At 42.9% G+C, this 71,667-nt stretch overlaps 2 protein-coding genes across 7 annotated transcripts; both read right to left on the bottom strand.

The window, feature by feature from the left end:
- Nucleotides 1-25,951: 25,951 nt before the first annotated feature.
- Nucleotides 25,952-46,236, bottom strand: LHX9 (LIM homeobox 9). Of its 6 annotated transcripts, none has more exons than XM_016184915.2 (8): nucleotides 46,160-46,236; nucleotides 45,909-46,012; nucleotides 45,688-45,743; nucleotides 40,473-40,591; nucleotides 38,354-38,556; nucleotides 36,957-37,312; nucleotides 30,752-30,954; nucleotides 25,952-26,633 (listed from the first exon to the last, which is right to left on the bottom strand). In XM_016184915.2, exons 3-8 carry the CDS (start codon nucleotides 45,713-45,715, stop codon nucleotides 26,577-26,579), a joined length of 966 nt encoding a protein of 321 aa, XP_016040401.1. In that variant the 5' UTR covers nucleotides 45,716-45,743; nucleotides 45,909-46,012; nucleotides 46,160-46,236; the 3' UTR covers nucleotides 25,952-26,576. The 6 variants fall into 6 exon arrangements, with proteins under 6 accessions (XP_016040401.1, XP_016040400.1, XP_007539795.1 ...); XM_007539733.2 differs by lacking the exon at nucleotides 25,952-26,633 and adding an exon at nucleotides 26,655-29,535; XM_060178500.1 differs by lacking the exons at nucleotides 25,952-26,633; nucleotides 45,688-45,743; nucleotides 45,909-46,012; nucleotides 46,160-46,236 and adding exons at nucleotides 26,655-29,535; nucleotides 45,266-45,433.
- A 4,264-nt stretch (nucleotides 46,237-50,500) lies between these two features.
- On the bottom strand, nucleotides 50,501-55,786 carry C19H1orf53 (chromosome 19 C1orf53 homolog). Its single transcript, XM_007539753.3, has 3 exons — nucleotides 55,503-55,786; nucleotides 51,907-52,008; nucleotides 50,501-50,635 (listed from the first exon to the last, which is right to left on the bottom strand). Exons 1-3 carry the CDS (start codon nucleotides 55,743-55,745, stop codon nucleotides 50,564-50,566), a joined length of 417 nt encoding a protein of 138 aa, XP_007539815.1. The 5' UTR covers nucleotides 55,746-55,786; the 3' UTR covers nucleotides 50,501-50,563.
- Nucleotides 55,787-71,667: the final 15,881 nt, after the last annotated feature.

Genomic DNA, 71,667 nt, shown 5'->3' with positions numbered 1-71,667 from the left:
AGTGTGTAAGTATTGTTAACTGTAAACCCTGTCAATTTGATCTGGGGCCCATAGTCAGCACAGGAGTTGCATCCCTGTAGGTCTGAGCTCACATTCTGTGGTCATGGGTAGGAACATTCCAGGCTGCATTAATTTCAGGACCCATCATCTTCGATGATAGGGAGAGTATATTGTCTAACCTTCCTTCGGAGAATGGAACATTCTCTTCCATTGTTGATCCACGTTGAGGGAAAAGTCCTATGGGGGCCCACAAAGGGGTCCATAATGTTGTTCCTGATGGAGATGACCACTGACAGTGGTGAGAGGGATCCACTAGAGGTCTAAGCCCACCATGTCTGTGTGGGAATCCCAGGATTCCCTGACTAGGGCCCCAGGTGATGGGGTGGCCTGGTAATGACTAAAAAGTCATCATTAAAGTATGCCAATCTCTTGCCCTTATTCAGCTTTTGTAGTCCTTGCTTTGTCTGGCAAGGTTAGCTTTGGAAAAGGTGCCTTTCCTTAAGTCTATGAATCCATCCACGAACATTGGCTGTGCTTGGGCATAGACACAGGTTCCCAAGGTCACAAAGGAAGTGTGTTATACTGCCCCAGAGTGCAAGGAAGTTGTGATCTTGGACATGATAGAATGACATGGTAGAGACATAATAGAACTAAGTGACAAAGTAATAAAACACCAGGAGTTTTCTGTGCAACTTGAAGTAAATGAAGCTTTTGGTGGCATTTCCATATTGCAACTTTTTTTTTAATACTAGTGAATTTTGATTAAATTTATGCCACGTAAATTTCACCAAGCAACAAATAGAAAACTATCCTTAATCAGAGGAAGAAAAACATCCCCTATCTCTGCTTTCTGTTATCAAAGGAAAAAGTAACTGCTAATCAGTTTAGGGAAGAGGAAGAAAGGAGCAGGGAACTGGTGAAATACTAGCTTGAGGGTGTATGGTCACTGCTTTTTAAATTGGAACAGTATTGTCAGTCACTGGGGGAACATTTACACATTGGATAAACTGTTACCCTGCTGGGCAGATGTGTGGGATGACAGTCTTTTTCCTTAAATATTGCTTTCACACTTGTGAATGGACAATAGAATTTTCATAGTCTTTCAAGGGAAAGGTATTTTTTTTTTCTTACCTCGCTGACTGGAATAAATATAAAGCAATTGGCAACTTTTGCATCATGGTATTTACTGGGTAAACTAGCTTGAATGTGGGCTATAAAATACGACTAAAAATATCTAGTTACATGAAAGGAATCCCAGCCTTATTAAATGTAGTTCTTTTTTTAAATATTTTTTATTTTATTTATTTCCTTTTGTTGCCCTTGTTGTTTTTATTGTTGTAGTTATTATTGTTGTTGTCGTCATTGTTGGATAGGACAGAGAGAAACAGAGAGAGGAGGGGAAGACAGAGAGGGGGAGAGAAAGATAGACACCTGCAGACCTGCTTCACCACTTGTGAAGCGACTCCCCTGCAGGTGGGGAGCCGGGTTCGAACCGGGATCCTTATGCCGGTCCTTGTGCTTTGCGCCACCTGCGCTTAACCCGCTGAGCTACAGCCCGACTCCCCCAAATGTAGTTCTATAGACTTCAATTTTGTAGTCATAGACTATTACTCAAAGGAGGTAATCCAAATTTTATACTATTACATTATACTGAAAAAACTATTGTGTTCATCAAGTCATATACACTGAACCCCCAAATTTCCCCCAGTATGTAAGTATAAGTGTTTCTGTGTGTTTTCTGGTGGTTAAAAGATACTGGTGACAACTCAGCTGTTTCAGGTTCAACACTCTATCACCTGGTGTGAGAAGGAGTGAACATTCATCACTTTTCAAAACGCAGGATTTCTGTATGACTTTAGTCCTTATGTCCTGAGTGGTGCACCTTTTGCAATTTCTCTCTGGAAATGACTTGATGTAACAACAGCTGTATAATCTATACAGACAGTAGTGGTGCTTTTAGCACCTTTAATAGAAAAGCAGAATCTTAATGGGCTCTAATAACGCGTACCGGGACCTGCTTTTTTCACTCCAAAATCAAGTGTTATAAAATTTTTGACACTCTTGGACTTACTCTTTTAGTTCTGCCAACATAGTACTAGTGGTTGAAGTGAAAAAAATGGAAGGCATATTAGTAGGTGAAGCATGCTACCTTGAAGGAGGCACCTTTGTTTTTTTTTTTTTTTGTAGGGTTATTGGTCCTCTGTAAATGAAGAAGGGATGAATAAGAAACAAACAACAAAACATTTCAATGTAGACAGAATTTGCCCACACACAAAAAGTCACTAGCCCACTTTTTCTTATGGTTGACTATTCTGACTGTTCAGAGACGTCTTTGCTTTGCTCCCTGCCCAACTTTGTTCTTCCTTTATATGAATCCTGGATTCCAGTTAAATTAGCTTTGTCTCTCTTTCGTATTTCATATGTCTTTATCCTGCCTTGAGAATTTAACCTCTCAGTTCTTCTAAAATGTACTTTAAGCCCATTTAAGGTCTATGAGCTATGACTGGGGAAACAGCTTAGCTCAAGACTTGCATGCCTGAGGCTCCCAGTTCAATTCCCAGCACCGCATATGCCGACTTATCTCCCTCTTTCTCTTATGACATGAGTCTTTTAAAAAGATCCTATAAGCTGGTCTTATGTAATTGCATTCTGAAATAGTATTTCTTTTTCAACAATAGCAATTATTGGCTACAAAATTGAAAAAGCAATCAATTACACCTATCAAATTAAACAAGATTAAGGCATGTCTTCAATTTCTAACGTGCAGACCTTTTAATGCTGTATTTTTTATTTAAAATTTTCCTATCTGAGAAAAATTAAAATTTCTCAAAGAGAGTGACCATATCACAAGCATGTATTAGAATATTAAATAAACTTTAAAGCAGGGGGTCTCAAATTATGATTTCTGAGCTAACAGCACCAGCATTACTTTGGAACTGTAAACTTTTTTTTTAACCAGAGCACTGCTCAGCCCAGGAATATGGTAGTGCTAGGAATTGAACCTGGGACCTTGGGCATAAAAGGCTTTTGCATGACCACTATGCTCTCTCTCTCTGGAAGAAATATCAATTCTTATGTGACACCCAAGACCTAGTAAATTAAATTCTGAAGCAGATGTTGGTATTCTAACAAGGTTCAGATTATTCTGATGCTACAGTTTAAATGCCAGTTCTACCAGAACATTTAAAACGGTGCCCAGAACATACTATTTATTTTTAAATATTTATTTTAAGGTCTATGAGCTATGACTGAGGAAATAGCTTAGCTCAAGACTTGTATGCCTGAGGCTCCCAGTTCAATTCCCAGCACTGCATATGCCAACATATCCCTCTTTCTTTTATGACATGAGTCTTTAAAAAAGATTCTATAAGCTGGTCTTATATAATTCCATTCTGAAATATTTCTTTTTCAACAATAGTAATTATTGGCTACAAAATTGAAAAATCAATTACATCTAGCAAAATAAACAAGATTAAGGCATGTCTTCAATTTCTGACTTGCAGGCCTTTTAATGCTGTGTTTTTTATTTAGAATTTTCTTATCTGAGCAATATTACCTATTCAGTTGACAATCATGGGGAAGGTGGGAGGGAACAGGCAGTGGTGCACTTGGTTAAGCACACACCTTACAGTGCCCAAGGATGCAGGTTCCAGTCCCTGGTCCCCACCTGCAAGGAGAAAGCTTCACAAGTGGTGAAGCAGGGCTGCAGATATCTCTTTGTCTCTCTTTCTTTCTATTTCCCTCTCCCCTCTCAATTTCTCTCTGTCTCTATCCAATAATAAAAATAAATAAGTAAAATAAAATAAAATAAACAGTCATTCCGTAAAGATTCATGGAGCCTCTACTATCTGTTTCAGCTTGTGCTAGAGATATGTCGAGTACAAGGATAGAACCTACCTTCATGAGTTTGCAGGATAGGGAGGGAGGTGGGGAAATTAATTCAGAAATATCACCAATACATAGAAATGACAGCAGTCAGTCAAAAGTTGTATAAAGGTAGCTGGGGCAATGTCACAAGTGGTAGAGTGCAGGACTTGCCTACCTGCGGCTCCTGCTCGGATCAGGACACCATATGTACTGGAGCATTGTTTGACTTCTCTGGTTTCTCTGTCTCTCCCTTTTTTTTTTTAAAGATTTTATTTATTTGTTAATGAGAAAGATAGGAGAGAGAGAGAGACAGAGACAGAGAGAGAGAGAGAGCTAGACATCACTCTGGTCCATGTGCTGCCAGCGATTGAACTTGGGACCTCCTGCTTGAGAGTCCAGTGCTTTATCCACTGCACCACCTCCTGGACCACTCTCCCTTCCTTTCTATCTCTTTTTCCTTTTCAACTCCTTCCTTTCTATGAAACTACCTTGTATGAAATCAATCTTTGTTAAAGATGTCTAGGGGGATGGCGCATGATGCTGTGAAACCTATGGTAGAGAATTGATCTTGTCTATGGTGTGTTTCTGGAAAAATGTCACTTAAGCTGGCAATGAAGAGTGAGTATGTGCTTAGCAGGTGCAGAGGGACTAACGTTCAGTTGGGACTGAGGCACAGCACGTGCAGTGAGAGGGAGAATGTGGCCAGGGTGGCTGGAGCACAGGAAGCCAGGAGCAGAATAATGAAATGTGGGCCTTCCTTCCCACATTAAAACCTGGTGTATGTGCTTTTTCCAAAATCTTGAGGAGCAATTTAAGAAAGATTTAAAGCAGGAGAACTAGGGTGGGGTTGGAGTGGTGACGTGACTTGAGTGATGTTTTGAACAGATCACACAGTGCAGGACACGAATGAAAGGTAACCACATAGCTTTGGCATAACCATTTACAAGCTTTGCCATAGTCCCAGGAAGAAGAAATGCAAGTTTAGACCACAGAAGTGGTGGTGGGGATAGGAACTGGGGGAGAGGTTAAAAAATATGTAATACGTAGCAGGTGAAAATTGACAAAATGTGATCAGGAGTGAACATTAAAGGTCTGATGTATTGCACCAAAGTAAAGGACTATGAAGCAGGGGTGTTCAGGTCCTGGAACATGATGGCTGAGGAGGACCTAGGTGGTGGTGGTGGGGGGGTGGTAGCATGTTATCAAAAAATGAGGAATGCTACACATGTACTAACTGCTATATTTTACTGTCAACTGTAAACCATTAATCCCTCCCCCAATAAAGGTGAAAATCTTAAAAGATAATGTAAAATTTTAGAAAAAGACTCTTTTAGAGAGAAGCTTAAGGGGGCTAGTGCAGCAGGTTAAGCGCACATGGCGTGGAAGCACAAGGACCAGCACAAGTTCGAGGACCCGGCCCCCCACCTGTAGGGGAGTCGCTTCACAGGAGGTAAAGCAGGTCTGCAGGTGTCTATCTTTCTCTCCCCTCTCTGTTTTCCCGTCTCTCTTGATTTCTTTCTGTCCTATCTAACAACAATACAATAACGACAACAACAACAACAAAATGGAAAAAATGGCCACCAGGAGCAGTGGATTCCTAGTGCAGGCGCCCAGCCCCAGCAATAACCCTGGAGACAAAAGAAACAAACAAGCAAAAACATTAAAGGTGAAGAAAATTAAGTGTCAAAGATGACTCCCAGGTTTCTGACTTGCATAATGGTTAAATGTTGGCATCGTTTCCTACAATAATGAATGAAAACCAAGTGAATCAGTTAATCACCTAGGAAGGTAAATGAATCATTGTTGAAGACTCCTGAAAGTGCTGGTTCCCAGAATTGAAAGCCCAGAACTAAACCCCCGTACCTATGGACATCTCATCTTTGATAAGGGGCCCAAAGTATTAAATGGAGAAAGGAAACTTTCTTCAATAAATGGTACTGGAAAAACTGGGCTGAAACATGCAGAAGAATGAAACTGAACCACTTTATCTCAACAGAAACAAAAATCAACTCCAAATGGATCAAGGACCTAGATGTTAGACCAGAAACTATCAAACACTTAGAGGAAAACATTGGTGGAATACTTTCCCACCTAAGCTTCAAGGACATCTTTGATAATACAAACAAATGCCTACTAGCTATCTACAAAATGGAGACACCCCCCTCCAACTCTTCATCTGCACTATTCCGGCCTTTAGGCTTATGATTAGTCAACAATTTGTTTGTGAACTCTCTTTTCAGCCACAAGTTTCCAGATGCTAGCATGATCCAATGAGACTTCTCTAGACAGACAACCCCACCAATGTATCCTGGAGTTTCAATTCCACAGAACCCTGCCCCGCTATGGAAAGAGAGAGGCAGGCTGGGAGTATGGATCGCCCTGTCAACACCCATGTTCAGCGGGGAAGCAATTACAGAAGCCAGACCTTCCACCTTCTGCATACCACAATGACCCTGGGTCCATACTCCCAGAGGGATAAAGAATAGGAAAGCTATCAGGGGAGGGGATGAGTTATGGAGTTCTAGTGGTGGGAATTGTGTGAAGTTGTACCCCTCTTATCCTATGTTTTTGTCAGTGTTTCCTTTTTATAAATTAAAAAAAAAAGAATAAAAATAAGCTTAATGAAGATAATATGAAATGAATGCTATGGATAAATTCCCTTGCATTGCTCTGTCATATCAAAATTATATCCAATAATCTGTAATACTAATTTATGCATACATACAAAGATAATATTAAAGATTTTGAGATGAATTTGAAAAAAAAAAAAAGAAGACAGGTTCCCCTGGAGGCTTTCATGTAGGAGACACCAACTTCTTTTACTGTGTCAGAGGGAGGCTGAATCTTGATGTGTGTAGGTTGGTGTGGGTTAGCAGAAGTCAATGTAATTCCTGTATGATGGGTTCTGCATCCCGGAAAATAAGCCAAGTTGTATGTTTATAAACAGCATGATGTGCCATGGGGTGATATCATGAGGAGATAGCATTAGAGGTTTGGTCAGAGTGGAACAGATCAGAGGAGTTGTTGCAAATTCTAAGAGATCAGCTTAAGCAGAGATATATAAAAACCAGCAAGAAAGGTGGAGGTTAATATTGTGAATTTTTCACAGTATAATTCTGACCTGCTGTGGCAGCTTCCCCCCAAAGAATCCAGCTGTTCTGCTGTGCTCATAGGGAAAAGAAATAAATAGATGGGCCCTTCAAAGTCTGAATGTTTGTCATTCAAATGTGGTGAAAGATGGAGTGGGAGAACTTAACATACTAGCAAAAGTGTACATCTGCGTATATGAATGAACGATGAGTGATGAAAGAATTCTGTTCCTTAAATATTTTTAAATGAGCTCCTGGAAAATTCATGTATGAAAATAACCATAGCCAGGCCATGTAACACACAATTATGTATCATGGTAACCTTACACTGCTTCCTCTCACCTTGCTTGAAGGCAGCCTTCATCCAACCATTTCAGAATTTGAGTTGGATTTTGGCTGTCACCTCCCTTCTTCATATGTTCCATCTGATGAGCCCAAATTGCAGTGAGCTTGATTTGAACATCAGGGGCCAACCCTGGGGAAAGGTTCCAGGATCTCATTACTGGTGACCTGATTGAGAATGAAAGGGCCTGAGTTATGCCTGTGGCAGTGATAAAAGTCTCTGTGTCCCTTCATATGCCAATTATATTCCAACAGGGGCTAAAAACAGCCTCTTACTCACCTCACCTAGGCTAAATAATATTAAAAAGAGAAGGAGAGGAGGAGGAGGGATGTGAGAAGGGGAAAGAGGAGGGGGGAGGGATGAGGAAGCCAATAGACCAGGAATCATCTGAAAATTATTTCTAAGACGGAATAAATATCCCAGCTAGTCAGATGTGTCCAAGTGAATGCAGTGTTCCAGGCTGTTTGGCACTGGCCTTAGAGCTTCTGCTTCTTCCACCATGAACCAGGCCCTCAGCTGAGTGCACCGCAGGATCCCACCAGTAAAGACCCTAAGATGATCTGAGCACCTACTAGCTTCTTCTCAGGAATGAAAACAACACAAGGTAGAAGTATCCAGAAAAAACATTTGTCCTCCTGTGCTATGTATGGGTGCCCTCCTCCCCCATGCCTTTGATACTTGCTCTTCTCCCATCCTCTTTGGAGAATCCAGAATGGTGGTGGGTATGGTCTTTTCTCTTCCATCTTGGACCTCTAGTATTACCTATCCATACCTCAGTATCCAGTCTCGTCCCTACCACCTACATTTCACTTCTGCTTCCTTGAGATCTAGTGATTATCCCATTACCATTTTGTTCTTATGTGTATTTCCTGGATGGATAAAAAATGCCCTTAATTGAAACAAAACTCAGACACACATGTCTATGAAAGAAAATCATTTCATAGCATCTAATTTATCAAAACACAAAAACTCAAATGTACTACAAATATTACAGAGTGATGTTTTTTTCAGATTCTCAGTGGACTGATACGTAAACAAATGAGGACCAAAAAGTAGGAAAACAATAATTAACTTGGTTGAGAAAGAAATATTGCTGTTTTGAAGACCTGGTCTCAAACCTTTGAGATCCCAAAGATAGGATAATAGTTATGCAAAAAGACTTCCATGCCTGAGACTCCAAAGTTCTCGTGTTCACTCCCCAATGCCAACAGAAGTTAGAGCTGAGCAGTGCTCTTGTAAATAAATAAATACATAAATAAATAAATAATACAAGTAAATTCAGTAATCAATCCATATGAAACCCTAATATTTGTGATTGCGTAGACAGAACTAGAGCATATTACACTAAGTGAAACAAGTCAGATGGAATAAGTCAATAGACAAGCACTATATGATTTCATCAAAATGTGGAAGAAACAAAACTGATAAGCAAATATTTAAATTATATATTATTTAAAATAACTATATGGGGGGAGTCGGGCTGTAGTGCAGCGGGCTAAGCGCAGGTGGCGCAAAGCACAAGGACCGGCATAAGGATCCCGGTTCGAACCCCGGCTCCCCACCTACAGGGGAGTCGCTTCACAGGTGGTGAAGCAGGTCTGCAGGTGTCTTTCTCTCCTCCTCTCTGTCTTCCCTTCCCTCTCTCCATTTCTCTCTGTCCTATCCAACAACGACAACAACAATAATAACTACAACAATAAAACAACAAGGGCAACAAAAGGGAATAAATAAATAAAATAAATATTTTAAAAAATTTAAAAAAATAACTATATGGGCAGAGGGTAGATAACATAATGATTATGCAAACAGACTCTCATGCCTGAGGCTCCAGAGTCCCAGGTTCAATCACCCACACCACCATATGCCAGAGCTGAGCAGTGCTCTGGCAAAAAAAGAAAGGAGTCTGGCGGTAGCGCAGCAGGTTAAGCGCACCACAAAGGCAAGGACCAGCGTAAGGATACTGGTTCAAGCCTCTGGCTCCCCACCTTCAGGGGAGTCACTTCACAGGCGATGAAGCAGGTCTGCAGGTGTCTTTCTCTCCCCCTCTCTGTCTTCCTCACCTCTCTCCATTTCTCTGTGTCCTTTTTTTTTTTTAAATTTATTTTCCCTTTTGTTGCCCTTGTTGTTTTTCATTGTTGTTATTGATGTCGTCGTTGTTAGATAGGACAGAGAGAAATGGAGAGAGGAGGGGAAGACAGAGAAGGAAGGGAAAGATAGACACCTGTAGACCTGCTTCACCGCTTGTGAAGCGACTCCCCTGAAGTTGTGGAGCTGAGGGCTCGAACCGGGATCCTTTTGCCGGTCCTTACGCTTTGCGCCACGTGCACTTAACCTGCTGCACTACGTATGGTCTGACTCCCACTCTCTGTAACAACAATATCAAAAAAAAATTTCTAGAAGAAAAAGGTGGTTACATTGAGTAAAAGGGTCAATTGTGGAGTAGGACAATGGTGAACCTGTATCATGCACATGTTACACTGAGCAAGGACCAGGGTTTAAGCCCCAAATGCCCACCTACAGGGTGGGAAGCTTCACAAACAGTGAAGCAGGGATATAGGTTATCTCTCTTCCCCACCCCCTCTCTTCCCCATCCCTCTCAATTTCTCTCTGTCTCTATTAAAAAATAAATGAAATATTCTTAAAGGATCAGTTGTATGGTGAAGGATGGAAACTAGACTTTTGGTGATGAACTCAATGTGATATATACAGATGTTGGTTTACAATACTGTGTACTTAAAACCTATATAGTATCATAAGCCAGTGTTATTTTAATTGCAATTTTTTTTGCCTCCAGGGTTATTGCTGGGGCTCAGTGCCTGCACCACGAATCCAGTGCTCCTGGAGGCTATTTTTTTCCCTTGTGTTGCCCATATATAGTTTTATCATTGTTGTGGTTATTATTGTTGTTATTGATGTCATTGTTATTGGATATGACCGAGAGAAATGGAGAGAGGAGGGAAAGACAGAGACGGGGAGAGACAGATAGACACCTGCAGACCTGCTTCAACACCTGTGGAGTGACCCTCCCCTACAGGTGGGGAGCCGGAGGCTCAAACCAGGATCCTTGTGGGGGGTCCTTGCACTTCTCACCATGTGTGCTTAACCCACTGAGCTACCACCTGACCCCCACAAGAAGCCATCTTAGAGGTCTGAATGACAGGTATTACAAAGGAAAATAATAATAAATATGAGAAACAGCCTTTTTGTCTTAGTAGATTAGCAAACAAGTGTTCTTGGACTTGTGCAGTACCTAGCCTGTGCAACCATGCATGACAGACCTGGCTGGTCTTCCAACAGTTAGAGAACAGCTAGTTTATGTCATTCAGAAATAGTCACACGACATTTCACAGCAGAGTATTTAGACACCACAAATGATAATTATTTAATAATATAATGCTTATGAGGTAATAATAAAATGTTCATGAAAAGGCAAAATGCTAATGGCTAAGCGATCAACACAGTATGGAAATATAATGTCTCTTTATGGTTTGTCCATCAGAGCCAAGTTCCCAGTCTTACTTCCCTGAGCCTGTAAGCCCAACCTGAGATAAAAATCATCACATTTGAGGAAGAAACACATCTCACTGGTGGCACATGAGGAGTCTACATCCAATTAAAACAGATCAGGTTCTGTTCACACAAGCCTCTGCTTAGCCCCGTGTTCAGTCCTCCTCTCTTCTTTCTCCCATCACTTTCTCCCACCCACTCCATGGTCTCAGAGATCTTAAGCTACATTTCACAGAGCCTCCTCTGCAGCCCTGGAGAGGCCCTGCAGGTGGGGACCAGGTGCTTGAACCCAGGTTTTTACGTACTGTGACATGTATGCACTCCTGGGTATGCCAGCTCCCAACCCCAATTTTGTGAGTTTCTAAGCTCTTGTTAGTACTCTCTGTAAGCTTCAGTTAGGCATTTCAGTCTCTTAATCTCTTTCCAGTTTCAACTCAGATGTCCACTCTGCTGGCCGCCCCTCCAGTTTTGTGGCATTTGCAAGTGTGATTAATTTGACAGCTCTATCCTCAAATCACCTCAGTAATGAACACGTTGAAAAGGACAAGCATCCTTGAACTAACCTCTAGATACATCTCCCACGGGGGCCTAGCAGTCCACTGCATAGTACTCTCTGCAGTGGAGTTTTCAAATTGGTTACCAATCTACATAGCTATATAGAGTGACCCTTCCATCCTAAGCCACGATGGAGATTCAAATACATCCTTAACTCATATGTGGCAAATATCTGGACAGCTCAAAGAGAATTGGTGTGCAGGAATTAGTAACATGATGGCTTTTGTTTGGGGCTGAAAGACGAAGGATTGTGGACAAATGCTGGGGGTGAGGAAGTAGGATGAAGGCTGGACAGTGGTGCACCTGGTAGAACGCACATGTTACAATGTATAGACCCTGGTTCAAGACCCCGTCCCCACCTGCATGGGGGAAACTTCATGAGAGGTGAATCAAGTCTTCAGGTGTTTCTCTTTCTTTCTTTCTCACCCCTCCCTCCCCCTTCCTTCTTAATTTCTGTCTCTATCCAAAATAAATAAATAAATTAATGCATTTTTAAAAAAGAAGTAGGGTGATGCTAAAGTGATGTCTTTTGAGAAGAGAAGCTGGGTCAATGGGTACATTAGTATTTCGTACAGACATGAAACCATAGGATCAATCCAGCTGTCTATGGCTGAGCAGTGTTTAGGCACTTGTGCACTCTCTCTCTCATTAAATAAATGAAAGAGGGAAAGAAAGCCAGTGTTTCCTCAAACTTAGGTAACCATCTGAGGCATCATTATGAAATAACGGGATCCAGAACACGTTTTTAGGTAGCCTTCCAGGTGAATCTTGAAATCGGGTCACTCCTGGAAACCCTGATTTAGTACAAGCTCTCCTCTTAGGGGTGATGAAATGAAGTTCAGTGCTATTTAAGTGATTTGTGGTTCTTACACATATCCTCTCAAATGGCCCATCACAAGAATAACACTTTGAGTCTTCTCTACACTTTTTTTTTTACCTCCAGGGTTATTGCTGGGGCTCACGAATCCACTGCTCCTGTCGGCTATTTTTTCCCTTTTGTTACCCTTGTTATCATTGTTTTTATTGTTATTGTTGCCAATGTTGCTGGATAGGACAGAGAGAGATTGAGAGAGGAGGGGAAGACAGAGAGGTGGAAAGACAGACACCTGCAGACCTGCTTCACTGCTTGTGAGGCGACTTCCATGCAGGTTGGATGCCGGGGCCTGGAACCGGGATCCTTACTCCCATCCCTGTGCTTCTCGCCATGTACGTTTGAGCGTTTAACCTGCTGCGCTACTGCCCGAACCCCCTGCCCTACACTTATAACAAAGTCTTTAAGAAAATCTCAGAGTTGTATCCAAGTCTGTGGGTGCACCCACAAGTATTGCAAGGGGAGCATCCAGTAACTCCCAAAGGTCATGGCAAGACTTGGGGCTGCTGCATCTGCTGGGCAGACACTGCATGGTGAAAGCTCCACTCTCCAGTGATCTGGGAGGTGGTATAGTGGATAAAGCACTGGACTCTCACACGTGAGGTCCCATGTTCAACCCCTAATGGCACAAGTACCAGACCAATGTCTGGTTCTTTCTTTCTCTCCTCTTTCTCATTAACAAATAAATAGTCTTAAGGACAAAAAAAAACTCTGCTCTCCACACACCTTTTCTTGCCATCATTAAACTATTTTTTTAATGGCTTTATTCTTCTCTGTTACATAAATCCAGTTCTGTGGGAGAAAAAATTAACAAGCAAAACTTTGTCACTTAACTGAATTTGAGAACTATCTAAAATATCTAAAATCTGGGTGGTGGCACATCTGGTTGAGTGTACACAGTACAGTGCACAAGGGCCCAGGTTCAATCCCTTTGGCCCCTCTTTACCTACAGGAGGGAAGCTTCACAAGTGATAGAACACTGTTGCAGGTGTCTGTCTGTCTCTCAGTCTCAATTTCTCTCAGCCTCTATCCAAAATCAATCAACTAATTAATTGTAAAATTTGTGGAAGTAAATAAAAATAATATATTTATAATCTATAAAACTAATCAATTATACTTTTAAAGTGTCACCTGTCTAAAAAATGCTTGAGAGACTGTCATTTCAATGCTCATTCAACATTCATCAATCTTTCCTTGTCAGCAACATATATATATATATATATATATATATATATATATATATATATATATGCCACAGTGATCTTATTAATGTATAGATGGCCAGTTACTGGTCACCCTTTATCTCAAAAACTTCACACTTAATAAAAACAATTAGCATAGGTTTTGGTCTAAGTACCTTTTTTCTAAAGTGAAGAATATGAAAACCAGCAAGCACCTTGAGAAAGTAAGAAGGAGGGAGTCCGGTGGTAGTGCACTGGATTAAGTGCACATGGAGCAAAGCGCAAGGATAGGTATAAGGATCCCAGTACAAGCCCCCGGCTCCCTACCTTCACAAGTGGTGAAGCCTGTCTACAGGTGTCTATCTTTCTCTCCCCCTCTCTGTCTTACCCTCCTCTCTCCATTTCTCTCTGTCCTATCCAACAACGACGGTATCAATAACAACAGCAATAATAACTACAATAAAACAACAAGGGCAACAAAAGGGAATAAATAAATATTAAAAAAAAAAAGTAAGAAGGCATATGAACACCAGTGAGTCATGGTCTGTTGGGAAGAATACGGCATGTCCCTTTCTCTAACACAGTATAACTCTATGAGATTTAAGAAAATTATTATTCTATTTGTAATTAGTGATTTAATAATTATTGACAGGGAGTCGGGCTGTAGCGCAGCGGGTTAAGCGCAGGTGGCAAAAGCACAAGGACCAGCTTAAGGATCCCGGTTCGAGCCCTGGCTCCCCACCTGCAGGGGTGTCGCTTCACAGGTGGTGAAGCAGGTCTGCAAGTGTCTATCTTTCTCTCCCCCTCTCTGTGTTCCCCTCCTCTCTCCATTTCTCTCTGTCCTATCCAACAACAACATCAATAATAATAACTACAACAATAAAAACCAACAAGGGCAACAAAAGGGAATAAGTAAAATATAAAAAATAATAATAATATTTATTGACAAAATTGTGGGATAAGAGGGGGGTACAATTCCCACCCCCAGAGTTCTGGATCCCATCCCCTCCATTGGAAGCTTCCCTATTTTTTGCCTCTTATTCCTACATTGTCTCCATTTTTTTTTTTTGCACTTTCCAGCTCCATCTTGAATTCTTTTAGTTTTCTTTTTTTTTTTATTTCTTTATTGGGGAATTAATGTTTTACATTCGACAGTAAATACAATAGTTTATACATGCATAACATTTCTCAGTTTTCCATATAACAATACAACCCCCACTAGGTCCTCTGTCATCCTTTTTGGGTCTGTATTTGCCCCCCAACCCACCCACCCAACTCAAGAGTCTTTTACTTTGGTGCAATACGCCAATTCCAGTTCAGGTTCTACTTGTGTTTTCTCTTCTGATCTTGCTTTTCAACTTCTGCCTGAGAGTGAGATCATCCCATATTCATCCTTCTGTTTCTGACTTATTTCACTTAACATAATTTTTTCAAGGTCCATCCAAGATGGGCTGAAAACAGTGAAGTTACCATTTTTAATAGCTGAATATATATCACAACTTGATCAGCCACTCATCTGTTGTTAGACACCTGGGTTGCTTCCAGGTTTTGGCTATTACAAATTGTGCTGCTAAGAACATATGTGTACATACATCTTTTTGGAAGGGTGTGCTGGATTCTTTAGGATATATCCCCAGGAAAGGAATTGCAGGATCATAGGGTAGGTCCATTTCTAGCCTTCTGAGAGTTCTTCAGACTGTTTTCCACAGAGGTTGGACTAATGTACATTCCCACCAGTAGTGTAGGAGGGTTCCTTTGACCCCCACAATCTTTCCAGCATTTGTAGCTGCTACCTTTTCTGATGTATGACATTCTCACAGGAGTAAGATGGCATCTCATTGTTGTCTTTATTTGCATTTCTCTGACAGTCAAAGACTTAGAGCATTTTTTCATGTGTTTCTTGGCCTTTTGGATCTCTTCTGTGGTGAATATTCTGTCCATGTCCTCTCCCCATTTTTGGATGGGGTTATTTGTTTTTTTGTTGTTGAGTTTGGCAAACTCTTTATATATTTTGGTTATTAAATTCTTGTCTGATGTATGGCATGTAAAGATCTTCTCCCATTCTGGGAGTCTCTTGGTTTGGATACTGGTTTCTTTTGCTGTGCAGAAGCTTTTTAATTTGAAGTAGTCCCATTGGTTTATGCTTGCCTTAGTCTTCTTCATAATGGAATTGGTTTCACTGAAGATGTCTTTAAAATTTATGCGGAAAAGAGTTCTGCCAATATTTTCCTCTAAGTATCTGATAGTTTGTGGTCTAACATCCAAGTCCTTGGTCCATTTGGAGTTGACTTTTGTTTCTGGTGAGATAAAGTGGTTCAGTTTTATTCTTGTGTTTCAACCCAGTTTTCCCAGCACCATCTTTTGAAGAGAGCCTCCTTCTTCCATTTAATATTTTGGGCCCCTTTATCAAAAATTATATGTCTATAGGTGTGGGGTTTAGTTCTGGACTGTCAATTCTATTCCACTGGTCAGTGTGTCTGTTCATGTTCCAGTACCAAGCACTTTTAATGACAATGGCTCTATAATACAATTTGAGATCTGGGAGTGTGATGCCTTCAGTTCTGTTCTTTCTTCTCAAGATTATTTTGGCAATTCTAGGTCCCCAGAAGCTTCCCTATTCTTTGTCCCTCTGGGAGTATGGACCAAAGATCTTTATGGGGTGCAGAAGGTAGAAGGTCTGGCTTCTGTGTTATTCTTAACCAGGGCACTCACTGCTCAGCTCTGGTTTGTGGTGGTCTGGGGGTTGAACCTATAAACTCAGAACCTCAGGCATAAACATTGCTTGCATAATGATTATGCTGTCTCCCCAGCCCTGTAATTTCACCTTTTAAAAATTGCCAGACAGAGGAGGACCTAGTGGGGGTTGAATAATTATGTGGAAAACTAGGAAATGTTATGCATGTACAAACTATTGTATTTTACTGTCGACTGTAAACCATTAATCCCCCCAATAATTTTTTTTAAATTGCCAGAACTGGGAAAGAACTTTGAAAAATAGAGGGGGGGGAATATAATGGTTTAGAGATTCTGATACTATTTCTTCTGGAAATTCTTCTTTCTTAGTATGCAGTAAGTAATGAAGAATAAATGACATGAAGCAGACAAACAAGAATAAAATGTTTTATAATTAAAGAATATGCTGTGTACCAAAACTTGACAGTGAGACTATGACATACCATAGACAAGGAAAGGTTAGTGTTGTGACAGAATGAAAAATAAGCCAGAGAAGTAAGACAGACCATATTACAAAGAACCCTGACATCATTTTATCTATAATGGGAAAGCCTGTCTCAGCCTAAAGTCGCTGAGAAAGGAAATGCAACTGAGAGATAATGGTTAGAAAGAGTCCTACTGCTCTACCGTCAGGGTGGGATTTCCAATGGGCCTATGAAGATGTGATAGCAGGGTGAGGAATGTAAGCAGATGGCAGTTTGGAGTAGAATCTGGAATCAGAGAGTTAGAAAACCTTGTTCTAGTGAGTACTGTCACGCCTCACTTAACAGTGGAAATACACTCTGAGAAATGCCTCGTTAAGTGGTTTTGTCATTGTGCAGATGCAATATTAGCAGGATATTTTGCTTGCTTAAGGGATGTGACAAACAGAATAACAAGAGATTAAAGCAAGCATAAGGGAAGATGATAATCAAGAGGCCTTAAATACTAGATATATGAGACAGTTACTGTCATAAAATGCTGTGACATTTCCATGGCTGACTCACTAGAAGGCAGTAGGAATTGGGTGGATGCCATTACAATGAGGTTCCTCCTTTACCAAGACTTTGTCTCATGTGGCTGTGCAATGGTAGTGGCATGGCAGAAAGGACATGAATGAATCTAGAGGGTAGCTCAAAGACAGACAAAATAATCAACAAAAACTGGTAACAGAAATGTGCAAAATAATTGAGAATGGGAGAGAAAGAGGGAGAGATGACAGGACATAAAGAGTATAGCTAGAACATGGAATTTATATGTCCAAAACCCCATAGTCTCCAAATTCTATATTTGGCACCACTTTATATTGGAATTTTTTTTCCCTCCAGGGTTATTGCTGGGCTTGGTGCCTGCACCATGAATCCACTGCTCCTGGAGGCCATTTTTTCCCCCTTTTTGTTGCCCTTGTTGTTGTAGCCTCGTTGTGGTTATTATTATTGCCACTGTTGATGTTGTTCATTGTTGGATAGGACAGAGAGAAATGGAGAGAGGAGGGGAAGACAGAGAGGGGGAGAGAAAGATAGACACCTGCAGACCTGCTTCGCCTGTGAAGCGACTCCCCTGCAGGTGGGGAGCCGGGGGATAGAACCAGGGTCATTACGCTGGTCCCTGAACTTTGCGCCACATGCGCTTAACCCACTGCGCCATCGCCCAACCCCTTTATACTGGAATTTAACAATGTTCTAGTCTCTCTCTCATTCCCTCTCTCTCTCTCTCATAAGAAATGATCAGATATGTCTCTAAAAATAAATCAATAATAAAAAAGAATAATGGTTGAGCTGGTGTGGGCAGTTGAGTGTACACATCACTATGCACAAGGATACAGATTCAAGCCCCTGGTCTCCACTTGCATGGGAGAGACTTCACAAGTTCTCTCTCTCTCACCACACACACACACACACACACATACACACACACACACACACACACATATCCCCTTCTCTTTCAATTTATCTGTCTTATTAAATTAAAAACATAACAATGAATACTTTAAGAAAGTAGGAGAAAGAGAATACAATGAAGAAAATGATTAATACAATGAATAAAATGATGACTTGGTCCCCTAATCTGGGTACAAGAAAAAGACCAAGGATATTGGCAAAGGGGCTGGGGAGGTAGTATAATAGTTTTGCAAGTCATTCATGTTAGAGGCCTTGAGGTCCCAGGTTCAATCCCCAGCACAACCATAAGCCAGAGTTGAGCAGTGCTCTGGTCTATCAATCTTCCTTTCTTTTCCCTGTTTCTCTCTCATTATAAATAAATAAATTTGGCACAGCAGGTTAAGCGTACATGGCGCGAAGTGCAAGCACCGTCGTAAGGATTCCGGTTCAAGCTCCCAGCTCAGTTTCATCTATGTTGCATTTCAACGACTAGAGCAGTCAGGTGGAAGTTTATCCCAGGTAATATGTCAGGAGTTGTCATTAAAATGATGACCCTTTAGTAAAGTAGACTGCTTTCGGAGAAGCAAGGAAAGTGGAGAGCCTGGAGCAAGCTGCCCTACCCTGCCCTCACTCTGAGTCAGCAAACGTAGGAGAGAGAAGCAGGTGCCGATGCCAGTTGGGGAAAATTGTTCTATAGAGAAGCTAGTAATGAGGGGTGTGAAGTCTGGCACAAAAGCAAATGTGAATAGAGACAGGGAAAATGCTATGATTTGGGTAAGGGAAAAGATCATTGCTTAGTGAAGGAAAATGATTTCAATAGTTAAATGGAAAGATAGTGAGATGAAAGGAAATTTTGGAAGAATGAGAGTAACTGATGGAGCTGAATAGCAACTGTGAACATTTCTAGAAATGTCTATGAAGTAATCACTGTCAGTATTTGGAGGTGATTGTACTCTTTCTCAATACAGTGCAAACACACTAACAGCATAGCAGCAATAAGTAAGAGATTAGTGGTGGCCATATTGCTGTAGTGACATTGTTTTTAGCAACGGTTTAAAAAATAAAAGTAAATCCACAGAGACTAAACTGACACTTGATGTCCATATTTTCTGAAGAAGACCCACCATTGTCTCTGAAATAGTATCAACACACATTGATCTGGGTGCTTTTTACTAAAAAGAGAGACAGAGAGACAGAGACAGAAAGATTAAATTGGACACTGTAGTAGAAATCTTTCCAGCACAGAGTGATCTCATGAATTGCCTCTATATATGTGAGTAGAAATTAAAACAACAACAACAAAAAAAAACCCATGGTGATACTTTCAATAAGTAGAAAATGATGCTGTGATACAAAAAAGTTTATAGTCCAACGGTTAATAGATATTCACTGGTTAGCTTCTGAAGTTCTATATGTGATAAACTGTCTTGGTAAGCCTCAGAATCTGACCTGTCAATTATATGATCCGTACATTTAGCATGCCATAGTGTATACTTATATGTGTAAGTATAATTTTTAGTCATGTTCACTAACAAGTCCACTGAACTCTAGCCACCATAGCAAATTAATGATTGCTCAGTTAAAACCAAAATATCACAGCCTGGGATGTGATGCAGTAGATAAAGTGTTGGGCTCCCAGCATGAGGTCCTGAGTTTGATCCCCAGCATCACATGTGCTAGAGTGACACACTGGTTCTCTCTCCACACTGTCAAATAAACAAATATCAAAATATCACTTTGAATTATGAAAGAAACTTTTTTCTTTTAAAATTTTTGTATTATTGTATTTTTATTAGTGATTTCATATTGATTTACAATATTATAAAATAATAGGGGTATAATCCCATACAGTTCCCACCACAAAAGTTCTGTGAGCCAGTGTCTTGCCCTTATTCAACTTTTGCAACTTAAAGAAAATTATCTTTTATTTATTGGATAGAGACAGCCAGACATTGAGAGGAAGGCGGAGATAGAGAGGAAGAGAGATACCTGTAGCTCTACTTCACCACTCATGAAGCTTTTCCCTTGCAGGTGGAGACCGGGGTTTGAACCCAGGTCCTTGCACATTGTAACACGTGCGCTCAACCAGGTGCACCACCACCCAGCAACCACGCCTCCCTTCCAGCTTTTGTAGTCACTTCTATATCTGATGAGCTAAGACTTTCTCCCGTTTATCGACTGTCATTTGTTGTATCCAAACCAGTATTAAATTTATGGGATCTGGACTCAAGTTAGGGAGGACATAGACCTAGGATTTTAATGGGGTCTTAGTTAGCTTCAAGTTTTTCTGCATTTACTTGTTTGATGATTCTAATGAAGTTTTTAATAGGGAGATTAACTGTCCTTTACTTGATATATAGTTTTTGACAGTATATCTCTTGGCCAGCAGTATAGTATTTCTTCGAAAGCTTACCAAGGGTAACAATAACTCTTCCATCAGAAGAGATTTTTTTAAAAAGATGGACAAATATATCTTACTTACTTCCTTTTGCATAGTTAATTTGAGTAGAGTGATTGAGGGAAGTGATGTAAAGAGTAGGAGAGAAGCATGTCTTGGCCTAAGTTTTACCTACATGATTAGAGAATTAATGATAGGCCCTAGCATGTATCTAGTTAGAAAAAGTGCCATCTGAAACTTCGTTAGAAAAGGTGTCATCTGTGGTCTGGGAGGTGGCGCAGTGGATAAAGCATAGGACTCTCAAGCATGAGGTCCTGAGTTCAATCCCCGGCAGCACATGTACCAGAGTGATGTCTGGCTCTTTCCTCTCCTCCTATGTTTCTCATTAATAAATAAATAAAATCGTAAAAAAAGAAAAAGAAAAAGAAAGAAAAGGTGTCTTCTGAAATGGAACTAGGTAGTCCCAAGTGTTAGGAAAGATCTCACCAGATTAGAGGAACTGGGAAGTTGACATCTCACTCAGGCTTGGCATCACTGGAGACAATCTGCAATAACAAGTCAGTAGCAGCATAACATGGAGTGGTGGCATTGAGGCGGGAGTGCTTTTGGGGATGTTTCAGTTGATGAGTATTGTTACATTCAGTAGTTGTAAATATCTGCTTATAATAGTATTGTTACGTTCAATGTTGTAAGTATCTGTGTTGGGGGAAGAGTCTGTTCTGTTCACTGTTACTCTGTAATGATGCTTCCCAAAGTTAAAAGAATCTTTTTTAACCTGTTTTTTAATTTTTATTTATTTATTTATTTATTTATTTATTTCCTTTTGCTGCCCTTGTTGCTTTATTGTTGTAGTTATTATTGTTGTTATTATTGTTGTTGGATAGGACAGAGAGAAATGGAGAGGGGAGGGGAAGACAGAAGTGGGGGAGAGAAAGAGAGACACCTGCAGACCTGCTTCACCGCCTGTGAGGCAACTAACTCCCCTGCAGGTGGGGAGCCCCGGGCTCTAACCCGACGCCTTACGCAGGTCCTTGCGCTTTGCGCCACGTGCGCTTAACCCGCTGCGCTACGGCCTGACTCCCAAGAATCTTTTTTTTCTAACGTGGCATCTTAACAGATGCAAGAAGTTAAACTTTTCATTCTGACAAAATCTACCCCTTTTAGTTTTGTTTGAGGTTATTTCAAAATGGAAGCAACTGCTTGAGTTTTGCTGAACAGAAAAGTTCAAAACAGAAACACAATGCCAGCAAAAATCTAATTTATCACCAAGTTCAGTGGAAAATCTAGAAATATTGCTGGAAGGCTAGGGAGACAGCATTATTGTTGTGCAAAACAACTTTAGAGTCTCTGAGCTCATGGGTTCAATTCCCAGCACCCACCTTAACCCAGAGCCGAGCAGTGATTGGGGTGGGGGTGGGGGCAGGGAGTTACGAAGGGAGAGAGAGAGAAAGAAAGGAAGAGAATTTGCAGGGAAGCTTCAGGAATTTTTAAAAAGTAGTCTTATTTCAGTGTATTTTGCTGAAAGAAAGTTGCCATCGTTTTGCTCTTTTGTTTTGCTTTTAGCTACAAGTTGTTTTAAAAGAAATAAATCTTCATTGGTGTTAGGAACAAAATATACCACAAACATACACATTCACACATGCACACTGCTTCATAGAGTTTAGTAAGAAAACTGAATAGTCTTTTTTTTACCCTCTCTCTCTCTGTGTGTGTGTGTGTGTGTGTACCTGTATCTTAAAAAGAAAAAAACTGAATAAAGTTCTATTTTAGAATCCTTTAAAATACAATTTTAAAAATCCAGAAGACTTCAGATCTGCACTGCAAAAACAATGTAGCTATGTAATTGTATTTATAATATAAGCTGTCTCCATTCAGGTTACAGAAAAATACCATTGCTTAATTATTTACAGGATAGCATTTGAAGATATTTATAGCTATTTAAAATTCCTGTAGAGCATCTAGGCCAATCTTGTAAAATGCTACAAATTTACTATGTTTAAAATAATTTTCCACTTTATTTTCTTCTGGAATTGGTACTCTGTAGAATTCAAGCAACTTGGACCGCTTGAAACAGTGAAATCCCTTTGTGCTTTTCAAAAATCACATTTCATAAAGGGCATTTATTCTATAGAATTAAAGTTTACTGAATAATAAATATAACTTTAACTGATGCAAGCTGTCAAGACCAGTGAATGTCAAAATTAAAGCTGAGAGCCCTTCATGGTGTTTGCTGCTTCAGAAAGGGAGGGAGAAAAAAGCAGAGTGAGAATGATTAAAGAGAGGCAACCTCACCTTTGCATTTCTTCATCTTCATGTGTTTGTCATAAATAACAATTTAATGGTCCTTGGAGGTTAATATTTTCTGGTTCAATGGAAAAGTACCGAAAAAATAAAATATTCATGCAGAATATGAGGCAACAGAGACAGGAGCATCTTGTTTGTAGCAAATTTTATTTTCAAATAACCATAAAAGGTATCCAGTTGCTGTTCAGATTGATTTATAATACCATGCAAGATGTAAACATAAAGTTCCAAAAGAAAGAAGCTGTTCCTGACAATCCTAATATGTGGAGGGAAATTACACAGAAATGCACACCAGGACCTTTCTACTTATGGCTAATGTCTGAATCTTTATTCTTGCCCACTTTTTTTTTTTTTTTGTCACTTTAGCACACGAGATAAATGTAGTTCAAATAAGCAAAAGTTAATAATCCAGAGGTAGAAGAATCTGTTGGTGCACAATTAAGGAGGCTTGCTATATTAATATTCACAAAGAAATGTTGAAAATCAGGCCTGATGTGAGATAAAAAGATCTACTTGTAAAGAAATTTAGCTGTGATTATATTGGTGTCACATCATATTCATAGGCATTTCCTTGAGTACCATGTACAGTTTTGAACTTTTTTTGCTATGGAAATAGGTAAAACAAAATGGAAATATTCCGAGAGGGTATTCAAATACTTGATTAATTTGGCATTCTAACTTATCATGAAAATGAGGTAAATGGTAATATTCTGGGGAAAAATTAAGGGCAGAATAAAAATTGTTAAGATATTTCAAAATAAACAACACAGCATAAAGGAACTTGCTTCCTATTCTTGACATTGGTTGGGAAGCAACCACCAGTGACTTAACATCAGATGGTTTTTATCTTTTTGAATATTCAGAGAGTTTTCAATGACTAAAAATATATAATGGATCCAAGAGGTCAATCCAGGGTTTATCTATATGTATGGCTTCAAAGAAAATATAATATCATGTTTCCAATTCAAAGTCATAGTGTCCTTATTTAACCCTGGTGTCCAGAGACCATAAAATGTAAACTGTTTCAGATCACCTCAAGATTATGCAAGCTCTCTACAAACAAAACTAGTTTTGCTTGTAACACAATGGAAAATAGCAAAACTCCATACAAAATTAAGTGTTTATATTTGTTTTATAGCAATGGTTTATCCCTAGTTTTTTTTTCCCCCCGAGAGCCTTGAATGACAAGACTCCCAATTCCCGTTGCAGAAAGTCCAACTTCTTCTCTTTTTTTTTTAATATTTATTTTATTTATTTATTCCCTTTTGTTGCCCTTGTTTTATTGTTGTAGTTATTATTGTTGTTGTCGTTGTTGGATAGGACAGAGAGAAATGGAGAGAGGGGGGAGAAGACAGAGAGGAGGAGAGAAAGATAGACACCTGCAGACCTGCTTCACCGCCTGTGAAGCGACTCCCCTGCGGGTGGGGAGCCGGGGGCTCGAACCGGGATCCTTATGCCGGTCCTTGTGCTTTGCGCCACCTGCGCTTAGCCTGCTGCGCTACAGCCCAACTCCCAGAAAGTCCAACTTCTAACAATTTCCACCATGATAACCCAGCAGGCATAATACAGCAGGAAATAAGATGATATTTATATACAGTATAAAAAATGGGCTGCTTACAAAGAAAAGTTATTATGAAAGAGTGTACAATGAATTCCACTGGGGTTTTTGTTAAATAAACCTATCTACATTTTTAGGTGATAAAAAAATATCACCAAGGTTTTATGTTTTTGCTTTGGGTTCATTATGGAGTTTTGTCCTTATTTGAGGTATTAATAAAACTTACCCATTCTGTAAGTCAGCATTACAATGGCAATCCAACCAAGGCTGATAGATACTTTCAGAAAGTTGGTTCCCCTCCCCACCCCCCAAAGATCAATTTGCTAGAAGTTCAAAGAATCAGTCCAGGCATCTATCTGGGAAGTAGAACCTTTGAAAACTGAGTGCCCCACACCCACCTAAGAAGCCCACATCCTTTGGTTTCATTCCAGACAAGGAATGTGTGCCCTTGCCCAGGCTCAGACTGCTGTACATCATAGGAAAGAATGACAGACCTGATGACTCTCCATCTCACCCTCCCCCCCCTTCCCACTCACATAATTACTGCTCCTTCCCTTAACTTTTTTTTTTTTTTTAAATGTGCCTGTTTCAAATTTGTGTTATTTTTTTCAGATGTCTAATTTCAGTTAGGTTCTTTCCCTTGTAGGTCTCTTCCCGCATTTCACATACCAGACAAATATTTAAAGGTCTGTAAAACTAGGCGACGTTCCAAAACATTTCTGAAGGAAACTGCCATAGGTGACAGAACAAGGAAAGAAGGCAATACTGTAGGATAAGGATTGAAGTAAACTGGTTGGAAGTGTATTGGAGAAATCTACTTAGATAGTGGTAACCCTGGATGAGGTTTCAATGAGGCATAAGCATTCAAGTTACTGACAAACCAGCATGTTGCATGGTCACTCACAATAGTCTGCTTGTCATAGTGCATTGTTTTATTATTATTATTATTATTGGTAGTAGTTGTCCTTTTTTTTTCTGCTTTAGTGTTCAGGAAATGGAAGCAGTTAAGAAAACATTCAAAATTCCGCAAATACATGTAAGTGAAATATTTAATGTCTGTCATTCAAAAACTTACATCATTTACATAGGGTCCATTAGAATATAATAAAATTTTCATCATAATGAAAACTTTTCTGCTTTGGATATACAGCTAAATGAGAAGTGGTAAAAAAAAATTCTTTCTTCAAACATTACCTCTTTACAATTAAATAAAAAAAAAAACTTCATTCCTAAATATTTTTCTTCCCACCTTCCATTGTTCGTAATAGCATATGTAATTTGAACTATGCCAAAGATGAACTCTCCTCATAGTTCAGGAAATATTTGTATACTTCACTCCATGTGTTCATTGCATAGCGAACATGTAAATGCATGAGCATCTGTTCCCTAATCTAAAGAGTTGCTGAGATTATGCTTGACAGTTTATGCTGAGGTTTGTTTTTGTCATAATTTGGTTTTTCTTTTTTTTAAATACATATGCCAGTTGTACACAACAAATAAAAAGTCATGAAAAGTTAAAAGCCAAGCTAGTAACTTTATCCTAGACTACTAAAATTTAACCTCGCTAAGCACTTAGATTTTTTTTTTCCCTACGTATAACAAGTTGGAAATGTATTGTGCTGCCTCTTAAGGTAGTGTAAGAAATTAATTTCAACCATGTATGTGTTTAACATAAAGTTAACTATATTTGCATCGAATAAAATGTTTATTAATGAAAGCTATTTATCATACAAGAAACAGCAAAGATAAGTCATCATACAAAGATGTACACTCGAAGTGACAGGTGTAAAAAGTGCATGCAGAGATTTCTGTTTGAAAAGGAAATAAGAAACAATACTAAAAATTACTGGATTTTGATCCCTAAGCTCTTAAAGGAGATGGGTTTTTCTTTGACTTTACAGCTGGAAAATGTCATTAACAAATAGAATGAATACACATTAGCAAGCAAGTGAAATGAATGTTTTTTGGACTTTTATTTTACAGTTAATGTGCTTGACAAATGTGTGGGATTATTTTCAATAATAATTTTCTTCAGGTATGGGACAGGCATACTACTGCCAGGTTGCTCTGGTTTATACACAGTTAATCTAATTTTGTTTTAAACCACATAGTTCTAAGCCTTCTTTTGTGTTTGATAACATAAAGAACAGAAGTTTTGCTAACATTCAGTAAATGACACTTAAGTCTCTCTCTCCTTTTTAAAATTTTTTGGCTCAATAGATTTTTAAATGTATGATTATCATAACCTAATATTGTCTTTGTCTTCACTGCAGTGGATTTCCGATCAAACTTTTCCCCTTCTTTTAATACTTTAGGGAATTTTCAAACGTCGGGATGTTTGGCTGTAATGCCCCAAGATTTGTTCTCCCTGAAAAAAATCATAGTGACAATTTATTAACTACAGAGCAACCTGGCTTTTAGGGGTCTGCAATTTCTATTTAGATTTACAAATATGCACTGTGCTCAATAAGCCTAACATTAAATCTTAATCATATTTAAGGTTTCTTTTCATGCAAGTACTTTATCTGCTAATTAACTTTAAAAAAAAAAAAACTGGGTTGAGTCAAATCCATGGGGCATTACGTTTATTATAAGAAAAGGTAATTGTAAGTTGAATTACATTGCAAAGGCAATGCTGCATACACTTAGGATGAAGAAAATATTTGGAAATCTAAAAAATATTTTGTTATGTTTGAATATTTTTAAATGTTTGTATTACCATGTTAATAGCTCTTACATATAGATATTGAAATCACTGTAGGGTTAAGCCTTAAATAAAATTGGTGGGAAATAAAACTCCTTAGATTCAAATGGTTTATTCACACAAATTTAATAGGATATATCACAATTGTTTGGTCCATAAATATTTAGGGGAAATAGTTTCTATACAATGCATTTATCAATAAACAAAGAAACATGGACAATTTTGCTAGACCACTTACTGTACTATAAACACGAAGCTCATATATAAGATTATTGAATTTATCAACTATATTTGAAAGAGTGCACAACTGCTTTCTATGACATGTTTGTCTCCTCTAACAGGATACACCATAAAAAGAGTCTCAGAAATAAGAGGTAAAACAGTACAAAACTAGTGAGGTGTCAAAAGGGCTGAAAACAGTTAATTTAACAAACAACACATATATCCTGATTTTTCACAAACTTACTTCCAAGTTATATCATAAGGCACATAGGAGAACTGAGTTATAATTAGTCTACTTAATAAAGTAGATCTATAGTACCATATATTGTTCTGTCAAAGAACAAAATTTATAAGTATCAATATTTTACCTGTAAAAGTGTACTAATAAGATCTCAGCCTTACCAAGGTTGTTTGGTCTGGTTAGTGGTAAATGCCCAAAATGTAATAGAAATATGAAAAGTCAAGATTTAAGCTCCATATAAGATGATAACCACACTTGCTAAATATATAATGGCAATCACACCTTTCTTCTGTTACAGTGTTAACTTATCTTCCATCATCTTTTTTTTTAAAAATAAGCTACTTTCTGTGCTAATTTTCTAAAGACCCTGAGCAAAAGTTACAATAATGCACTTTAATATGGGCAGTGAACTGTCAATATGTAGCCACACCTTAATACAGTCAGAAGGACACCTTTAAAATCTATTAAATAGCCACTTTGACCACCAGAGGAGATTTAAGAGGTCCAAAAAGTGGAGAATATGTGCAAAGTTATTCTTAACAATCCACTAAAGCAAGACATATATCTTGACTTTTTTTTTTTTTTAGGAAATCCACAATCTAATTGGTATTTAACTACAACAGAAGCATATAGATGAACATTCACCACTGCCCAGACCATTAAGATTTTAGCTTAAATTAAAGGGGGAAAAATGCTACTGTAAACTAGGAAATATAGTCAGATCAGCATCCACAAGGCTTCTGAGTTTATCTAGTTGAGGGCTGGTTAACTTCAAATCTCAGTGCCAGATTTTTTTTTTTTGACAAAAATATCAACCTGTGTGAAATTAAAATAAAGCAAAACAAAACCAAAGAATTCTCATTGTTAGTATTAGTCTGTGACATTTGTAAAAACATTATTCAAATGGGATGCCAGATACAATATTATGGTACAGCTGAAGCCAATCAATAGAGCTATTAGTTCAATTAGACTAATTTTTTTACTTCTTAAAAAATTATATTTTGCTTATTTCCATTTTCCCTGGGAAAATAATTTAGAAAGAATGGTTCCACAACTATCATTTTTTTAGCTTTAGAAGATTAAAAGTATAGGATCTGCAGTTCTATCTGGTATTTTTATAGGTACACAGGGAATTTAAGTATTTTTCAGACACTGAAAAGCAAATATCTAACTTGAAAGTTTTGTTAAGGTGTACATCTTTTTAAAAGGAGAAAAAAAAAGTCATATTCTGTGAGTAGATTACTCACATAGCTAACCTTTAATGTCTACAGTTGCTATGGTTAATGCTTTTGTTCAATCATATTCCTCGTGTGTAAGAAAAAGAATCAAAACTTTTTTTTCAGTTTTAGATAATTTCAAATGTTAAGCTCTCAATGTCCCATACATACACATACAAATTGTTTTTTTTAATTAATGCTTAATTATCTTATTCTTTACTACCCTAATCATTTAGTCGGGAATATGATTATTTGCTCATCATTATACCACTCTTTTTGTTTTGTTTGTTTGTTTTCTTTGAGATTCTGGAAATAAGTAACATACAATTTTAAGAGGCACTTTGTTAGAGTTATCCGAAGATTTCCCTTAACAACTGAAAGCTCTAATTATTCTTTTAAATCAAAATACACTTTGTAGACAAAAAAAAAAAAATCACGTTGCAAAGAAGACAATATTGTAAACTCATTTGCCAAGTGGCTGCAGATGCTACACACCAAACTGTTGTTTTTATTTCCCAAATATCTTGTGGGTTGGGGGAGGGGAAGTCTTGTAAATAATAAAATAATAATAATTAGAAAAATAATAAAAAAGAAGAGGAAGAATGGGGGGGGAAAAAGAAAACCAATGTTAGAAAAGGTTCGTTAAGGTAGTTTGTGAGGGGCTTCCGGATTCGTGGCTGTCCATGTTAGTGGTCACGGATGTCACTACAGTGATAGTGGGATTGGTCAGGTCTGTTAAAGTGGTCGCAGTGCCGGGTGGAGTGAGAGCGCCGCTGTCTGCTGAGGGCGGGGCCGGAAGCGACGTGCCATCAGCTTTATCAACACCCCCATTCTCCTGCCGCAAAAGGTTCCTTCTGAATTTGGCTCTTGCGTTTTGGAACCAAACCTGCAAACCAATCCCAATTGATTTCTTTACCGATGTTTATACTTCTGTCCTTTTTTTTTTTTTTCTGTCTCTCTTTTTTCTTTTCTTTCGTTTTTTTTTCTTTTTTATGTTTTTGGCAATACGTCTCTCTTTTTAAATATAATTTTAAATGTTTTTCTTGGGAGAGAAGGATTTTTTTTTTGTCTTTCTTTTAAAACAAGAGTAATTATTGCTACCGATATTGTCTCAGCTGCACATATTCCCCCCGCCCCCCCCCCCCAACATTAGCAAATGTCACTTGGGGCAGCTGATGCTTAAGGGGAAATACCATGGAACTGAAGACACAGTGAGAAAAGGAGAAAAGTACATCCTGATTCTTCAACTGTTGCCTTTCTAGAAAGAGGAGGGGCAGGCGCAATAGAATTTTGCAAAAATTATGAACTGAACATCACTGAAACAGACTTCAGACTACTCAGTCTGGTGGTCTGGTAAATATTCTTTGTATAAGAAAAACATCCAGAGCCACAGGCCCAAAGCAGCCAGAAACTGGTAAACAGAGTCTAAATTACCTGCTGTTTATGACTGAGAAGTAGTAGAGGATTGGGGGGGAGGGGAAGCCTGACCCATTGCTACACATCTAGGCATTATTTATTCTTATCAGGGTGAGTTTAAAAAAAATTGGATAGCAGATTTAATGCCCAATGTTTAATTTTTAAATACGATTTGTTCACGTGGGAAAAAAATGGCTGCTAAAGTAACCATGGTACTTGTGACACTTTAGGAGTTGAAAATAGAGGTTACACTGGAATTTAGGTAACCACAGAATGTTGAGTGCGGCAGCTTAGAGACTGCTGCTGTGTGACAGCATCAGCATGTCTCCCACAAGTCTGTGCCCTGAGTCAGATGTGAATGGAAACCATAAAGGCACAGCTTATGCAAACAGCATTGCCCACATTTGCAAAGCCATGAAACAAGGTGTGCAGAGTTGGGTGGACCTATCTTTCCATCAGCAAGGAGAATATGGCTGCATTTAAAAAAAAAAAAAAAAAGACCCTGGGACTGTCTTTGGGCACCCTCTAGAAAGCCCCTGCAAAATCTGCCCTATAGGGAGATGACTAAATTTAACTAATGAGAAGCAGGACAGGAAATCTCTGTATCACTCGAAACAGGGAGGAGAACTATTGGTCCTGACAAGGGGACGGGAGATTACGCAGAACCAAGGATGGAGTTTTCTTACCTGTAAAACTCTTTTGGTCAGGCCCGTTTTCTGAGCAAGCTGTTTGAGGTCCTTGGCATCCGGGTTGTGGTTGATGGCGAAGTAGGATTTCATGGTCCGGAGCTGGTGGTGCTTGAAGGAAGTCCGCATCCGCTTGGTCTTCTGTGAAGGTGGGTAAGGCTGCTGGTCCCGGTCCAGGTGATCTGCCTCATTCTCGTTACAACCTGTTGTGGGAACAGTGAACAGAACAGTAAAAACTTCAGCATGAATCAAAATGACGGCAGGCTGGTGCTCGTGCTGTGCTAATACAGCCACAGCGGGAAAGGCTGTCTACCCAAAGGTTCTAGACAAAAGAAAGAGGTGAATTGCCAAAATCAGCCAAACTGGTCTGTTAACATGGATACAACTAAAATTTATGTAATATAACATATTAGACATATTAGAGAAATCCTCATTTTTGCTTAATGATTGCTAAGAAATGGGGGCGGGGGGGAAATCCCCTTGGAAAGGTAAGTCACAAGTATGGGATGATAAAGGCTCCAAGAGAGCAAAGAAAATATGTCTTTGTATGTCTCTAGACTCCTCATTCATTCTGTATCTGTGGGTTGAGGCACACCATCTGAAAGCACTGCTGCTTGTAAGCAGAGATACTGATATTTACGATGTATCCTGAGGAATAAATTTCAGTTATCAAATTGGATAGTTTATGAAAGTCCACCAACTAAAGAAGAACTCAAGATTCCAATGTTTAGCTTTTTCTAATATTCTTCAGGCCTTTGCAATTAAGAAAGCATTAAGAAGGGACAGGAGAGTGAGAAGTAACAAAATAATGCACCAAGTTGAAACACAGTCATAAGAATACTATTTTGGGGAGTCAGGCAGTAGTGCAATGCACTTGCACATGGCACAAAGTGCAAGGACCAGTGTAAGGATCCCGGTTCGAGCCCCTGAACTTCAGAACTTCACAAGCGATGAAGCAGATCTGCAGGTGTCTTTCTCTTCCCCCCTCTGTCTTCCCTTCCTCTCTCCATTTCTCCCTGTCCTATCAACAACAAAAATAATAACTATAACAATAAAACAACAAGGACAACAAGAGGGAATAAATAAATATTAAAAAATAATAAAAATGTTTTTTAAAAAAGAGTACTATTTTTGAGGAGAGTTAGCTGTGACTGCTTAGCACAGGACGGTAGCAGGAAGAAAGCAGTTTTCCCTTGGAGTTATTTTAATAAATATTTCTGAAAGAAAATGAGCCTAGACTTCTCTTCAGTTGATTCCTGCCTGAAGCACTCCCCACAACTCAGAGTTCAGAGACGCTAATGGTGTAGAGCTCAGATCTTAGCACCTTTTGCTCTGGATGTGTGAGTGGGAACTGAGCTGTGCTCCTGGCTGGCTGGCTGGCTGGCTGGCTGGCTTGGCAGAGAGAGAGGATGGCATCTTCTCTCCTCCTTGCTAAGCCCTCCTCCATGTTATCCCTCAGTCTCTGAACCCAGCCTGAATGTTAATATCCACAGGATAAAAGGCTGAGCATGTAAAAGGTTGTCTCCAATAAGCTACTGGTGGTGCACAGGAAATGTGATTACAAAATAAAAGCATTTTGCTAAATATTTACTGATTCAGTCAACTTCATGACTTAAAGAGCACAGAAATTGTTTTCTTTATGCCTTTTTTTTTTTTTTTTTTTGCTGCTTTGTGCTCAGCTCTGATTAGCTTGCATTTTATTGCATTAAAAAGAACATCTAAAATCATCCTGATCATGTCACTGAGGGTAGGGGCAGGGAAAGAGAGAAATATAAATCCAAAAGAGAGGATACCTACATTAAGTTCTTCTACTATGCTTGATAAAATATTATTTTTCTGCTTTATTCTAGTTAGAATTATTTTTTAAATATTTTCAGTAAGTTAGCATGTGTATAGAAACAAATAGTTTCACAGTCATCAACCAAGAGGTCAGATGTATCACTTATTCTGTTTAGCAAGAAATTCTACCTAATGCTACAAGACCAGGCCAGGCATGGACTGTCTCTTTCCTTTACATTTCCATAAGTTACATGAGTATATTGTAAGAAGCAGGACATGAGTTCACCTAGACAAAGACTATTATTTTCCCATGTGTGTCCCCTAAACCAAGCCCAGAGCCAAGAACTCCACAAGCATGCGATCGAAATTAGAATCTCTGCTTATCAGTGGGATGATAAATGACAACTAATACAAAGTCAAGTCAAGTGGAAATGGAATCCAAATCATACATTCAGATATTGAACATATACTCCATAAACTCCACCAGGAAGTATAGCAAATACCCAGAGATAACAGAGAGAATATGCTTTACATGTTATCCTATTTTAGCTCACTGGGGATATGTCATGTTCTGATAGTCTACATAATTGTACTTTCATGTCCTCAAGTGGATGAAACTGCATCTTATGATCTACTGTAAAGCTACATGTGTCCCAGTAAATTGAGCTATATTTCACAACCAGATTATAAATGTACTCACGACAAAATGATCAGAGAGGAACACCTTAGTCATTGGGGGCTTCCTCAAATAAGATTTCATTCCTATCATATGTAACTTAGAACTTTTTCTGAGCATCACATCAAATTGAATAGTACACTTGGAACAGAGCACAACTTAATGTTTAAATAATGCTCTGACCATACTCTTTCCTCCCAGTTAATATTTCTTAGACTAATGGATATTATGACTAAATTAACTATATACTCAAATGAAATATGTGAAAAAATTATAGGAAGATTTGATACAACTATTTCTCTGGATATGTGTTCTGACCCCATTCCTATGGATTAAAAACTTAGTAGGGAATTTTAGTGCATTAAATAAAATTTGAGGACTTGTTTCCACAAACAACTCAAGTGTGGAAAGAGATTAAATTAGTTTTTCATTAAATAAATATTATTGTATATTATTTTTTCCCTGTGACTCTATTGTCACTTATATTATGCTTCATAATAGGCAGCCTATCTTGTGCACTATCCTGTGTTATCTATGCTTAACTATAAATGCACTGTGTAAATTTGCAATGACTGTGTTTCCCCAGGGTCTCCTCCTAAAGGCAGAGGGTTTTCTCCCCGTGAATTATAAGATAAAATAAGAACTTTCTTAAACTGTTTTAAACATCCATCTTTAAGTGTACGTATGGCACTGTAAATGTTAGAAGATCTAAATATATTAGCTTCACTTAGTCATTTATAAAGTGGTCACCAATCCTCAAGAGCCCTTCTGTTCCAAAGGTTATACACCTTCTAAAAAGTAACTGATCCCTAAAAAACCACTAGGGGTCAGTGCCAGGTTAATTTAACAACCACCTGGAGCTTTTTGGCACTGAGGCTGGGACAAGGAAGCACCCAACCAAGGGAGATTTTTTAAAGTGCCATGAATATAATCTCTAGGTTAATGTTAAAGCATATAAATTAAAATGGTCTGTCCTAGATTAAATTACCTTCTTAACATTCACAGGCTTTATTTACTTCAATCATCATTTCAAATAAACTTTCTCTGTCTCTTCCAAAGTATCTTCCTGATTACCACAAAAAAAAAACTAGATTAGGAATATCTATAAAGAGGTATTTGCCTTATATCAAATTCTGATTTTTGCCAAGTTTCACATCATCTTTGGAGGTCCCTGAATCATAAATATATTTTATGTACATATTTTAAAGACTTACCAATGTGTAAATATTTTGGTTAGTATCGATGTTACTTGATACAGAGGATGCTAAAATAATGAACTACAGTTGTGGGTTAGGTTTATTTTCCACATTTTAATGTATTTTTTAATTTACTGAAGCATTACTTCTGCTAGTTTTGTAAGAAACTATTACTGGATTCAAAAGCACCTTTTAAATGGTGGGTTGACTTCTGATCAGGAGTTTTAACCCAGTTTCTCTAGATTATTAATGGGTCTTAGAGAAATAAATGTGATTTACTCATCTCTGTGGAAAGTTCAGAAAGCAAAGGATGATATTAATTAAGAAGCTGTAGTGGTATGGTATATATACTCCTTTGGAAAGAGGTCCAGGGCACTCTCCCTTGAGGAGCCGAGGCAGCAACTTTCTCGGACTCTTGTAGCAACACTGATTTGCAAACTAAAGACCTAAGTGGGAGAATTCCATCCTTGTTAAGAAAAAAATTCGCACCCTCTAGCTCTCCTCTGACAACTTTACTACCCTTTAAGTTCCTTGGATTGTTCTAACATCCAATCCAAGACAAAAAACAAACCTAGCCAATTAGATTAAATAAACAAGCTAAAAGTCGGTCATGCCAGCCTCTGGGTAGAAATCTCTACCCTCGTGAACTTCCTCTTGGCTGGGGAATCCCTTCTCTCCAAAAAAACTGGCTAGTTATGTGTGAGTTAGGCTCTGCCTCCTTAATTAGGGCATTAGGACCTTGGTGAGTGGCTCCAGATTCCAATGTCATCTTCTATTAATAAAGAACGATTAGTGTCCTGCCTGTCCTGCCCTAGGGGCCATGCATCAAAGAGGAGAGGGAGTGAGCTCTCCAGGCAAAGTGATCCCTAACCAAAACCCTTGCCAACACGCAGCAGGGAACAGGGCAAGGCCATGACCCACAGCCAGGGGTTGGCAAAACTGAGGTTGTTCCCACTGCTTGAAAACAATTTGATGGGGGTTGAGGTCTCTTGAAGCTGGACCTCTTCCTTCCCTCTAACAACTCTAACATGAACACTGCCCTTATGCCATCCCTACCCCCTGAATGGTCCAGAAAAGTGTAGCAGCTCTGGTCTCTACAGTCCCATCTCCTTGGCCCTGCTACTACACAGACTCATCCTCTTCAGTTCAATCAGTCTCTAACCCAGCCTGCAGGGACTCGGCTCAGAGCAGGGTTCTTAGTTCCTGCTGCTTTGGACACTCGCTTATCTGACTGGACACTGGTCCCTTATGGTTGGACCACACAGGGACTGTAGACTAGAAGGAAACCACAGCAAGATTCTGCTCTGGGACAGTGCACTCTGGCTGGTACTGAGTGCCCCTGGTAAGAGTGAGATTGCTGGGGGGGGGGGGGAGTGTCCCTCCCAACAGGACACCCCTGGGTAGAGTCTCCTGCTGGCTGAGGTACCCAGCCAGCACTGGACCAGCTCTTGGGAGGTCAGAGGGGCTAAACTAATCCTTTGGTGCCCACAGTTAGCTTGGTATATTCTGGGAACCATTTTCCAAATGACTGGTGCTCATAGAGTTTCCTTCCTGCTTAGAGTTAGATAATGGGCCCCCAGGGCTGTCACCAAAATCACATGGAAAATGAAGGGTGGGATAGGCTTCAGACACTGGGAAATTGATGAGTAAGAGGGATTGATAAATGATAGATGTGCTCATGCACCCAACCCAGGAAGGGAGGGGGAAAGGAAGGAAGAAAACAGCAAGCTTCTGCATTTTGGTTTTAATTAAGAGAGATTGGTGGAGGGCAGAAAACCAATGGATGACAACATTAGTGAGTCTGACCTGGAACTTCCTTCCGTATTGAGGGGAATGAAGGTTTGGATCTCTGATTTATCACAGAGAGGGTTGAGCTAGGGCACCCAAGTCTATGCACAGGCTAGCTCAGCAGAGAGATGAGCCCCACCCCTGCAACTGCTTCTCACCCAGATCAGGGATTTGGTTTTTCAACAATTTTGCCAACTGTGTTCCTAATTAACTCTGGGCTGGTGACCATAGCTTCTGCTCCCTCTAGACAGACTGAGGTTGGGCTCTGAAGATTTTTTTTTTTCCCTGGGATTTAGGAAAACCTCCAGAATCTATAATTTGGCTTCCACATAGGAATTGCCCTGAGGCTGTTTGGCTCCAACTGGGAGCCAGAAACTAATGGGCTCATTAACTAATGGGCAGCTACGATTTGGCTCTGCCTGTTTGGGGGAAGTCACTGCAGCCCCTCTAATGAATGTGTTCTTCGCCACAACCTAAAGGTCTTGGTCGATTGGGCTCTCTCTCTCTCTCTCTCTCTCTCTCTTTCTTTCTCCCTCTCTCCCTCCATCTTTTTCTCCTTCTGTCTCCTCTTCGCCTCTCCACCCCCACCCCCTTTCCTTTTTCCCTCTCCTTCTTAGTGCTAGGGGGTTGTAAGAAGATAATGGGTAGCTTAAGCAAAGAACCCTCTAGTAGCCAGATGTTGGCTGGGGAAGGTGCTCTGCAGAAGCCTCTTCCCACAGCTGGAAGGGAGGACGTGAGGGAGCAGGGGTGGTCCGGGAGGGAGCACCTGAGTTGTAATTGACGATGTCCACTCCCAGGGCTGGGCTCTTCCGTTTCCGGGGCCGCCCCTTCTGCACAGTGCCCGTGCCATTGAAGTAAGGCAGGGCCAGGCCTCCGCTCTTGGCTGCCAGCTCAGTGTAGCTCAGCTGCGGCGGGTACTCCCCTTGCAAGAGGGTCTCGAAGTGGGCACGACAGTACACCAGGCTGTCCTTCATGCCAAAATGGTCGCCCGTGGTCAGGGTCTTATTGCAGGTGGAGCAAGTGAAGCAGCTCAGGTGATAGACAGAGTCTCGGGCGCGCATGACCATCTCGGAGGCGGAGATGCCAAGGTGGCAGCGGGCACATCTCTGCACAGAGAACCTTCTGGAAGGAAAACAGGCGAGTTGGTGACTAGTTGAGGGCTCCGCAGAGCCATCTCCCTCCTACCCTCGATACCAGGAATCTGGTCAGCAAGACTGATGAAGGCCTGGGGGAGGAGAGGACTGGGGTTCACTTGGCCTCTGGCAGCATCTGGACTTTATGGACTTGTGATGAACCAGGACAAAGAATCCTCCCTTTCAAATCAGCAGGAGCGCCTGCCCTCTTCTCTGTCAAGTGTGTGTGGGGATAGCTTGAAAACAAAAACGAAGTACTGGCACTGAGTAACTCGCACAGCTAGGGAGAGAACATTCCAGGGCTATCCTAGAGAACGTGCGCTAGTGGGCCTGGTGGTTTCTGGGTGCAGAAATGTGTGGGGAGGCCTTCAGACTGATTCCGTCCTGGAAAGGGTGGTGTCCCTGAGAGATGCCAATTCTGCCTGAGAGCCTAGTGGGGTAATCTGCTCTGCCCCCCACCCCAGCTAAGCCCGGGGAGCGCAGAAGGGTCTGTCTGAATTACTCTCCAGCCCCGTTGACTCCAGAGGGGCTGAATGGCCTGGGGGGTCGGCCACGCGGTTTATTAATTTTCCTGCATGTACAAGGCTTCCTGCTGCCCTGGCCAAAACTTAACCACCACTAACCACCACCCCCACCACCCATGACTGCTGCTCCTGCGATCCCAGGCGGGGACCTAACCCAGTTCGCAGTACACGGAAAAATCTAGGCGTGCTGCATTTTTCTTGCAGGATTCCCGCCACCCACCACGAAGTCCTGCCACCAACCCGCTCAGCTTTAAGATGCGCACCCGGCGTCCAGTATAGACACTAACCTTGTGTCTCTTTACATCGGTTTCTGGGGTGGGCGAATGGAGTTAGGAAGGAGGGCACGGTGGACTCCCAGGGTCTCAGAACCGAGAACCTTCCCCCCCAAAGGGGCGAAAGACAACGGACAGAGAGCCCCCTCCCCAGGCTGGGGCAGGTCGCCCCACCAGATTGAGAAACGCGGGGCTAGAGTGGGGGGGGGGGGGACGACGCTGGGCCCGCTATACCTGTAGTAATCCTCCTTGCAGTAAATGCTGCCGTCCTTGGCGAAGCAGGTGAGCTCGGACTCCAGGGCCAGCTTACATTCACAGCACTTGAGGCACCGCAGGTGCCACTGCTTGTCCACGGCCAGCAGGTAGTACCTGTCCGAGATCTTGCCTCCGCAGCCAGCGCACAGAGCGGGCTTCTCCGGGCTCAGCGGGGGCATCCCCTGCAAGGCAAACACACCGCACCCTGAGGCAGATGCGCGGAGGGGCCGCGCAGTGCGGGGCGCCCGGGTCTCCTCGCCCGTGGTCTCTGGAGCGCGGCGAGTCACAGGGGCCACTGCGCCAATGCCTGCAGCTCCCCCCCCCCCCCTTTGCGGCTCACCAGCTTTCTGACGCGCGCTCCTGCCCTCCTGGGACTATTATTAAGTTAAAAGCAGGCTCACCTTCTCAAACCCTCTTTTAAAAGGGTCTGGGAACGCATTGGCGCGGGAGGGTCTACTGAATGCACCCGAGCTTGCATGCAATCTCAAAATCCGGGCTTAGAGCGCACACCAACCAAAGCCACGGAAATAGTTGTTAAGGAACATAAAGGCGGTCAAAACCAAATTAGATGGCATTTTAAGTAAACACTGTTGCAATTCTGTTTGGCTGACTTCTTAAGGGCAGTGTTGGAAGGAAAAGGGGGAGATGATTACACCTCGCTCAAAGTTTTGGTTGATCTTGTTTTGCTGAGGCTACATTTGGGTCTGTCCTGTGCGGGAAGATGGGTCCTCTTCCCAGTAAGAGTGTAAAGGGTCTGCGGGGGTGGGGGGGGTCCGGTGGTCTGGTTCCCTGTGCACAGCCCCCTGTCCTGGCACCAGTTTCCCAAAAGCACCGACATACCTGGCACAGATCTTTGTCTTGAAAACAAAGGAGGCAGTGCCTCCTTGAAGCTCCCCGCCTTTTCCCCATGAATCTGGCTAAGGATGGGGAAAACCTCACCTGGACGAACCCAGTCCCTCGATGGGCAAAGCAGGTGCTGGTTTGCGGGGGGCTGGGGAGGATGGAGGGTGTTTTCACAAAGAGAGCCCCCAAAAGGGAAAGAGGGCGCTGGACATTCCCCTCAAGGTGAGCAAAAATGTGTTGGGCTTTCCCATGAAACTTAAGCGGGCCTGTGAAAGTCAAGTCTAGCCTTTCCCTCGGCCATACTGCATTCTGGCAGCCAATGAACCCAAGGATTCTGCTATTTTGTGACATCCCAAGCACCACCAAATCGCCACCGCATTTAGTTTGAATTACAATGCCTGGTCTGATGCCAAAGTACAGCCAGAGCTCTGCGGGGCATAAATCATTTCCAGACACTTTTGTAGCTTTCCCCACTCGGGATTGTTAAGTGGGAAAGGGAAGCAAGCAAACAGATTATTAATTGGTTTCCTTTATGGAACAGAAATGACTTTTATTTTAGGTGGCAAAGATTGTGAAAAATGGTGGTGCCCTTTAAAGATTAGAAATGTCTCCCACTTTGAAGTAGAAGCCAGTCTCCTCCGGATGTTGTTATCATCATCATCATCATCATCAACTTTATTATTATTACTATTCTTCCCGATACATATTAAACCTGCTGGATTAAAATTGGAACCTGGCCTGTCTCTCTGGGAGGGCCAAACCGGGCTGCCAGAGACCCCGCAAATAGCTGGATTTGGAGTTGCCACTGGAGAATGGAAGTGGCCCAGTCATATCAGATCCACTGAAAACCTCATCTTCGGACCGGAAGCTTGAGCCACCAGCGCTCCTGCTAGTCCGGGACCCCTAGGTGGCACAGGGGCCTCGCCTTGCCCGCGCCCTTCTCACCCTCCTGCTCGCCCATCCTCGCTGGGGAGGCACCCGGGAGTTGGAGGACGCTGGAAACCCCGATTTGGGGTCCGCAGATGAGGATTCCGTATCTTCTCCTTTCTGAACGCCCAGCAATCCCGCGAACCGCGCAGTAAAGGAAAGCGGACTACGTCCGGGGCTCCGCGGTGTAGACGTTTCAGATCCGAAAGGGGTTCTGTGTTACCCTTTCCCCGCAGAGATGCAAACCGGAGCAGACCCGCCCGCAGTCCTGGAACTGACGAGCCCACGACCCCGCAACCCGCAGCCAGGAGGCCAGGACCCCGCTTACCGCGTCGCGGCCGCTGAGCTGCGCGCCCTTGGCCAGGCGGGCCTCGCTCTTGGATCTGCGCTCCATCTCCTCCATGATGCCTTGGATGTGGCCTCCGGAGATCCCGTGGAAGAGCATGGCTGGGGGGCGGAAAGGACACGAGCTGTCTTCTGTTCGGCACCCCACTATTTCCATATACACACGCCCGGGGCTTTCAGCTCATCCGAATGAAGTCGCAGAAGGGACCGCGGAGGGCTGCGCGGTGTGACGGAGCGCCCGGCCACTCGGGGACAGGCGAGAGAGGGGAGAAGAAAGAGGCAGGCCGGTTGGAAATTGGGCTGCCCGGGGCGGGGGTGGGGCGGGAAAAAAGAAGAAGAAGAAAAGAAGAAAAAAGAGAAAGAAGGATGGGGGGGGGGGGAGCTGAGCCCCAGCGTCTGCCTGAAGGAGATGGGCAGAAAACAAACACGGGAGAAGGGGAAGGGAGGAGAGGAGGCGAGGACGGAGGATCTTAGGGCTTGGAGAGATCGAGTTACTAATGGGAAACAACTGCAGTGTGGGGGAGAAAACAAAATCGGGTGGAGAGAGAAAATAGTTGTTGTTGTTGTTTTAACACAAAGAAAGAATAAGAAGTGCAATTTCCAGCAAGTCCCTGGCTGCCTGCAAGTTCCCAGTGCCTGTAGGTTGGGTTGGGGACTGATCCTGCTGGAGCTGCGTTCAATTTGTTAAGAGACTAAAGCCAGCCCATTTTTGATAATTTAGTAGGAGGAGTTCACTCCCCGGAGCTGCCACGGATTTTTATTCAGACAACAAAGACCTGTCATACTCCTCTCAACCCCCTGGTGATGGGCCAGCAAGCAGGGACAAACATGTGTGTGTGTGGGGAGGGGGTTAGCTAGAGGGGAGGCAGTAGGAGGAGCAATTTACTCACTCCCCCAACACACACACACACACACACACACACACACACACACACACACACTTGCAAGAGTTCCCAGAGCCCGTTATGATTTGAAGAAGAAAAGGGAGCCTTTATGGTCCCTGCCTGGGAGCAGAAAGCAGAAATATGGCCTTTTTGGTTCAAGATCAGAGCCTGACTTGGCACACACAGGTAGTTCAGCTTGGGGTTTCCTTCTTGCAGAACTGCTGGTCCCCACTTTAGGAGACTGGCAGAAACTCATTGAAATGGAGATACTGCTTGGTCTCCTTCTCCAGCCTAGGTCCCCCAAATGACTCTTTAAAAGCAAGTCAAATCACCTCTCAGAGGGCCTTTGACCCCCACTTGCCTCCACCAGGGACTGTATCATACCCCCCTCCCAAAGTGAAGGCAGAATTGGAGAGCAAGATAGAAATTAATGAATGGGGCAGGGCATGGACTTGCAGGTAGAGGGTGTACCAATGGGTGTGATTTGGGGAGGATGAGTTCTATCACCCACTTCCAATTTGCAAGGAAATTGCTGGTGACTCTAGTGTCTCATCTTGTCTTTGGGGACACCAACTCAGAAACTCTGTGATCTCAGTGGGACTAGTGCATATTCTAAGCTGCTTCTCCTGTCTTGAGGGAAAAAGGAACTAGTAAAAGTGGGTGCCTCATTCTTTCAGTAGGGATGTAAAAGGGGCTCCTCACTGTGGAGGAGGGGAAGGTGAGAGCTGACACACCAACTGGCAAGACCAGCACCTCACAAGGGGCGAGATTGTTCTGTCTCCCTCGGTTCCATTGGCGGCGACCCCTCCTTGGCCCTATTAAAAAGTACCCACAATACCTCGATATTGTCGATTCATTCAAACCACTAGAAGCCCCCTAGGAGCACAGCAGCATGAGTGGACCCCAGCATGAAGCAGAGAGAGGAAGAAGCCTGGGATCACTCTGTGCACCTTGTCTGCCCCTCATCTCCCTGCACTTACCTCCACCCCAGGCTTCCCCAGGAAGTGCTAAGTCTCCTGACACACCCAACACACTTCAGAAGAGTCCCCTGGTGGCAGGCTAAGGGACTTTAAGTGGAACCTGACCAGACATAGGAAGGTGAAGCAAGAGGGGGAAGGAAAAGAAGAGAAAGGGGAAGAAGGATGGGACAGAAGGGGGAGGAGGGAAAATGAGGGAGAGGGAATGAAGGAAGGAAGGAAGGAAGGAAGGAAGGGAGGGAGAGAGGGAGGATAGAAGAAAGGAAGGTAGAGGGGGGAGGAGAAACAGTGAGAGGGGAGGAAGGAGAGAAGAAGGGAAGGGAGGACTGGAGAGAGGGAGGGCAAAGGCAAGAACAGGAGGGAGGCAGGGAGGAAGGAAGGGAACTCCCGAGTGTGAGTCTGCCTTCACATCCCAAAACCTCACCTCTTGAAGCTGCTGGAGTCAACTCTTCCATGAAACCCAAGACCCCACCACTTCCCCTTGCTCTTTTCTTAGGGTCAAAACTAATGTTCTTTGCAGACTGGACGCCATTGCAGTCCTCCAGGTGCCAGAATGCAGCTCATAAAACACGATTTCACACAAAAAATGAAGCCAATCAAGTGAACTAAGCGGGAGACCTCCCCCTTACTTTGGCAGCGCGGCCGGACAGCAGGGCTGCTATTTACTGTAAGTAATGTAATTAGCCCCTTTGGATAGGAATCAATGAGCTTTTCAAACCCACGTGCGCAAGCTGAGGAGGCCTGGGGCAGCAGCTAGTTCAGGACAGCAGGTTTTCTCACAAAGGGGCAGAATGCCTTCCCACAAACCAGCGACCAAAGGGACTCAGACCTGCAGGAGGAGGAGGTGGAGGAAGAAGAAGAGGAGGAGGAGGAGGAGGAGGAGGGAGAAAGATCTCCAAGAATCTCAGTCAGTTAACCCAAGGAAACACTAAGGGGAAGGTACATATGGGACCTCAATCTAAGGGCCAAGTCTGTCTCCTGGACTGAATTCTCCTCCCACCCCCAGGGGGTGTTTAGAGCTGGGTTTAGCTGTTGTTGGATCCAGGTCCTGCTCGGCCAAAGTGGCAGTGAATCCAAGGACATCACTCCCTCCTCAAAAGGGATGACTCTGCCTGAAGTGCAAGTTCAACACACAACTCCAGGAAGAAAGTCAGAACTTTCTGGAGAATCTCCTGGAAAGCCAAGCATAGAAGTCCTTTGAGCCCTCCATCCATTCATCTATTCATTTGATCATTCGTTTGTCCCACAAGGATATGTTAACCATCTTTTGGGTACAGGCAGAGCAGGGCACCTTCTCAGCCAGTGAGGCTCAGCCCCCAGCTCTGTCTGCATTTTTTTCTTGTAAAGTTCAGGTTGTAAGTTCTCCCCCCACCCACGGGATTAGCTACTTTCCCATAAAGAAGCTGACTGCCAGGATTCTACCTCCTCAGTCTGTCAGGTCTCTTGCAGAAAGCTAGAGCTGGGGTAAGGTTGGGGAGGGAGGGAGATGGGGTACCTAGAGATTTGGGGAGGTCCTGCTTAGAGTTCTGTGGAAATTGCTCCCCAGCTGCTCAACCCTGCCAGCCCCCACAAACCCTTAAAGAGGAAGCTCCTGGAGGGGGAGGAGGAGTCCTGAGAGTTGGGTGTGCAATCTGAGCTCTCCTAACTTTGTGTGTGTTTGTGTGTGTTGGGGGGGGGTAATCTGGGACTCCCAGGAGGTTGTCAGAGAGGCACCCCTGTACACACTGCCCCTCACACTAATATATATATGTATATGTATATATATATATATGAATCTGTCTTCTGTCACCTTTTACAGGAAAAGGGACTGAGGTCCAAGTACCAATGAAGTAACCCTCAGGACTCTGCCTAAGTGCCCAGGGTTCAAGCCCCTGTGTCTCATATTGGATTAGGTGTGTGATTTTTCTTTGCCTCTGGCCAGGACGAGAGCCTGTCTTCATTGAACTCAGAGCTCAGCTAGGAGTGGTAGGGTAGCACCCTGGAAGGCAGGAGAAGTGGGCACAGCTGAGCACAGACTCCACTCTTCGGCTACTCTTCACACCTACTGATGGCTGGGGGAAAATAAGAACGTTTTTCCAGCTAAAACTCCAGCCAGACAGAGGCGCTGGAAGGGAAGAGTCAGGGTCCTGCAGGGGGAGGGACAGTAAGCCTACCCCATCTGGGGAGGGGCAGTCACTGTATGTGGGGAGGAGAATAAAGAAAATGCAGGGGTGCTGGGGTGGGGTGAAGGCTATAGCGTCTGGAGAGGAAATTAATCCAGATTAACCCTGCAAAGCTGCAGTCCTTGGAAATTTAGGTGACTCAGAGTCTCTATATAGAGTTAGATCTTGGAGGTCAAGATCCGGCACCCTGTCCTCACCCCACCCAGATTTGCACTGAACAGGGCAGAAACTTTCCTCCTGCCCACCGCCCCCCCTCCGCTGGCTGAGGAGCTTGTACTGAGGTCTAGTACTGGGCGTGGGGAGCAAGGGGCGGGGTGTGTGTGTGTGGGGTCCTGCATGGTACCGGAGCTGGGAACCACTGGGAACCGCTCACCCAGCAAGGCAGGGCACCCAGCCTTGATGGCCCCGAGGCGCTTGGACTGTCTCTGCCGGTGGGCTCGGGGCGGGGATCTGCACCTGCAGATCTGAACCCGCTCCGGGGCTGGCAGATTCAGACTGGCACCGGAGCACCTCGGCTTCCATCCCATGTGGGAGGATGCAACCAGCAGAACCCGGGAACACATCTGCGGGGGGTGGAGGGGTGCTGGCTGCGCCCCAGCCTCGGGCTCTCTGGCTCTGCCCTCTGCACGCTCGGTCCCACCGCACCTCCGCAGAACACCCCCCCCCCCCGCCTCTTAGTACTTCCGCGGGGTGCTTGCTCCTCTCACGCCGAGTCTAGAACACCTAGCTGGTGACATGGGAAGCCCCTTTTACCTGAGATGGGGGGCCTTTGTGGCCCCCAGGAATAAAAAGGGACCAAGTCCTGCACCGGCGCCGACGCGGCTGCGCGGGATTTACATCGAACAAAAAATTGTGTGGGTGAAGACAGTTTCCAACAAAGCCTTGGTGGTGGGGAGAAACGCGCCCCCCCAGTCCTTGCAGTAATGGGCCCGCCCCAGCAGGTCCGCGCAGGGTCCAGCCTCTGACCAGTCTAGGCCCAGAGGCACCGTGACCTCCGCCCTCCTACGTCCCGCCTGTCCCGGGAGTCTAGGGTATTCCCGGGGGACCGGCTTGAGGACCCCGGCGGGGCGGCTCAAGGCCTCGGACAAGCACGCACCCCGCGGAGGGGCGCACACGCGTGTGCTCACACTGCTCCACGCCGACCCCGCACGTGGGTGCGGGGGGCGCTCACTCACCTGCCTCGAGGGGGGTGCCGTTGAGCATCCTGCACGCGCGCCGCGAGGGGGGCTGCCTGGCGGGGAAAGGCGCGTCAGCCTGCCGCTGAGGCCGGACCCCCATCGCCCCCACCATCCAGGGACGCGCCCCGACCCTTCCGCCCGCCGCCACCTCCCGGACGCCCCCCGGAGCGGGACAAGGGCAGATAACTGTTGGGGCGAGGCACTCCCATGGGTCTTACCTGCAGATCCTAAGGATACACCCAGAAAGCCCGGTCTTCGGACAAGAAGGGCACTAGCGGCAGGCGGGGTGTGGGTGGGTCCTGGGGTCTCGCCAAGGGGGTCTCTGTTAATCCAAAATGAATAACCGTTGCAGGGATATTTTCTATCTCTCTCTCTCTCCCTCCCTCCCCTCTCTCCCTCTCTCTCTCCTCTCTCTCTCTCTCTCTCTCTCCCCTTCTCTCCCTCTCCCCCCCCCACCCGAATCCCTCACCTCTGACCCGCAGCTCCCTCCTGCCTTTTATTTTGCTTCTGCTTCCAAATGGGGGCGGGGAGGAGGAAGGGGCGCTGGGCCGAGAGCGCAGTTGGGGGGTGTGGGAGCCCCTCAGTCATCTGCGACGGTGTTAATGGAGGACTCAGCAGTCGGTGAACCCCATAAAGCCGGGAGCACCCCGAGACTCGGACGCCACGGGATCGCGGGAGCCCCGCAGCGCCCCGGCCGCCCCCCGACCCCAGCTGGCCTCTGCGCTCCAGGAGGACCGTGCTGTGGGTGCGGGTGCCGGTGCGGGCGTGGACGGCCAGAAGGCGAGAGCTGGGCTGGGCCACCCGCCGCTCTCCGGCCACATTCCCGCTTCCCCCGCGGATCCTCCCCTCGCTCCTCGTGCTCCCAGGTGGGGCGCCGGGAACCCGGCTCTGTGGGGCTGGCCCAGGCCGGCTGGGACGCCATAAACCCCAGGAACAGGGGGACCCCATATTGAGTGCGGAGGTGTGGGGGGCAGTTACCTGCTTTTAGGGTCCCTAGGGGGCCCCGTCGTCGTGCAGCCCCGGACGTCGCCAGGCAACAAACAGGTTGAGAGGCGACCAGAACCTGGAGCTCCCGCCAGTGGCTCGCCCGCTCCGCCACCCAGCGGGCCCCTTGCAGCCGGAGCCGGGGGCGCGGGGTTACTGGGAGGCGCCGGCGAGGACAAGAGTGCGAGTCTGGAGATGCGCGGATGCAGCGGGTCCCCAGATGATGCCGCCCCTCCCCCCTGTGCCACCACAGTGGCTTCGTCAGGGTGAGAGGAGCTGGCGTGCCAGGCCCGGGGTTACCAGGGGACCCCGTCAAGGCTGAGGGTGGAGGTGGCACATACTAGGGTGGAGCCACCCCACGACTGCCCCTGGAACTCTGCCACACAATTTAGGGCTGGGAAGGGGGTCCCCCCGGACTGCCCCCTCTCCATCCTGAACCCCAGGCTGACTCCTAGACAAGGGCCACAAGCCACCAATCCCAGTGGATTACCTTCTAACCTCTCCCCATGCGACTCCCCCTTTCCCGTCCAGGCTCCTTAGCTCTTTCTGTCTCTGAGGACACCCCCCTCCCTATCTCAGCCAGTTGTCGAAGCCAGAAAGGGAGTGATACCCCCCCCCCCGCCCGGTCTCATAGAAGTGGATTTTATCTTCTGTGGGGTGAAAAACTATTTTTAGGTATTTGATTAAAACCTGCGTGTGTTCACATATATACACACGGACAGAAACAGAGACATACACACAGATAAACACAGAGACAGACACAGAAAGAGATACAGAGAGACACAGAGATACAGACACACACAGAGACACACACACAGTCGACCTTACACTTCAGAGGGAATTCCAGGGGGAAGGTGGGATCGTCTGCAGTCTCCCTAGAGCCCAGGTGTCCGTGTTGACACCCGCGTGCACCCCCCTAATCTCAGAAAAGGGGGGGCCGTGGGGGAGCTACAGGAGTCTGGAGGTTTTGTGTGAAGAGTCCAACCTAGAACCTGTTTGTGAGGGTGTGGGTACATGGTGGGAGTGCTCTGCAGGGCACCCATAGATGCTGGCCATCCCAGCAGCACCACCCCCCTAGACCCATCCAGCGAAACGCACACCGTTTTCTCACAAACCGAGTTCTCCGCAGAGATGCGCAGAGGATGTTGACAACCCCCACCCCACACACACACCCAGGGAAGGAGATAATTTTGGCGGCCAGAAGGCCTTTTAATTGTCGCCGCGTAGTGAAACCCAGCAGCACCAAGCGCCAGGCTGCGGGCGGGAGATTTCCTGGGAAGCCGGGGAGCCTGAGTGGCAGGTGTCGGCCTGGGGCGCAGGGGCGGCTGCTCCCCACTCGCCGGGGCCTAGCGCTCAGAGCACCTAAAGAAAGGCAGCGAGCGGGCTGCTATGCGCTGGTGGTGAGCCCCTTCCTTAGCTTTGTCTGGGAAGTAAATCTAAGCTCTAGGGTTCCCAGTGGTGGAGCCTGGCTCCTGGGACAGACTCGTTGAGAGGCGTCACGGTGGGGGACAAAGGCTCAGCGGGGGCCCAGGAAACACCTCCCCCCCCCCCACACACACATTTCCATTCTTTTCTGCTTCAAACGCGCCGGACTAGGGAGAAAATTTTTATTTTCACTAAAAATAAATTAATAGCTTTCCCTTCCTTGCTCTGTATAATCGGTGGCATGAGAGAGGGGAGTGGTCATAGGAATCTACCCGAAAAAAACGGGACTGCAGACAGAAGCGCTGTGACAGGAATCTGCTCTTAGCTCCCCCTGCCCCACAGGTGTCTTGGTTTGTGCTGAGTCTTTTCCAGGTTTATCGACAGTCCCTTGGTTTATGGCGCCTTGTGCCATCTCCAAAAATCTTAGTAGGGCAGCATCACAGAATTGACTCAAAGTGGGAAGCTTGCTGTTTCTCGGCATCTGAGTGGGTCTGTGTACATACACACACACACACACACACACACACACACACACACACAATAGGTAGCCTGACTTTTTAACTTTACAATGTGCGAATACGGTATAGCTTGAAGCTCTTGCTGGGAGGCCTATTAATATGGCTACATTGTGTTTAATGTGGAACCCTGCACCAGGAAGCCCCTGCTAATAGCAGTGGCCTCTCTCCAGAACCGCAGTGGCCAACTTCAGGAGGTCTCCCCAGCTCCAGATGCAGGAACGAGTGGGTTCCTCCCTCTAGGAATAAGCATCTCTCCCAAGAGATTTCATTTGCCAAAGGACTTTCTCAAAACACTGCCTAACACTGGGATCCCTGCTCAATACAAACTTTCCTCTTTTGCTGGCTTTCTGGAAAGATGGCTTTTTAAAAGCCCATTGCCTTCTTTTCTCTCTCTGAAGGCTGTGGAAGAAAATGGCACCCAGAAAAATGACCTTGATAATCTTCCAATCTAGCTAGCAGGCTGTTAGGAATAAAAAGAACATTGGCTTCTAGGAGTCCAGAAACCTTTCTGGAAAAACTTACTGCCTTGAGGATAGTGGTTCAGGTTCCCACTCCTATTTGCCTCCTTGAAGTAATTTCTAGAGAGGACACCACTAGAGGCTTCTGGTCCCTCCAGGGCAGTGGTACTTAGGGCACCACCGGTATGGCATCAATAAAACTTGGACACCATAAATACAAACACTTGGGAAGGACAATGAAATATTTGATGTGATCAGAGAATCAGAGCCACAATCAAGGGAGAAAATGAGAAATGTATTGGACTTCATTCTTATTTTCACTTTGGAAAGGCTTTGAGTTTAGATGAGAGAAGGCATCAGAACCTTAAGGTTGCTCAGGACCTTTAACATCTGTATCCCACTCTCCAGGCAGAGATTAAGGCAGACACCTGAGATCTTTGAGAACGTTTCAGAATCTGCTGGAGGAAGTTGCTGAGGGTCAGCTCTAGAAAATACCAACTTCTAAGTGTACAGCAACCTCGATTTACTGTTTGCCTTTCACTGGGGAAATAGAGGCTTCCTGGGAATCAGCGAAGGTGTAGAGAATCAACAGAATCAACACTCCTTGCCCACGGGTATCACTGCAGTGGATGGAGTGTTTGTAAAGTTAATAAAAATGTTCCAAGAGATTTGTATGCCTTTTGGTCTGGGGAGTGCCATAAGAAATGGAAGAGGAAAGTGCAGTAGAGGAGAAGAAAGACAGTCTGACCCCAAGTCAGAATGATTTAAAGACTTGATGGAGAGAACAGATGGAAGATGAGAGCGTCTCTTAAGCAGAATGGCAATTCTTAGGACACTCACATGCTGCACACTGTAGCATCATATCAATCTCCTCATACAGCTCAAGATATAATTAAAATGAAGACTCTCTTTAGACTCTTATTTTTGCCAGCAACCTCCTTTGGGTTGCTAACACTGGGGAGAAAACAGTAGGAGAACACAGACCACAAGAAAAATTGAGAGCTACTAATGTGACCTGATTGCTACTGTTTAGCTCATGGAATAGTCATTATTTTCTTTCTTCAACATATGTGTCTGATAACAAAGCAAACAGAAAGGAAAATAACTAGATATGTGCCTCTTCAGAAACATACAAACATTTGCTAGCTTTCTCATTTATTTATTTATTTTATTTTTGAGAGAGATGCAGAGGGTGAGAGAGACAGAAACTCCAGAGCACTGCTCAGCTCTGGCTTATGGTGGTGTGGGGGATTGAACCTGGGACTTTGGGGCTTTAGGCATGAGAGTCTGTTTGTATAACCATTATGCTATCTCCCCCGCCCAGCTTTCTCATTTTTCTTCTTCTTCTTCTTTTCTCATTTTATTGATGTTCTTTTGTTCAATGTATTTAAGATTAAACTAGTGCTCAAGTACTAATGACAGAGGTTAATTTGGGACTACGATTTTATTAAATATAGTTTCAATTACAGAACAGAGATGAAACTGACATCAAACATAAAAATATGAATTGAATCGCTTCTTCTTAGATGAATCTTTAACATTGACTTGGCCATAGGGACACTGCAGAAGAAAAAAGAACCAAATTATTATTTAAGAATGACCATGGAAAAGCACAACAATTTCATTACAAAAAAAGAGAGGCTGATAATATTGTCATATATATATATATATATATATATATATGTATACACACACACACACACACACACACACACATATATATATATATATGCTATATCATCTGATCTATTGGATCCTGTAAGCAAAGAGAAAACTAATGGCAACTTCTGGCAACTGGTCCTAATTACGGCCCAAGACTCACTTCCTAAATGCATTTTGCAATGTGGACAATTTTACTCTCAAAACCCCAATATTAGAAAATGCTCAAGTTTTTAACTTATGTAAAGCTCTTATGAATTTGATTAGAAACAATTGATGGAAAGGACACACGTAAAAGTGCAGGCTTAGTTTCCCAGTACTGACTACGGTATATGCATGCATTTGCTGTCTATTTCGTAATTATAGAGTGCGCCACTTAAAAGAAATAGTACCTCCTTGTTCCCAAATAAACAGGAAAAGTGGTTTGTAAACAGAGGTTAACTGTCTGCACTCTTAGCTTTCTCATCATGTATGTTATCAGTATGGTTCTGTCGACAGAAAGTTAGAGTGAGAAGCCATTGCACACGCATTTTTGTTCAACACAGGAAAGGATTAGTTCATCCTGATCACTGAACACAGAAATATAGTTACTGAAATAATACATTTTAAGAAAATAACATCACTAAGTAGCTTCACAAAATATTTTAAAAGACAGAGTGGAAAACAGTCAGAGAGGATAAGACAAAAGGGAGAGGAGAGAAAAGGAGGAGAAAGAAGAGCAGGAAGCAAAGGAGAAAGGAACGGAAAGGAAATCACTGTCATTGAAAGGAAACTCAGTGTTGTGGCAAGTCTTTACTTATTCAGCTAATAATGAAGACTGCTTTTGAGGATCTAGTTGGCAGCATTCTAGATTGCTTCTGCCCTCTCTGTACTTGTTGAGTGAACATGACTCATTCGAAACCTCATGAAAAGTCTCCCTGTAATAAAGAGCTCCTATGAAGTTCAAACCACAGCACTTGAAGTCACTGATGCTTGCTGTGAAATGGTACAAAAATCCCATGGACTTTCAAGGTCCTATGTCAGTCCTAAGGACTTCATTGTCCTTGGCTGAAGAGGCTTGTGAAAAGTTCTCCATGTGACTTGTTTGCTTTGTTTTTCTCCAAATCGTGGGTATTTAAGAAGTTAAGGGAGCACTGCAAACTGCTGCTGTAAGGCAAGAATTTGTTACTCACATGTCTGCAGGCAGAACCGCAGCATTGACCTCTCTGCAAGTGAGCGAGTTTTGTGAGCACCAGGTAACCAGTAGCAGGATCCACATAGTTTAGCTGGCCAGCCTGCAGAGTAATGAAATAAAACAATTCCTTAATCTCAGCATTCATCATATCTCCTCACCATAATTTCTACTCATAAAATACGGCGCAAACATCTCTGAACATTATTAAACTTCTTCCCTAGCAATTTTAGTGGCACTTGCAATTAAAGACGGAATGCATTCCAGCATTATACACAGTCCGACTTTATGTGACATAGGGAGAAAATATATAGTTGGAGAAAAATGAGAAGTTGATGGAAAAACAAGAACTGCTCTATACCAAAGAACTATGCGGCCACTTTGCAGGTATTTTTCATTCCGTTTCTAGGTAACAAGTTTAATAACAGGTGATTTAGATGAATTTAAGAGCTTAAGAGGCTGAAAATGAACTTTCACTCAGAAGTTGCAGTTGCAATTTCAGAACTTAAAAATAAGTGGATAATGATTTAAACTTACAGAAAGGTGCTAATCAAAACCAACAGTCTTTGGAGAAAAGTATTGCCTCTGCTTTTATTGAACACACTGCTTCACATACACGACGAGCTGCTCCACTGCATATCTGATACTACTTTCTTCTTTTTTTTGGGGGGGGAGTGTAGTAGCGGGGGATTGTTATTAAAGGTATAGTTTTAGCATATTAACACTCACTGCTATCCTGAATTCGATCCAAACTATTTTTATTTTATATTTACTTATTTATTTATTTTATTTGTGATAATTGAGACAAATTGAGAGGGAAGGGGAGATAGAGCAGAAAAGAGAGATACCTGCAGTACTGTTTCAGCATTCATGAAGTCCCCAACCCCTGCCCCTGTGAGGACCAGGGGCTTGAACCCAGCTCCTTGCACACTGTCATGTATGCGCTCAACCACATGCACTACCACCCAGCCCCAAAAGCAATTTTTACTACATCACTTCAGATGTCAAGAAAGCATACTCTCTGCCTTCATTCAGTGATAGTCTAATAATAATCATTAAAAAAAAAATCCTAGGTACTTTGTGTCAATCTGGGTCGTGTGTGTGGTATTGGTTAGCCTTGGGATGTCGTAGAGCTCTTAATAGAATCCTTTTACCAGCAGTAACCACAGACCACTCTGGTATATTAAAATAGACATGAAACCTGAATATCTGCTCACTCACATTATTACATGTGCCACAATGTCTTTAGAAGGTCTTAATGGTTGAGCAAAAAAGAAAACAGATTTAAGTATAGGTCTCTGCTACATACGTACAGTACCTAGCTGGAGAACAGCTAGGCCATAGCAGCAGAAAACTAAGAAGCAAGTCCCAGGCCTAAGAAGGCCTCCCGAGGAATCACAGAAGCAGATGACATGAAACCAGGAGCATTAAATAGTACTTTAGAATGACTGATTGTCGACTGTCAAGACTTCACTATTTACAAACTCCTGGTTTGGAGACTTGGAAGAAAAGCAAAAACTAAAAATGAACAAACAAACAAACAAACAAACAAAAACACTGGGAAATCTCTCTGCAGCCTTTTCACTTTCCATAGCTGAAGGGTGGGCTAATTATCTGAGAACCTGGAAGCCTGACTGGTTGCACCTGAGCTTGGATCTGTGCTCCTGTTTTCCAAGTGACTTAGACCTTGTAGCTGCCCACACAAAACTCAGAACATGAGCCCCAGGTAATGGTGGCAACTGAGACAAATCCAGCAAGAGAGCTGACAGTGACAGAAGAGCAAAGTGCTCAATGGCATTCATCAGCACAGGGTTCTAGAAAGGTAAGGAGCGAGCTGAGGTCAGAAGTGACAGATGCAACCCTGAGAAGAACTTCTGATTTGTTGAGAAAAAAAAAGCAAGCTGGTTGGTGGGCTTTTCTCCTGTATCTTCATCTCACCTGAGATACTAACACTGGTGAAACAAGTATGGACTCCTGATTGAGAAGTTTCTCTCCACCCCACTCTAGGCTGATGAAACCAGTTTTTACACGCCACTGGTCTTTGCTCTAAAAAATAATAAAACTTGGGGGGCCGGGTGGTGGCGTACCTGGTTGAGCACACATGTTACAATGTGCAAGGACTGGGTAAAAAATTAAAAATAATAAAACTTTTTGCATTTATCCACTAGATGGATAAAGTGATATATGGGAACACATTATTAAGAAGGAAATCCATCTTTTTTTTTTTTTAATGAATTCTTACAACGGTTTCAATACTTCCTCTCATGCCAATGGAAAAAAAAAAAACTAACAGTCTCCAAGGTTTCTGGCTCCATCCCATTGACTTACATCACAACACATAACAGTAGCCTTATCAAGTATGAGTTTATTACTTTACTTTGAATAAATCATTTTATTTATCCCCTTTTGTTGCCCTTGTTATTTTATTGTTGTAGTTTTTATTGTTATGATGTCGTCATTGTTGGATAGGACAGAGAGAAATGGAGAGAGGAGGGGAAGACAGAGGGGGAGAAAGGCAGACACCTGCAGCCCTGCTTTATCGCTTGTGAAGGGACACTCCTGCACGTGGGGAGCCGGGGCTCGAACCTGGATCTTTACGCTGGTCCTTGTGCTTTGCGCCACCTGCACTTAACCCGCTGTGCTACTGCCCGACTCCCTGAATAAATCATTTTTATATCTTTTAGAACTTTCTTGCTTTTTCAAGGTAATATAGACTACTGTCCAACTCATGTCATCCAAAAGCTCGGAAACCATGAGTGAATCTGACAAGTTTTGATGTTGGTGCTAACAGACAAATTGCCAAATGCCTAAATCATAAGAAAACAGCTCAGGATTGTTGAGAGAGGAGAAAAAAACCCTCTGGCTGGGGGTGGGGAAGTGGTGAAGCTGGTAGAGTGCATGGAGGCCCTGGGCACGTATGGCTCCTGGGCACCACATACAAACTGTGATCTCTCTATCTCTCTTACCACTTTTTTTAAAGCAAAGCACAGCTCTGGTTTATGATAGTACTAAAACTGAGCCAGGACCTCAGCGCCTGAGGCACAAAAGACTTTTTACATAGTCACTGTGCTGTCTCCGCAGCCTGATCAGTCTTTTAAAAGATAAATACAAATCTTTGGACGGCTAAGTGTTTATCTGATTATGGAGATTAACGCACTATTTTCTTATCATTTACCAGCTCGCTCCATCTAACAGCCCCCCCGACACACACACACACACACACACACACACACACACACACACACACACACACACACACACACACGACCCTGCAACATTTGCTAGACCACAGGAGTTCAGCTCAGATGCAGATGAGAAAAGTCACGCTAGCACCCCGGACAGAGACACAGGAAAAAACTAGTTTTCCTGCAACAGGTCAGAGCGGGAGCTGTGGTGATGGGTGCGGATTTAATAACAGCCCAGCACCAACTGCCAGCAGCCTCTCCCACTTCCCACCTTCATCCAAGTCTTTGCTGATTTCCAACGCGCAGGCGTCCAAGAGGGCGGGGCTAGTGGGCGGGGCCTCGCTGCGCAGGCGCGGAAGCGCAGGGCAGCGGGGAGGGGCGGGGCGCGGCGGGGCGGGCAGTCCGGCCTCACCTCGCAGGCCGCTGAGTGCAGGTCCGCGATGCGCCGCTCTTCCGGGGTTAACTCTTCGCTCGTCGGTTGTCTCCCGGGCTCAGCGGCTGTGTCCTGAGAGCGGGAGTCGCCGCGGCCTCCATCGGAAGCCGAGCGGAGGGTTAAACTGAGACGCTGCCGGGACCGTCCTCTGACCCAGAGAGGGTCTGACCCAGGCCTCCCAAGTGCCGCGCCCGCCAGCGCCGGGAGCTGCCTGGCCGCCATGGCCGCCGCGGCGGCGGGAGGCGGGGCGGGGCGGGGCGGGGGGTGCGGGCCTGGGCGCGGCTGCACCTCTGCGCTGGCCGAGTCCCCGTCGCCCGGGTCCCGCTGCAAAACCACCGGCACTTTGAAGGCTCGTGTCAGAGCTCCCGCTGGACACGGGACCGGGAAGAACCTGCCCTTGCCGATCCCTGGGCCTGAATTCCAAGTATCCCATTTGCCTTCTGAGATGAAAAGTGGCCCGTTTTCCTCCTGTTAATTTGGGAATGGTTCAAAGCACAATCGCTGCAACTGTTAAGATGCCAGAAAGTGATCCAAATAGCTGTCCATAACAGGCCTGGGCTCATCGAATAAAAGGCTTGAGTCTTTACAACTAACCTGGGCTAAAGAGTCAAGTTGGAAGTGGACCCAGCTTGCAATGTGGGCTGAAAGTAAAACCTCACACCCAATGAGTAAAGGCGGCGTTTTCATGTTGTGAAACATTTGCCAAAGCTTCCTTTCTGAAAGATGAAAGTTATCCTCATGTCCCTCAAAATTAAATTTGAGAAAATTAGCACAAGCCCAGGAGGTAATTTCAGGTGTTAGAATTAAATTAACACCACTCTCATCCCTCCCACACCATCCTCCCTGTTCTTAGTCTGGGTTTTTAGGAAGGAGAGTTTGAGAGTAGCAGTTTTGCTAGTGTTCTTGGAAATGAAGATCTACAGGCAGGAACTGATCCCTGAGTGCAAGACTGGGTTCATTAGTTGCACAGAAGGATGACTAAACCACCATAGACCTCAGTCACTGGGAGTCCGGCGGTGGTAGCGCAGCAGGTTAAGCTCACGTGGCCCGACGTAAGGATCCCAGTTCGAGCCCCAGGCTCCCCAACTGCAGGGGAGTCCCTTCACCGGCGGTGAAGCAGGTCTGTAGGTGTCTTTCTCTTCCCATCCTCTCTCCATTTCTCTCTGTTCTGTCAAACGATAACAACAATAATAACCACAACAATAAAACAGCAAGGGCAACAAAAGGGAATAAATAAATATTAAAAAGAAAAAAAAAGTAATTATTAAAAAAAAAAAAAGAACTGAGTCACCAAACACCATAGTGTTTGTTCACCATGTAACCTTGTGCTCATATTTGGATTCCTTTAGGTGTTGATCCTTACCACTGACCCTTCTTTTATCCCACAGTGAGTTAGTAAATTAAGATGCTATTTTCAAAATATAATTTCTTTGTGTTGGAATGGCAAAGTAGTTATCAGGATCCAAAGCACTGCTCAGTGATCTGAGGGAAAGCAGAAACCAAAATAAGCCTACTAGATATCTACAAAATGGAGGATTCCCCCCACCCCAACTCTTCATCTGTACCATTCCAGCCTTTAGGTTCATGATTAGTCAACGATTTTGTTTGGCTTTGCATGTTAACTCTTTTTTCAGCCACCAGGTTCCAGGTGCTACCATGATGCCAACCAGACTTCCCTGGACAGATAACCCCACCAATGTGTCCTGGAGCTCTGCTTCCCCAGACCCCTGCCCCACTAGGGAAAGAGAGAAACAGGCTGGGAACATGGATCGACCTGTCAATGCCCATGTTCAGCGGGGAAGCAGTTACAGAAGCCAGACTTTCCACCTTCTGCACTCCATAATGACCTTGAGGGATAAAGAATGGGAAAGCTATCAGGGAGGGGATGGGATACAGAGTTCTGGTGGTGGGAATTGTGTGGAGTTGTATCCCTCTTATCAAATGGTTTTGTCAGTGTTTCCTTTTTATAAATAAATTAAAAAAAAAGCAAACAACAACAAAATAGGGTGAGAGAGGGAGAGGGAAAGACAGAAATCTGCAGCACTGCTTTACCACATGTGAGGTTCCCCCGCTGATGGGGACAGGAGGTTTGAATTCGGATCTTTGTGGATGGTAACGTGTGCACTCAACCGGGTGCCCCACCACCCCAGCCCAGTTGTGTCTTATTTTTATTTGTATTGTATATTTATTCCCTTTTGTTGCCCTTGTTTTATTTTTGTAGTTATTATTGTTGTTATTATTTATTTATGTTGTTGTTATTGTTGGATAGGACAGAGAGAAATGGAGAGAGGAGGGGAAGACAGAGGGGGAGAGAAAGATAGACACCTGCAGACCTGCTTCACTGCCTGTGAAGCAGCTCCCCTCCAGGTGGGGAACTGGGGGTTTGAACCAGGATTCTTTTGCCGGTCCTTGTGCTTGGTGCCACGCGCATTTAACCTGCTGCGCTACCGCCTGACTCCCTTGTGTCTTAGTTTTAAATGTCTCCTCAGGTCTTGGCCCTTACCTTACTCCCTTGAATATTCATGCCTCCCCTCTATGCTTTAGTAGATAGGACTATGACATTAGGGTCACAGTGTTCTACCTTGAAATGGCAAATTAACCCCTCACTTTCTGTACAAAGCAACTGCATTTAGATTAGCTCTAAAAAGAGTTGTTTTGTGCCATGATGGCATTAGTTACATTTTTTAATCCTTCCCATCATTTGAGGTTTTATTGAACATGTTATTGGGGTTGGGGAGAGGTCAGAGAAATGTATCTCCTTAGACTGCATTTATATTAATTTAAACATAGACATGTTAGGCCTCTCTAAGAGTGTAAGATAGAGATCACAGAACAATTTGATTTCACTGAAAGGAACTTGCTTAAAAGGCGGTGACTGGATGCAGAGCTCAGTGTTATCACACGGAGTTTAGTCTCTCCATTTTCCAGCTAGTCCTCCTCTCTGCTAGTTCCCTTTTTTGGCCAGCCTTTTTCTCACTGACTAGAGATGACTGCAAACAGCATCTGATTTTTATCTTGCTAAAAAAGAGAATCTTATGAAAGGTCTGGACAAGAGCCACTCCCAGCCTCATCCTAACAGCTATCTTCAACTCATATCAATTCTTGATCCAGTTGTTGTTTTTTTTTAATGTTCTTATGCCAGGCAGGGCTTATCCCTGGAATCACCTGTGTGCACCTACCCAAGTCTAGGACTGGAAATGACCTGTATAAGTTCAGGGTTTTTAATAAATATCCAATGGCAGTGTAACTTGCAAAGGCAAAATAGCTTCCACCAATTCATCCAATCCTTTAAGTATTTGATTTTTTTTTATTATCCTGCTAAAGATTTTTCATTGTTCCTCTGGTTACTCCTAGACAGCCCTCCTTTGATCTGCCACAATTATTTGCCACCTTTAGTTTTTATGCATCGCAAATATGTTTTGGCCTTGTTTTCTTGACAAACTATGAGCAAGTCAGGGAACCTGTCATTTTCAACTTTGTATTTCCACACACCCACTTTTTTTTTTTAAAGATTTTATTTATTTATTAATGAGAAAGATAGGTGGAAAGAGAGAAAAGAAAAACAGACATCATTCTGGTACATATGTTGCTAGGGACTGAATTCAGGACCTCCTGTTTGAGAGTCCAATGCTTTATCGACTGTGCCACCTCCCAGACCACCACAACCCATTTAATACTTTTAAACAGCCTCCTCTGATGCAAAATGAGTAAGAACTTACTTATTTTGAGTGACTTTTAATTCTCTAATACATATTCTTCACAAATAGGTAAATATTCCATATGAAAAATTTAAATTGACATTCCCTACATAATACAGATTTGAATATATTAATTATAACAAGTTAATCTATTTAAAGGTGATAAGGATGAAACCTCCAAAATCTGATTATAGTTTTTCTTTTTTAAAATATATTTTATTTAGTTTATATTAATGAGAGATACAGAAAGAAAGACCAGAGCACTACCCAGTTCTGGCTTATGGTGGTGCTGGGGATTGAACCTGGGACCTCAAAACCTGAAGCATGAAAGTCTTTTTGAAACAGAACCATTATCTTGTCTGCCCAGCCAAATAGCATTGGACTGTTTTGCTAACAAACGATATATATATATATATATATATATATATATATATATATAGTCAGATTATCTGATCTAAGCTTCTGAAATGCTGCCTTTAGTTGACTTCAAGTGTTACCTTTTGATGAATTATGAATATTTTGTGCAGTTAGTAGACAAACCAGTACTGGCATTACTGAACTACCCTCACATTTGTCTGCAGACTGGCCTGTTTTGCACAGTTCTTGTTAGACACTAATGTACGTATTTGATGTTCTTCAAATAGCCAAATGGTGCGTCACGACATGTCATGCTCCATGTAGTAGAGTGCGTTTTCACTCTCAGTTCTTATGATTGAAAGCAAATGTTACATGCCCCTAAGGTTGCCTATAAGGAATCTTTGTGTCAAGTAACTGGACATCCAACAGCACATTTTGTTTCACAGAACTGGTCTTAGGAAATTCTTTTGGGAATTATAATCATTTCTATTTGCAAGGCAAGCAAATCCCTGCTGGCTTCACACAAAATGCTATTCCACCAACTACATGTCCAGAGTGCTACTGTATCTGGCTCTTATCTTTCTTTGCCTGTTTTTGTTCTCTTGGGCAAGTGGTAGATAGGCTCTAATAATAAGAAGCAATGTAGCTATTTTATCTCCTCTTCCACCTGTCTCAATCATTCTTTAACAGATGAACTTCTATTATCTCTGCTAGCTTCAAGCATCAGTGACAGATAGCTACATTCAGGATTTAACACTTACCTGAGTAAAACTGGATACTTTTCTGGTGGGTCAGACCTTGGCCATTCTCACTGAATAATACTTCCCCTTCGTGTTTTTTTTTTTTTTTAATCTCATCTTGTGTTGTTAGTCTATTACTTCTATGCTAACTACACCCAGATCTCTGCTTTGGTTCAGTGTTTGGTATCCATCCCCCTGATGGACATAAACACCCAAACACACCAAGTCCAAAACAGAACCATCGTTACCTTTGACTCTTATTTTCCTGATTTTTTTTTTCTATTTAAAGATACAGTTAATTCAGAGACCTTAATGTGATCCCTAACTCTTTCCACATCTCCCAGCTAGCTAATCACCAAATTCTACCAGTTTTACTTAGCTGTGCTCCAGACTGCCCCCGTGTGCTGCTATCATTTTTCTAGTTCAGTTTGTTAATCGTTTGTTTTTCTTCCCATGGTTTCTTTCTTTCTTTTCTTTTTTTTTTTTTTTTCCTCCAGGGTTATTGCTGGGGCTCAGTGCCTGCACCATGAATCCACTGCTCCTGGAGGCCATTTTCCCCCTTTTGTTGCCCTTGTTGTTGTAGCCTTGTTGTGGTTATTATTGTTGTTGGTGTCATTTGTTGGTGGATAGGACAGAGAGAAATGGAGAGAGGAGGGGAAGACAGAGAGGGGGAGAGAAAGATAGAAACCTGCAGACCTGCTTCACCGCCTGTGAAGTGACTGCCCTGCAGGTGGGAAGGCCAGGGCTTGAACCGGGATCCTTACACCAGTCCTTGAGCTTTGCGCCACGTGTGCTTAGCCCGCTGCGCTACTGCCCGACTCCCGACAGAATGGGCTCTTGATGTAAATAATAAATACTGAGGACATAGTACAATGGTTATGCAAAAAGACATTCATGCCTGGGACTCCAGATTCCTAGATTCAATCCTCCGAACCACCATAAACCAATACTGATAAAACATTAACAACAGTCACCACCACCCAGTAAGCCCAATGGCAAACAAAGAAAATTAAATAAGCAATGAGGTCTGAGCTAAATACTGAACATACTAACAGTGTTCATACTTACTGAGTGCTATTTATTCTGACAAAAATATCTCCCATGTACTCAGAGTGGTAGGGTTATAGCCTCCTTAGAGCTTCAGCCCATGCACCCTCCAGAAAGCTGTCCCGGCTTGCTCATTCTCCCCCTGGCTTCCCCAGACTCCTGAGTGGGCCTGGCACACCTGCTCAATGCTCCTATAATTTCCAAAATGTGCCTCTATATACGTACTTTCCTATTGTATAGTTTTATGTTTATGAGGTTGTTCTTTATTGCAGGTTGTGATGTCTTTAAGGGTAAAGACTTTCTTGATGACCTCTGTGTCCCTTTAGAGCATAGATACATAGGAAATACTTTAGATACATAGGAAATACTACCAAAGAAATGTTTGTTGAAATGAGTGCATGAGAGGATGGTGGCAACAAAATTCTACATCTGAGTTACATAGTAATGAAACGATACATATGTATTTCCCCTAGTAGTGTATTCAATTAACTTATTAAGACTCAGTATTGGGGGAGGCTGGGTGGTAACGCAGCAGGTTAAGCACATATGGCACAAAGCACAAGGACCAGCATAAGGATCCTGGTTTGAGCCCCTGGTTCCCCACTTGCAAGGGGGGTCACTTCAAAAGCTGTGAAGCAGGTCTGCAGGTGTCTTATCTTTCTCTCCCCCTGTCTTCCCCTCCTCCCTCCATTTCTCTCTGTCCTATCCAACAAGGACAACATCAGTAACAACAACAATAATAACTACAACAACAATAAAAACAAGGGCAACAAAAGGGAAAAATGAATACAATAAAAATTAAATAAATAACAACCACAACAAGGGCAACGAAATGGGGAAAATAACCTCCAGGAGCAGTGCATTCATAGTGTATTCCATGGAAGCCCCAGCGATAACCCTGGAGGAAAAAAAAAAAAAGACAGTATTAGGTGTGTTAACACATTAGCTGTTCGCAGGCTATTCTAAAACACAGTATACTAAGATAGCAAGGTAACTAATTTTATTTGGCAATCTACTTAGTTAGTTTCCCCCAAACAATCATTGAATTAATGGTAAGAGCCTTCCAAGGAAGGGCTGCATTTCAAATGAATTAAGTTTATGTTTTCAGTGAAGTGCAGCCTTATTAACCCTGAACAATCATTCCAATTATAAACTGTACACACACACAATCACTGTCCCATAGACTATCCAGACTAATTATTTCTAGCCCTCTTGTTATGCAAGCATTAGAAATGAAAACTATTATTATGGATATTCAATGTTTGCACTGTAATCCCCAGAAAGAGCATTACTTCAAAAGTCACAAGAATGTAATTCCATTTTTATCCCATTATAATAAACAGTTTAGTGTTGCACTTTTAAAATTATCTAGGCGACCACTGCTTCTTAGGCTTTCCCACATACCAGCACAGCTAAGAAAAAAGATCTCAGTTCAGGCCATAAATACAACATACAAATCAGAGTGTTGATCTCTGCACTCTTGTTGGGACCGGAGGGAGAAAGGCATGTCCACTGTTCCATGACTGGAATGAAAGGCACACCGAGCTTCAGATCAAAGAGCCATGACACTGACATGTCTGACTAGTCTACTGAGCATGATACATGTTAATACCTTCCCAGTGGTGGGCAGAGTGATATGCCTCAGTGACCAGCATAACACTCACAATCCCTTTAGGCTTTCTACAGGTGTAAAACTGATGCCTCTGTGAGACCCTGCGGAACGTGAATCTTCTCTGTGTGTGTAGCTAACCTGCGCTCGTACTGGGTACATTGGCCATCTTTGTATAATTCTCTAAGGAAGTCATCAATAGTGTCTGCTTTGTCTGATATTCCTTGATGGTGCATTTCAGATAGCATTGCTGTGAAGTAAACCTGGGCAGTGTGAATTCTATAATAACAGGAAAATCTAAGCACTATACTGATGAAACCCTGCAAAATAGTAGTGTGCTTGCCTGCATTACGATTTTTGAAACAAATGTTTATTTGGGACACAGTAGGGCAGTTAACCCATTATGATTGTGGGAACATTTTTTTCCCTGTCATTTTGTTCCCCTGCGAATAACAGTGCCTGACCCATACATAGTTCAGTGAACAAATTTTGAGTTGTTTAGAAAGAATATTGTTTTTGTCTCCAAAGATACACAGACCTGGAGTTAGTCTTTCTCTCCCTCTCTTTTGTAAAGATTTACTTATTTATTAACATGAAAAAAAGAGGGAGAGGAAGACAGAGAGGCAGAAAATCACTCTGGCACGTACAATGTCAGAGATCAAACTCAGGACCTCTTACTTGAGAGCCTAATGTTTTGTCCACTCTGCCACCTCCTGGGCCTCAAATCTTGTAATTTTATAAACCAATGCTAAAGCACTAATAATAAGGCTTACTGATAGTAAGGCCAGGAAAACAACTCAGTTGTATAGTGTGTGGCTTTGCATTTGCACGAACCAGATTTGAGCCCAGCCCCCACCTGGAAGGAAGTTTTAGTGCTGTCACCTCTTTTTTCTTTTTCTCCTTCTTACTTTTATTTTATTGTACCAGAACACTACTCATCTCTGGCGTATGATGGTGTGGGAGGTTGAACTTGAGATGTTAGAGTCTTGGGCAAGAGAGTCTCTTTGCATAATCGTTATGCTATCTCCCCTACCCCTGTGGTCTTTTTCACTCTCTCTGCCTTTCTGTTTCAAAAAAAAAAAAAAGAGTTTATTATATTGATTTTTTTCAGTTCATGTCATGAGATTCATCTCTGTTAGTTCATTTGGCAATGGTGCATTCTTTTTCATCATAAATACAGCAATTCTTATATATCATTCAGTGCCCACCTACAAATGACCTCAATAACTTCACTTATCCCATGTCTCTTCACATTGCACTTTTTCTGTTTCCTTCCATCTAGAAGTGGGTTTTTCTTTTTTTTTTCATTTGAATTAGAACTTGGTTACGGTACTTGCTTTGGCAAATCTGACTTTAGAAAATGTGACAGAAGCAACTGCTTGAAAAACATTTGTGCCTTGGGCTTTCCCCTGTGTTAGTCGGAGTTGGAGACCGGATATAACACCAGCCAGCCCAAGACTTCTACAAAGGTTTTCATGAGGGAAATTGAGGCACGCTTGCTGACATCAGGCCAGCACCCACTGCCAGACAAATCTGGCCATCTTGGTCCAGCCCCTGTCAGTGTCAGGCTGTCAGAGGAATACGTCCTTGTGTGGGATTCTTCCAGTCTCCCCTCTTTGTTGCCTAGAGTCATGACCAAACAAATTGACTGTTGGTAGAAGTCAGTATTAGAATAATTGGTATTACAGCAGTGACTAACTGAAACATTCTCTTAAGCAAACCCACATTTTAGTCAAAGCAAGCTGACTGCTATAACAAATAATACCAAGCATCTAAGATCTTAGTGAATTTACACAATGAAAGTTTTTTGTTTTTTTCCGTATTCATGCAGAATCAACTCAGATCGTTTCCGGTTGATCAAAACTCAGGGTCAGTAGTGATGCAGGAATCCAATTTCTTTTTCTTTTTTCCCCTTCTTACTGGTGGGATTAATAGTTTACAGCGGATAGTACAATACAGTAGTGTGTACATGTGTAGCATTTCCTAGTTTTCCACATAATAGTTCAACCCCCACTAGGTCCTTCTCTGCCATCATGTTCCAGGACCTGAACACGCCCCCCCCCCCCAGTCTTTTACTTTGGTGCAATACACCATCTCCAGTTCAAATTCTGCTTTGTGTTTTCTCTTCTGTTCTTATTTTTCAACTTCTGTCTATGAATGAGAACATCCCATATTCATCTTTCTCTTTCTGACTTATCTCACTTTATTTTATTTTAATTTTTTATATTTATTTATTCCCTTTTGTTGCCCTTATTGTTTTATTGATATAGTTATTATTGTTGTTGTTGATGATGTTGTCGTTGTTGGATAGGACAGAGAGAAATGGAGAGAGGTGGGGAAGACAGAGAGGGGGAGAGAAGGATAGACACCTGCAGACCTGCTTCACCATCTGTGAAGCGACTCCCCTGCAGGTGGGGAGCCGGGACTCGAACCGGGATCCTTATGCCGGTCCTTGCGCTTTGCAATACATATGCTTAACCCACTGCTCTACCGCCCGACTCCCTTATCTCACTTTATTAACATGAGGAATCCAGTTTCTTTTCATCATTTGATTTATTATTATTTACATACCATAAACCTATGAGCTTTGTGGTCCGGGAGGTGGCACAGTGGATAAAACGTTGGACTCTCAAGCATGAGGTCCTGAGTTCAATCCCCAGCAGCACATGTACCAGAGTGATGTCTGGCTCTTTCTCTTTTCCTATCCCTCTCATTGATAAATAAATAAATAAAATTAAAAAGATTTTTTAATAAAAAAAAAAACCTATGAGCTCATCACAAGTTACTTAACTGCCTCAGCCTAGAAGTGACTAGCCATGCTGACATATTTGGATGTGTACTAGTTGGGAAATATATCTAAACTCTGTCTAAACTCTGTTTATAGCCCTCTACTCTTCATACTTTCATACCTTCTTAAGACTTCTCCCAACATTGAGCTATAACTATAAAGAACAAAATCATACCTGCTAGTGTCTGCCTCAATAGCAAATCAAAATCTTTGTATATGGTAGAGATACCTCAATACACACACACACACACACACACACACACACACATTATTTTTCTTTTTCTGCTGGAGTCTTGTGCTTGTGAGATTCCATTGCTGCTACTGAACTCTTTTACTCCTTCTATTTCAGGTAGAGAGGCAGAGAAGGAGAGACACAACAGAACCACTCCACTGTTCACGGAGCTTCCCCCTGATGCCATATGTGTCGTGCTGAGGACTTGAACTCTAATAAGGTAAAGTGTGCACTCTACCGAGTAAGCTATCTCCCAACCCTCTTATACATTTTTTATTGCAAAATAGAGTCCAGAACACCACTCTACCATTTATGACATTCTATTTATTTTTGTCTCTCTTCTCCCCATCAATTTCTTTATATTTATTTTCCCTTTTGTTGCTCTGGTTGTTGTTGATGTTGTAGTTGTTGGATAGGACAGAGAGAAATGGAGAGAGGAGGGGAAGACAGAAAAGGGGAGAGAAAGACATCTGCAGACCTGCTTCACCACATGTAAAGCGACTCCCCAGTTGGTGGGGAGCAGGGGGCTCGAACCTGGATCCTTACTCCGGTCCTTGAGCTTCATGCCACGTGCGCTTAATCTGCTGTGCTATGGCTGGACTCCTAAACAATTTTTTTTTTTAATTTTATTCCCTTTTGTTACCCTTGTTGTTTTATTGTTGTAGTTACTATTGTTGTTGTCGTCGTTGGATAGGACAGAGAGAAATGGAGAGAGGAGGGGAAGACAGAGAGGGGGAGAGAAAGATAGACACCTGCAGACCTGCTTCACCGCCTGTGAAGCGACTCCCCTGCAGGTGGGGATCCTTGCGTGGGTACTTGCGCTTTGTGCCACGTGCGCTTAACCCACTGTGCTACCGCCTGACTCCCTAATTTTTTTTTTTTTTTGAGAGAAACAGAGGCAGAGAGAGAGTGAAATAGACCACAGCACTGAAGCTTATTCCTTCAAAGTGAGAGATCAGGCTCAAATCTGGGTCATGCACATGGCAAAGCAGTACGCTCTGCAAGTGAGCAATTTTAGCGACCCGCCCTTTGTTTTTCTGTGATCCTGGGGATTGAAGCCGGAAATTTACACATGCAAGTCATGTGTTTGACCACTGAGTCACCTTCCCAGTCCTTCAAATTTTCAAAATACAGCCCAAAATGATTTCACTTCATTGTCACAAATTTTAAGACAGTAAATATATAATTGCCTTTATTTTTACAATTAAGAGAATTGAGAATCTAAAAATATGCTAAATGTTTTACCTAACGTTACCACCTAGGAAATGGAAGAGCTGAAATGGGAATACCAGTCTGATCAAATCATCTGATCTTTACTATATTATCAAAAAGATTTGGTTAAGTACATTCAGCCTCTCAACTTTTTCTTTTTCCTCCTAATTTGTCTTTATCCAGATCCGTCACTTAATTTCACTCGTTCTCTTATATTATGTTCACTCAGCTTGAATTTCTATTGCAATACCACCTGGTTTAAGTCAGTCACTTCATGCCTCAGTTGTTGCAGAATACTTCTGAATTGTAAATACTGCTTCTAGTTTCTTCCTCCTCTAAGTCATTCTTGAGAGTTTGTTTGGAGGTTCTAGCAGGGGAGCGCAGCTACTCATATACCCTCCACCGAAGACCAGTCCGTCTCTATTCAGGGAAGGCCGTCCTCTACCCCATTTCGAGAGGGACGCACATGGAATGGTGAGGGAGGAAGGGGACACCCGCCTAGCCAGCCAGATCAGCCGAATCAACCCTGGCGATCAATGGGGTGACAGATGTCGCAGCCAGATTGCCCTCACATCCCCTCTAAGTCATTCTTAAGCCATTCTCAAAATGATAGTACCAGCATATTCTATTTATTGTGATTTTCTGGTTCAAAAATCCTCACGGTCACAACTTTACATATAGAACAAACTATCAACTAATCAGCTAGGCATTTATGGCACTCCCACATTCTGACCCTGAAATACCTCTTTAGCCTCATATCCCTCATAGACTCGCTTAAGTCAAACCCTATGTACTAGTCAGACCATTGCCCCTAAATTACCCATTTTACAGTCATGCAGTTTTGATTTCACAGCACTTATCCCCTCCCTTCTCCCTAAATTTGTTTCATTGTCCATCCCTCTCTCTCTTGATCCTCTGAGATAAATTCTGCCTACTTTAAGTCAGTCTTAGTAATCCCACTTCCTACCCTGATTGATGGATGAAAACTTCCAGCCAAGGAGCCCTAAGGAAAGTCTGGGGAAAGTAGTTTTACTCATATCCAGGCAGAGGGAACTTAGGTTACCAAGCATGTGTCATAGCAAATATCCTTTACCAGGAAAAAAAAACAAAACAGAAATCTAAATGGAAATGAACTCTATTTTTTTTAAATATAGGGACCAGAAACTGAAGATGGATGCAGAATGTTGATTCAGAATGATAGTTTGTCTCTGGCATTCCTGTTGCCCTAGAGAAATGTGTCCATCTTGGTAACTATGATGACTAAGATCTAGTGACTGAAAAATGTCAGGAGATAGTCTTGGCCTTTGCCAGATGAATGGTTTGAGCCAGGATTGCCTCTTAAAATTGAGACATTCAAAGAGTTACACCTTTAGTCTGGGCTAGGAGTTGGTACTTTGCTTTGTCATAGCTGTCTTTTGTGACAAATGTACTTACTAGTGGAGGAGGACAGAAATTGTCTTTGCTGGGACTGCTTAAAGTTTTCTATCTATCTATCTATCATCACCTTGTTTATATTTTATTTTATTTTATTTTATTTGCTTCCAGGGTTATTGCTGGGACTTGGTGACTGCACCAGTAATCCACTGCTCCTGGAGGCTATTTTTTCCCTCTTTTTGGTTGTTTTATCATTGCTGTGGTTATTATTGCTGTTGTTATTGATGTAGTTGTTATTGGTTAGGACAAAGAGAAATGGAGAGAGGAGGGGAAGACAGAGAGAAATGGAGAGAGAAGGGGAAGACAGAGAGGGGGAGAGAAAGATAAAGAGAAAGTCGCCTGTGAAGTGACTCTCCTGCAGGTGGGGAGTCAGGGGCTTGAACCAGGTTCCTTGCACTGGTCATTGGGCTTTGCACTATATGCACTTAGTCTGCTGTGCTACCACCTGACCCCCACCTTGTTTATTTTTTTAAGGAGAGAGGGGGAGAAGCGAAAGTACTAGAACATCACTCTGGCATATGAGACCCTGGAGATCTAACTAGGGACCTCTTGCTTTTGAGTCCTGCTCTTCATCCACTGGCCCCCTCCTGAGCTGCTCCTTGAAAATGTATAAAGAGAAGTGTATCCACTTATGATTTCATTTCCCACTGTCTACTAGTAATCTACGAGAACTGGTTTAACAGAATGCCACAGACTGGACATGACAACATTCAGTTTAGATGAATACAGTTACTTTAGAAAATATAGAAACGTATTTTCTTGTAATTCTGGAGGCTGGAAACCCAAGATTCATGTGTTGTCAGATTTAGTTCCGTGTGAGACTTGCTTGCAGGTGACCATATTCTCCTCCCAGTGCTGTCACATGCTTGTACTAGCCTACAGTTATGCAGAAATTTTAAGGCTGTTCCTGGTTTTAAGTAGTTCAGATCTTATGGGTTTTATTGTGTTTGAACTGAAATTTTGAGCAAGTTGTTACTGCAAGGTTATTTGATAGATATAAATCCACATGATTATAAGAAAACATTAAGATAAAAACATTAGAATAAAAGGAACAAAATTCCCCCCAAAAGATAGCCACCATCAGGGGTCCGAGTGGTGGTGCACCTGGTTAAGTGAACATTATACTGCACACAAGAACCCAGGTTTGAGCCCCTGTTCCCCACCTGCAGGGGAGATACGTCATGAGTGGTGAAGCAGGCCTGCAGGTATCTCTCTTTCTCTCTTCTTCTCTATCTCCCCTTCCCTTCTCAGTTTTTTTCTGTCATATTAGAAGGAAAGGGAGAAAAAAAAAAAGAAGGCCACCAGAAGCAGGGATTCCTAGTGCCTGCACTGAGCCCCAGTGACTGGAGGCCAAAATAAATAAATAAATAAATAAATAAATAAATAAATTCTGCCATTAAATTCAATGAGTAGGACAGAGAATAGGCTAAGCACAACAGAAGTGAGAATTAGTTAATTAGATTTTTTTTCTGTACTGGTAGAAGACAAAATGATTTATAAAGTCTGATGAATCATAAATGGGAACCAGAGGCTCTAACAAATATAGTGAAGGGGTGAGGTGGTGATAGCATAGTGATTATGCAAAAGACTTCCCTGCCTGAGACTCTGAGATCCCAGATGCCATCCCTAACACCATCATAAGCCATAACTAAGCAGTGGTAAAATAGTAAATAAATAAATAAAATCATAGTGAATAGATAGAAAAGAAATCTTAAAAATAACAAGAGATAATAGACAAGTCATCCACTCAGGAATTACCATTAGACTACCAGTGGACTTTAAATCAGAAGCAATAAAAATTACAAGACAAACAGCATAACTTCAAAATGTGATAAAAATTCCCATCAGCCTAGAATTGTATATCAAAGCAAACTATTCTTTGAGAATAAGGAAATAATGATCTTCTTCAGAGTAAAACTTAAAATATTTGCCATAAGTGGACCCTTCGGAAAGGAACTGCCTAGTAATAAGCTGCAGAGGAGACAGCAAGTAGCTTGTACACATTACCACACTCAAAGACTTGTTGAAACTTGGGCCATCAGATGGGAGCCCCTGCTGGAGGGGAAGCTTTACAAGGGATGGGATGTTGTGCTGTGTCTCTTCTCTTTGTCTCTCTACTTCTTAGCCTATTACCTAAAGGAGTAAGGGAGGAAGACCCCCCCCCCCCCCAGAGCAATGGAGTTTTGTCGGCACTGAGCCCTAACTATAACCCTGGCAAGAAATACAAATCACAAATTTTAATTACAAAATACAAATGACAAAAATTAACTGAGATGTGAGATGGGAAGACAAGCAATGAAAAACTGTACATTTGGCAGCTTCGGGGGTTGGTAACGATGGGAAGGAGCCAAGATCCCAAGTACTTGACCATTTCTATGTGAGAAAGTCAGCCTGGAGCAATGCAACTCTGCAAACCACAGCATCAAAAAGATTTAAAGAAATAACCTCAACTGTCTCAGCCATCACAAAAAATCAGTGAACTAACCTCTCAAAAGATTAAATTAATAGGATAAAAATTTAAATCTATACACAGTTTAAAAGAAACACACTGTCAGGAGTCGGACGGTAGCACACAGAGGGTTAAACACACATGGCACGAAGCACAAGGACCAGCTTAAGGATCCTGGTTCAAGCCCCCGGCTCCCCATCTGCAGGAGAGTCGCTTCACAGGCGGTGAAACAGGTTTGCAGGTGTCTATCTTTCTCCCCCCCCTCTGTCTTCCCCTCTTATCTCCATTTCTCTCTGTCCTATCTAACAACGACGACATCAATAACAACAACAACAATAATAACTACAACAACAATTAAAAACAACAAGGGCAACAAAAGGGAAAATAAATAAATATTAAAAAATTTAATAAAAAGAAGCACACTGTGAATACAAAACAGATTTTTAAAGATGGAAAGATATATACCTCCCCACCTGCAGGGAAAGCTTCCTGAGTGGTGGAGCAGGGCTCAGGTGTCTCTCTGTCTCTCTGCCTCTCTGTTTCCCCTCCCCTCTAGATTTCTCTGTCTCTATCCAATA

The sequence above is a fragment of the Erinaceus europaeus genome, chromosome 19 (assembly GCF_950295315.1).
Source record: "Erinaceus europaeus chromosome 19, mEriEur2.1, whole genome shotgun sequence".
NCBI classification, from domain to species: domain Eukaryota; kingdom Metazoa; phylum Chordata; class Mammalia; order Eulipotyphla; family Erinaceidae; genus Erinaceus; species Erinaceus europaeus.
Note: the sequence above shows the minus strand (reverse complement) of the source record. Positions and strands in the feature narration are given on the sequence as shown.

Coding starts and splice junctions, on each gene's coding strand:
- LHX9 (XM_007539732.2), bottom strand. CDS start 40,646: ATGGAAATAGTGGGGTGCCGAACAGAAGACAGCTCGTGTCCTTTCCGC. Junction 38,557..40,472: donor AGCTCAGCGGCCGCGACGCG/GTAAGCGGGGTC, acceptor TTTGCCTTGCAG/GGGATGCCCCCGCTGAGCCC. Junction 30,955..36,956: donor CATCGTCAATTACAACTCAG/GTGCTCCCTCCC, acceptor TTCCCACAACAG/GTTGTAACGAGAATGAGGCA.
- C19H1orf53 (XM_007539753.3), bottom strand. CDS start 55,745: ATGGCGGCCAGGCAGCTCCCGGCGCTGGCGGGCGCGGCACTTGGGAGG. Junction 52,009..55,502: donor TGCACTCAGCGGCCTGCGAG/GTGAGGCCGGAC, acceptor ATTACTCTGCAG/GCTGGCCAGCTAAACTATGT. Junction 50,636..51,906: donor GCGGTTCTGCCTGCAGACAT/GTGAGTAACAAA, acceptor TTTCTTCTGCAG/TGTCCCTATGGCCAAGTCAA.